This window comes from Amblyomma mixtum, chromosome 8 (assembly GCF_055824585.1).
Source record: "Amblyomma mixtum isolate Tamu chromosome 8, ASM5582458v1, whole genome shotgun sequence".
Classification (NCBI taxonomy): domain Eukaryota; kingdom Metazoa; phylum Arthropoda; class Arachnida; order Ixodida; family Ixodidae; genus Amblyomma; species Amblyomma mixtum.
In genome coordinates this window covers 105,997,611-106,069,141 of record NC_143019.1, presented here as the reverse complement: position 1 = coordinate 106,069,141, position 71,531 = coordinate 105,997,611, and the positions used below count along the sequence as shown (strand labels likewise).

The following is a 71,531-nucleotide window of genomic DNA, read 5'->3' as shown; positions in this document are numbered from 1 at the left end:
ACGTAGAGACACGTACTACAGGGGAATAGTAAATTAGCCTCCTGGAAGACATGTGGCGAGTGATTATGCGAGGCACGGGAGGCTGCGGGAGAGGAGGGCTGGAGGGCGTTTCCACACGCTGCCTCCCATCTGGAGGAGATCCGTCGAACTCCCAGGAAATCCTGCATCCGCTTCTTTCGGAAATCCGCTTTCTTAAGAAAGACAAATGTGTGCTTTCTTCTCAGAAATGCGCCTGTTTTCAAAACCAAAGCAGTTGTCTCTTTCGGTGGTGTCTTACTCCGTCTCAAAAATAAATGGAACCGAACATGCTACGCATTCAGTTTAAGTTACCTGGGTAGAAACAGCCAGCTTTGGTGACGCTACACAATTAATTAATGACTTATTAATTTTATTAGCCCGCGCAAATAAGGAGAGCTGCAAAACACTATCCGATACTCCGGTGGGTAAAACATGTTCCTCTGCGTAAGCATCGTTCAATAGATCGAAACGACATACGTGTCTACGTAAGGTGAGCGAGGCATTCTTTTTTATATTGCCGTACATGTGCGTACTTTACTCTTAGCTTTGAAAGGCTGTAGCCTAAGTCACAAGAGAAAGAATTGCGGAAGGAAATGCGATCAAGAACACTTATACAGTGAGAGTAAGGGGCTTCCGTGGAAGGATTTCTTTGTAAGCTTAAAAGACGAAAGGCGAAAGACAAAGTTATTAAACAGTTTCTCGGCGTGAACAATACGGGGTCGAAACGTTTGAGTGATTCGATAACTGGGAAGCAGCAAGGGGCCCTTATCGCGTATTCGGAGGCGGCCAGTAACGCCTATTTCTTATCTAGTTGTTCAGTAAGCTTAACCTGCGTATTCGTGAGAAATAAATAAGCATCGCAGTTATGGATGGTGGTGGTGGTGTGACACTTTTTTTAGAACAGCCTTTATAATAGGCGTTCAGTGCGTCCTGGGCCAAGGCGACGAGAACACGTTGCAGCCTCAGATCCAGGGAGGCAAGCGAGATGGGCCGCGGTCGGGGTGGGGGGAAAGGATAGGCGGGGGACTGTAAGGCTGCGCCACACCCATCCTTATCGATCCGTGAAGCTTGCATTCTTCGCCGAATACAGTTTAATCTCCTACGTACACCGGCCAAAGTTTATCTGTACCAGTAGACTTCCACACCTCAGGGTCGAAACTGTCCACACATGTGCAGCCATAGAACACGGCCTTACAGTGCAACGCAGTTATGGGAGGCCAAAATCCCAGCAACTAAAGCACTTTGAGAGCTTCGCACACTCCAGTATGCAGAACTCGATATTCGAAACCGTTTCACTTAATTTTTGAATTCGGTAGGTTAGTGTCGGACAGTTTTAATCATTTTTCGTGTTTATACATTACCATAGGTTCACTATGATTAGAAGCACTTCTAGGTCCAGCTCAAATACTCCTCTGCTCCTCTGGTCACAACTCTCCGCAACCTTTTTGGAAACGAAACTCTTGCACTAACGTTCGCAAACGGGCTGATAAGATTTTTGTACCAAGCATCAAACTCGCCACCGTCTTCATCTTCCATCTCGGACTATTTTTATAATGGCGTAGCAGAGGTTCATCTCATTTTGAAGAAGGTTTCCTTTCTACATTGTTTGACCCGAATCCCGAAGCAGGGCAAAAAACAGACGAAGAGCTGACGAACACGTTCTTGAGGCCTGAAAGAGGACACCAAAATTATTACTCTGCTACCTCCACTTCGTCTTCCACGCACCTTCGACATCGTGGTTTTGTGCGTGAGACCGGGCAAGCCTCGTTCTCTATTGATTCCAATTTTCGTTCCAACTCTAATCATTCCAACAAGTGGTTTCATTCACGAGAAGTAAGTGGAAGGTACGACTGAAAAAAAGTTTTAGTGTTACAACTACCCAAGCCAACTTTGTGAATGTCATCAATGCGATGGGAGCGATAGAGCGGTCCTAGAATTAGTTCACCATGCACTATGGAAGGATGCAAAAGCCTGTGATATAATGCTAGGCGAGAAATTTTACGACGCGATGCTAGAGAAGAAAGCTCAAGGCTATTTTTCGTGGTTGATATACTGGCCGTTCGGTTGAAATAGGAAAGGATGAAGCGAGTGGAATTATTTTGAACAAGTTCAAGAGAATGGGTTAGGGTGACTTGAGCAGGGTCCCAAACTGATGACGCACGCTCATGTTTCGGGCGTAATAATGTCTTGAAAAGCAGCAATTTAAGGAAAGATTGAATGCTGAAAAAATTATGGCAAAGGTAACCTAGCATGCGATGAGCAATAGATTGGCACACTGCGCTTCTGTGTAGATTGCAGAAAACTTAACAGGGAGACAATATAATTAATGTGACTCGCCCAGGATAAGTTACCCGTAATATATACCCAAGGTACTTGTAAGCGCTAAAGGCTCGTTCACACTACGCAGACGCTCGGCCGATTTCGGTCGGCCGATGATCGTTGGCGACGATTTTCGTCCCGTCGGCGTGCTTGTCACACTGCGCATACGCAGACCGACCACCGATCATCGCCCGACGAGCGCATCGGCGTCGCGTCGGTGACTCGGCAGCCATCGGCCGATCCGCGAGTCACACAAGGGCGACGATAACGCCGACTGCACGCCAACGGAAGCCTGTCCCGGAGGCGTATTTTGCGTCCCGGCGATCTCCAAAACAGCCGAGCGGCGGGGGCGGCTGTCGCATCTGTGCACAATGGACGAAGTTCAAGCAGCGGCCACTGCCGCAGCAGCCGTGCTGCTTTTAGAAGCGACCGAGCCGCCAAAGAAAAAACAAAGGAGATGCTGGGTGCAGCCGTGCCTTTTACAACGCAAGCAGCAAGGAGCATACGAGAATCTGATGCGCGAACTGGCACTGGAGGACAGCGAGGCATATCGAAGATGGATTCGGATGGACACTAGTGCGTTCGAGAATATCCTCGCGAAAATAAGACCTCACATACAAAAAGAGGACACCTCTTTTCGAGAGGCCATTCAGGCAGGGGAGCGGCTTGCTATCACCCTGCGGTACCTTGCAACAGGTGAGTGTGCACGTATGACTTTCGTGTTGTCGCCGGCATTGAGCAGCTTTTATCTGCAATGTTTGTCTACAACATAACAAAAATCATTCATTATCTCGGACCCCGCATATCGGCTTGGTGGCATGTTTTGGAACAGAATAGTAGAAACTGAACTGAAGTAATCATATCATAGTGAAATTCACACAGGCAGATAAAACTGTGTGTAAGCATACAGGATTCAACCATGCGAAAAAGCATTCGGTGAAAATTTGCAGCATCTTTTCTAGATCACAAGTGCGTAGTGCTTTGGTGCGAGATGTCAAGTTACACAGGACTCATTGATGTTGTGTTTACCTCCACAGGAGACAGCCAGATGTCCTTGCAGTATGCATTTTATGTTGCCCATAATACTATTTCGGGCATACTCTTTGAAGTGTGCAAAGCCCTGTACCGTGTTCTGGCTCCAGAGGTTGTGAAGGTGAATAAAATCTCACATTTCTTTTATGTTATGCCTGTGATGTATAAGCTACTTAACAACAGGGAGATGAGTTCATGATGGCAGTGCAAGAAGTTTAAATGGCCCTCGACGTTGTGATATAGCCGTACATACCTCTATGGTGCAAGCTTTGCTTAATAAACTGAAGATTGCTTGGAATTCTGTAATCTATCTGTGTGCTGTCAGTGTTATTTCATATTCAGAACATAATTTATACAGGCATTTTTCACATGCCTAAATTGACAAATTACCGTATAGGCAGATGACCTTAAATTCCGTAAACTAGTATGCACTGAAGTGGTGTGTGTACAGTGCGATAGGTCCACGGAATCTTCATTTGACAACTGCCAATGCACACAGTTTTCTTATCAATGTATTGTTTCACTGATATGGCCAATATATTTTTTTACAGACTCCAGAAACACATGAAGATTGGAAAAGAGTGGCTCATGGATTCCAGGACTTGTGGCAGTTCCCCAACTGCATTGGTGCCTTAGACGGCAAACATGTTGTGATACGACAGCCACCTAAAAGTGGGGCACAGTTCCGCAACTACAAAGGCTCATTCAGTATTGTGCTGATGGCCCTTGTAGATGCGGATCTCAACTTCATCTTTGTAGATGTGGGGAAAAATGGACGGTTAAATGATAGTGGGGTGTGGCTACCCACAAAGCTGCGCAAGACAATTGAGCATGACGTGGAGTTCCTGCCACCACCCACACTCCTACCACACTCGTCGTCATCAGCACCATATGTGATTGTGGGAGATGAAGGCTTCGGCCTGAAGCCATATTTAATGAGGCCTTACCCTGTTGCACAACTGCAGCTTGAAAAGCGAATTTTCAACTACAGGTAGGAACCCTTTTGCTTACTACTAAAGACCAGTTGCCATTTCTCGCATGCATTTTTGTTCTTGTTCTCCAGTGTATGTTGAATAAAGAATTGAACTGCAACATGGTGAGGCAAAGGCAGGAACGCAAACAACTTCATTTGCGTGGCTGTGCTCTTAACGGGAAATTGCAGAAAAAACACCACGAACTGTGTGTATGTAGGGCGTTGCCACTTTTCGGCTTTATTTGGTCATATGTATTTAAACTGTATTCCACAATTATTAAATGTTGGGAAGTCTTTATAGCACCTGCTAACTCGTGAGCTAAGGCCAGCTTTGCAGCCAAATCTTTTCCTACCATTTTTTTTTTGCTTCAGCAAAAAGAGTACACACACGTCACTCCCACAAGCCGAGATCAAAAACAAATATGATGTTATTACTTTCTTCATTACAGGTTGTCCAGGGCTCGGCGCACATCAGAGAATGCTTTTGGCGTGCTTGCCAACTCATGGCAAATGTACAGGGCACCGCTACGGCACAGTCCTCAACGATCAAGGTACCTTGTGCTTGCTACTGTTGTCCTGCACAATTACCTAAGGCTGAGGAGGGGAACACGACATCTGTACATGCCTCCTGAGAGTTTAGATGTTGAGGACATCCTGACTGGTAAGGTGCTCTTTTCTTTTATAAAACTATTGCAAACATTATGCTCAAGACGAGCGGTATACATGTTAAGAGAGCTAAATTATTCATACTCATGGCACCTGTATAGTAAGTGCAGCAAAAATGAAACAACAAAATAAGCAACATATGTAAAATAGCTATAGCAAGAATAGCACCAAACATTTTTCTCATTACCTGCCTTTGTCAGCTATATGCACAACATTAATGAAGTGTTTATTTTTTCACAATATCCAGATTGCCTATATGAAGCTAAGGCAGGCAACTCAACTGTCATGACACGTGGCGTTACTTATATTCAAAAGTGATAGCAGTGATGCAACGAGTAATAAAGGCTGTTGCACCTCACACATATATAGCGTGCCATCAGCAGGCAGGGAAAATATTCAGGCTTAGAGATAGGTCAGAGACGCCTTTGACTTGCAGTGAATGCAAGAGGCATGACAACGTAAATCCACATGGCTATTAGCATGTTACAATCTCACAAGCTCTTCAAGCGCGAACTTCTGTATAAAAGCAACGAAACCGGAGTTTGCATACTGGTTTTCACACTCAGTTTCAGTCATTTCCATTGTTGACTTTGTGAACTTATGAATTTCGTATGATATATTTCACATTCAGCACATTTCCAACTGCATGCTGTTTCAGAAAGCCGCAGATCATGAAAAAATTTAAGCTCTCATTATTTAGGGTACACTCAGAGCTAAAGTAATAGGCACTAAGTAAACGATTGGTGTTTAGAGACTTGCTTTAGAAGGATGAACAAAATAATTGGGTATACAAGAACATGTCAATTAGGAGAGCCATAATAAGAGCCTATGCCTTTAGTACAGTCACTGCTGATGCAAAAAGCTGTAATCATCATGCTTTTATTATGACTTTAATTATGCCTGTACTTGTAGAAGTGGGACCAAGAAAGTAGGGAAAGATATGAAATACAGTGGTGTTTGGCCTAAGGCTGTCATGTGATAGACGTACCTTTGCACGAGAGCTTTAGTTGTTTGCTCACCAGGTAAATAAAAACACCGGCAGATTTGCAGGAAGATGACACAAGAAAATTGCTTTGGCCTGGGTTCGAAGCCCACTAGTGGAGAGTTTTTTTTTTTCAAATGCTTGGTAAAAGGAGGCTTCACAGCCACCACGGCAAAATCCAAGAATCTGGGTAGTAATGCTTTGGCATTAAAAAATACAAGCTCCTGCTTCCGAGTAGATGGTGGCACTCATGGAGACCTGATACGTGGTTAAGCAGGTTGCGTACGTGTTATTAGTCTGAAAGAAACCAAACTTAACATGCACTATTAAGCTCGAGTCATGAGCTGATGCAGTTCAGTATACCTTATGGGGGTTATTCTTGTAGTAACGCTCAAAGGGCTAGAAGCAGTTGTCGCTTTCTAGCACCAGCGTGCCAGCCCTAGCAGTCAGAGCTGTGACCCCCAACCCGCGGTGCGGTGAGTCGCAACCCCGGCGGGTTCGGGCCAGAGGGGACAAACACGAGTATGCTACTCGGATGAGCGTTTATTGCTCCCGAGCAATACAATGCACCAGCAACAATACAACCGCCGTAACGAGCGAGGGTGTTCCGCTCGCGTACGGGGGTGAAAAACACAAAGGGCAGAACGCACGCAAAAATGTGGGGGAAGAAGGTTCCGCTCACCTCGCGTGGTTCCTCGCTCACGGCCCGCGGCGGTCAAGTCACACACGGTGGCCGGGCGGTAAGGGCAGCGGTCTCCGTGGCAGATCTCTGATCCGTGCGTGTGCACGGCTCCCGCCAGAAGACGAGCGAGCCTCGGGAGAAACGCGCCTTCTTCCCGGGCTGTGGAGAGGTCTCTCCGTTGTGAAAGGGGAAAGAGGGAAAGTCGCCGCCGCGGCGTCGCGGTGGGGAGCGAAAGGAAGCGGAGGTGGCGAGAGTGCCCTCCCTCGCAAAACCTCCCGAACGGCGCGCGCATAGCATCGCGTGATAATTACGCACGGCCGTTACTATGGGGCAGGGGATTGATGTGTATCCCCACATCCCCCCCTCCTTAAAACTGCCCTACGGCCGAGAAGTGGCCGCGTTCACAAAAAGGGTGTACCGAGTGGGGCCGGCGAAACGCCGTTTAACTTCAAAACCAATTAAGAAAAGATTCAGCTCACAGCCAGCAGTGCCGTCGTCGAAGGCCGTGGACGCCAGGGCAGGAAGGCAGTGTAGACGGCCGCCATGGACGACCATGGAGCCCAGGGTTGAGGGGGGTCGATGACCGCAGGTCCCGTGCGTCGGCCAGGGCAGCTTTGCCGGGACGCGCGGGCGGTAGGCAGGCTCAGGGCAATTACGCACCGTGTCATCCCATTGTATAGCGTTCAGCAGGCCTCCACTCAGCTGGTCGAACCGCTCGCTCTTGGCTCGCCCTCTTTTCCTCTCGATGGGGGTGGCAAACGCGCGCCGACCCATTTTCCCTCTGCCGCGGAGGACTTGCGAGGCGGGCCCAGCGGGACACCAAGCTTCTCTCGTGGGCGAAACCGCTGCCGCGGGGACACGGGGAACTCCAAGGCGGCTTCTCTCCTGCAGTTTTCGCCATTGTAGACATAGGCGCCGGCTTCCCCGAATTCCCGCTCGCTCGTCCCGCGGCCGACCGGAAGCTGTTCTTCTTCTGCGCAACTTGGTGGCGACAGCGGGCTCTTGGCTCCGGAATGCGGCCGCCCTCCAAACGGCCTGGCTCTCGGTGTTCAAAGCAGCAACGGTCGTTGCGGCGTCCGCTGGCTCTCCTCCGGGCACGCTGTGAAGGCTGGCCTGCGGCTGCAAAGCTGTCTTTTCTTTCTAGTTACTTTTACAATTTACATTTTTTTTTCTTTGAGCTAGTCTAACCCCGCTCGGTCTTTTCCGAAGAGAAAGCGTGTGCTTGCCCCGGAAGCCGTGGTGCGAAATATGGAAGGGGTGTTCCGCCAATATTAAGCAGGAGACATTACTCCCTGCGCGTTGGTCAGAGTTGTTTCTGCCGTGGGCGCAAGTTGTAAAGAGGCGCCGGGCTCTGTTGTCGAGCCTTGCGTCTCGGTGCGGCTGCCTGCTGGCGGGGGAGGGTGTTCTCCACAGGCCACTCGTTCCCTCTGTCAAAGTAGGGTTTGAGATCACAGACATGCACTGGCCCGCCGGTCGGTCTTAGCGTCAAGTCCGCCAGCCTGTAGACGAGAGAGGAAAGTTTCTCCCGAACTACATATGGTCCCGTCCATTTCGGCGCCAGAGAAGCAGAAAACCGCTTACTGGCATCGCTCAGAACGTGACTGCGCCTCAACACCAGGTCACCCGGTTTGTAGTGAACTTCCCGGTGAGAGCGGTCATACTGCGCTTTCTGCTGGGCCCGAGCAGTGCTCAGATTCCGGCGTGCTTTGTCCAAAGCCTCCGTCATCCTCGCGCGCAGCCCGGTCGCATAGTCAGCGCGTGCCGACCAAGCAATCGGGGTGTTGCTGCGAACCTGTAGAGTAAGTTCTAACGGGTTCGGCAGCTCCCTGCCAAGGTTGAGAGCGGCAGGTGTGTACCCAGTCGAGCGGTTCACGGTCGACCTGAGAGCAAACCGAATCTCGGGGAGACAGGTGTCCCAGTCGATGTGCGTCTCCGCAAATGCAACGAGCATGTGCTTGATGTTGCGGTTCACGCGTTCCGTGGGATTCCCCTGGGCGTGGTACGTGGTTGTTCTCCTGTGCTTAATGCCAAGGGCCGCACAGGAGTCCACGAAAAGTTTGGCAGTGAAGTACGATGCATTGTCCGTTATCAACTGCCCGGGGTAGCCGAATCGTGTGAACACCTCGATCAGCTTCCCCATGATTACGCGTGCCGTCAGCTTTCGAAGTGGGAACAGTTCCACCCATTTGCTGAAATGGTCTGTGACAACGAGCAGATATTGGTTTCCACTCGGAGTCCTGGGGTAAGGTCCCATGACGTCACAAGCCGCAATTTGCCAAGAACCCTGGCTATTGATCGGGTTCTCTTCCCCTCTTCACCTCTTCCCAGGAAGATTAACAAGTGACGTCAGCGACACAGCGGCTACATATTCCCGGACCATCGGCACCTCGGCTCATTGGCAACAGCGGTAGCGGAAACGACAGACGGCTAAAATTCGTCGCCTGCATTTTCCAGGTTAGTCAGTACGAGCTTACTGATCTGATCTGATTTTTTTTTTACTTGTCTGAAGCCCGCTACCCGGCTGCTGCCAATTGTTATTGAACACCTGTGCTTGTTTTTTTCTGACATGTAGTGCCTTCATTTGTCTCGCGCATCTCTGACAGTATCTATTGTTGTTGTTAGCGACTGTCTCTTTACTATTGTCGCCCGCCAATCATGACGAAGGAACTTGCAAGGATGTTCGAGGATCTTAAGCGTGAGCTGAATCAGGAGATCAAGGATCTCAGAGAAACCTTTGACCGTGACCTGAGGAAAGAAATTAGAGATATCAAAAATAGCCTATCCTACATCAATCAGGACTATGAAGACATGAAAGAGACTGTCAATCGCATAAAAGAGGAAAACAAAACACTTCAAGAGACTGTAGAGACTCTGCAAGAAGAGCGCAAGTCCTTTCTAAAACAGCTGAAGGATTATGACTCCAGAATACTACAAACTGAGCAACATTCACGATGCACGAATGTAGAAGTGAAGGGGCTGCCATTGGCAGCAAATGAGAACATTCTTGAGCTTACAAAGACACTGGGAACAGCTATTGGCGTACCTCTTGAAAACACGGACATTCAGGCCTGCCACCGTGTTCGCACAGCCAATAATGACACTGCGCCGAACATTGTCATCCAGTTCACCCGCAGGGACAAACGCGACTTGTTCCTTGAGAAGGCAAGAAAGCAGAGACTAACAACAGAGGACGTGCAGATGGAACCTGTGGTTCCAATCTTTGTGAACGAACACCTTTGCCCGTCAATGAAACGGTTGTTCGGTGCGACCAAATCTAAGACAAAAGAACTCAAATATAAGTATACATGGATTAAGAACGGGAAAATCTTCGTCCGAAAGCTAGATGGTGCACCAGTAATCCCTATCAACCATGTTGATGACTTGTTCAAAATTGTCTGAGTACACATGCGCTTAAACTTGCTTGCTTTTTTTTCCACACCATGGGACTTCATCCTTCTGAGATTAAATCCGTGGTAGAAAAGAAAACTTCTGCCATATCACTTTTTCATCAAAACGTCCGTTCAGCCGCAAATAAAGAAGACGAACTAGCACTTTTGCTGGAGAGCTTTGGTATATCGCTCACAGCAATCATGCTGACCGAAACCTGGTACACCGAAGAATCACGCGTGTTTAGCTTGCCTGGCTATCCCTGCTTTTCGCGCTATCGTAAGAGCAAACGTGGCGGTGGCATCAGCCTTTTGATAAGAAATGATCTTGTTGTTGAAATTTTGGAAGATTTCTGCCAGATGAATTCTGATTATGAGGCGCTGACCCTGAGCAACCAAAAAAGCATTTTTGTGGTCATGTACCGACCACCTTCTGGTGATTTTACTAAGTTTCTGGCTTTCTTTAGCAGAATTCTAGAACACACTTTAGTTAACAGTCTGGACCTTTATCTGGGAGGAGACCTGAATGTTAACATGCTTACACCTACGCACTTCCAGAAAGAATTTCAGCTTTTAATACAGTCATATGGTTTCACAAATGTTATAACTGAACCCACGCGTGTCACTCAAGATAGCAGTTCTTTGCTGGATGTGTTCATCACAAACATTAATACTGAGACAATAACCGCGGATACAGTATACACTGGTATCAGCGACCATTCAGGAATATTTATGCTAGCTGACAAGGCTCGTCAAATAAAAAGAAAAAAATGTAAAGAAAACAATCTTGTTCAGATCATCACTCCCACCAATCTTGAATCTTTCCGTTTTGCGATTAGTCAAGAAAACTGGAACACCGTTTACAAAGCAACAAGTAGCGATGTTGCATACTCTAATTTCATAGCTGTGTTCAGATTCATATATGATGCCCACTTTCCTTTGTGTCGTGTAAAAAAACCATCGAAAGCGCGCAAGCCGTGGCTTACGCATGAATTGTTGAGCATGATTAAACGCAAGAATGCATTATATGCTCGATTCATAAAGAACAAAAGTGGCGATGATTTTTCTGTTTTTAAGGCATATAGAAATAGCCTAAACTCAAAGTTAAAGGCAGCGAAGAATTTTTATTTTCTTAACATTTTCTGGAACGAGACTACTCTGCGGTCAGATGTAGTCTGGCGAAAACTGAAACCCCTGCTCTCAGCTGATGGCTCAGAGGCTTTTCCTGATAATTTCCAGCACCATGGAGTGTGCATTTCTGGCAAGGAACTAGCCGACGCTTTCAATACTCTTTTCATTCAACAATTTAATCAGATTAAGGTTTGTAGTAATAATAGTATGGACAATTTTGACCGGTATCTGCCGGAAATGTACAGCAGTCAGTCACTATTTCTTGCACCCACAAACTGCTCAGAAGTTTATTCTTCCATGAATGCTATAAAAAACAGTAAAGCTCAAGACTCAAATGGCATGCAGGTGATCCCGGTGAAGTACGTTCTTGACCTAATCTGTCCAGTTATCACTCATATTTATAACTTAATTTTATCTACAGGCATATTTCCTGAAGAAATGCAGGTCGCTCGTGTAATACCCATATTTAAACATGGGGATAAAGGTACACTAAGCAATTACCGTCCAATTTCCATATTACCTATTTTCTCAAAGAGAATCGAAAAAATATTACACATAAGAATTTCTTCATTTTTTTCGCAACACAGTTTGTATTCTGACTTTCAGCATGGTTTCAGACGGCACCGATCAACAGAGACGGCCCTTGTAGCACAAAAAGAGATCATTTTAGAAGCTTTTAGCAAAAGAGAGATTATAGCAGGCATCTATATCGACTTTACGAAAGCGTTTGATCTTGTAAATCATTTCATCCTTCTTTCCAAGCTACATAGATACGGAGTCCGCGGCATTGCTCACACACTGCTTAAGTCATACCTTGGAAATAGAACTCAGTACGTTGACATAAATGGCAGTAAATCTTCCGTGCTGGCTGTATCAACTGGAGTCCCGCAAGGAAGCATACTTGGGCCACTGTTATTCATCATCTATGTCAATGACATTGTTCGATGCACAGACAGCGCTCAGTTTGTCTCGTACGCAGATGATACGACGCTTTTTGTTAAGGGCAAGACAGAAGCAGACATTGAATTGCTGTCGAATAAAGCGCTTGGCGATTTAAACCAATGGGTTAACGCAAACTGTTTAAGGATAAACCCGTCTAAAACACAAGCAATTTTATATTCACCAAAAGGAAAACATCAGCTGACTTCATTGAATCTACGTCTAGGTACAGATCGCATCCAAATAGTCGATACAGTGAAAATACTTGGTGTTCATTTCTCAAAGCATTTAACTTGGAACAAACACGTTGAGTACCTTCAATCAAAAATATCCAGTGCTGTTGGTGTTATTGCGAGACTGAGAGAAATTTTGCCTACCAAGGTTAAAATTATTCTCTATAATTCCCTAGTATTATCTCTTCTTCAGTACTGTATTATTGTCTGGGGCACGACTGGTATGACTGACTTAAAAAAGCTGCACTTACTTCAAAAAAAAGCAGTTCGGTATATCGCTAATGTGTCTTTTTTGCACCACTCGGCCCCCCTTTTTGAGAAATATAATGTTCTCCCAGTGTTTTGCCTATATAACTATAGGTTAATGCTAATATATAAATCTTTTGTGAAAGAAAAAAGTAATTTTTAATATCTTTAGCCCAACTACAAGAAAACGCCAGACCTCGCCTTACGAGGCACAAGGAAAAATGGCTTGTACCTACACCTCGCACCTCATACCAGACGCAATCTTTGAAATATATTACTCCCACATTACTCAATAGTTTAGAGTCGTCGAATTTCGATCCAGCATACGAACCTAAACATACCATTAGTCTGTTCTGTCGGCAGAAATTATTATAGTTGTCTTAGATCTTGTAATGTGAGACGTTTTCTGCGCTGTAATTATTGTACCCATGACCCTTGTAGAAATTTACTGTCGCTTCAATTCGTTACATACTATGTCCAGAATGTCCAACACATTGTACTTCAACTATTTTTTTCTTTGTTTTCTTTTTTTTCTGTGTTTGAAGCGTTACAAACTGTTGTTTGCCTTGCAATGTTGAATTTGTATTTATTTGTTGCTCTTGAACTATATTGCCTCTGTAACATGTATCTGTATTTATTTTTCCTTTGTTATGGTGATGTTGTTTCCGACACGCTGCAGTGCCACCATGTAGGGGGCCGGGGCCCCTGTCAAGCTGTTTTTACAGCTTTTAGTCCCGGCTCCTACCTTTTCGAAAGGAAAGGAAATAAAGAGAGAAATGAAATGAAATGAATGCATGAGCCCAGGTGGGCGTCCACCACGTGGCTTGACCCTTTGGCACACGTCGCACGAGCGGGCGTAGCGTATCGCATCCCGCTTCATGCCAGGCCAGGTAGCGAGGCGGCACAACTTGAGGTAAGTCTTAGGGCCACTCGCATGCCCAGCGATGCACGTGTCATGAAAGTAGCGTAAAAGTGCTCCTCTCAGCGTGCGTGGAATCACCACCTTGAAGGACTCGTGTGTATCCTTCTCGGAGGGGATATATCTCAGCAGGATGCCATCGTAGTCGAGCAGATAGGAACCCATCGCGCTCACAGCATTACCAGCTGTGTTCGAGCGCCCCGCACGGACAACAATACCAGTTGTCTCCATGTGCGCCGCGGCCGCGCCGCCCGGCTCCCTGAGTCCGTCGAACACTTTTCGACAAAATGGATCCTCCCGCTGTGCCTCCAACAGCTCCCTTCTGCTGAAAACGCTCACCACTGAACTGATGCCTTCAAAGTGGTTCACGCTTTCGCCCTGGGAAGGCGGGGTGTCCCTTCCCTCGGGGCGTTGTGTGAGCTGCGCGGCAGTCGCGCTGCTCTGGCTGTCGGGCGCGGCGGAGTGGGCAGTGTTGTTACTTCCCAAGCCGTCAACGGGCGCGCGCGAAAGTGCGTCCGCCACCACGTTGTTCTTGCCCCTCCTGTAGCGCACGGTAAAGTCGTAACGCTGGAGGAGTAGCGCCCATCGCGCTAGGCGTCCGGACGGCTCGCCTAGGCGTCTCAGCCAAGTGAGTGCCATGTGATCAGTCTCAATCACGAAAGCGACTCCATCGACATAGTAGTCGAACTTCCGCAGAGCGAAGATAATCGCGAGACATTCTTTTTCTGTCACGGAATAGTTTCTCTCTGCGGGAGTTAATGAGCGGCTGGCGAACGACACCGGTCTCAGGCTACCTCCGTGCTCTTGAAGCAGGACTGCTCCTAAGCCCAGGTCACAAGCGTCCGTGTGGATCACAAATTCCCTGTTCAGGTCAGGCAGCCTTAGCTCTGTGGTTTCCGCGAGCGCGCAAGTGAGATGGCGTAGTGCCGCCTCTTGCTCGGGTCCCCAATGCCACTTCACACCTTTCCTTAACAGTGTTGTTAAGGGGGCTTGCAGAGCTGCGCAATCTGGGATAAACTGTCGATAAAAGTTCGCCAGCCCCAGAAAGCGTTTTAGTCCGCCTATATCTGCCGGCGACGGGAACTGCAAAATATCCCGCAGCTTGTCTTCGCACGGCAGAAGGCGTCCTTTGTCTAGCGTAAACCCCAACAGTGTTATTCGGGTCGCCACTATCTGGGTCTTGTTCGGGTTCAGAGTGATTCCCGCAGACCTCAGCCTTTCCAGTACATCCCTGAGATGGCGTAAGTGCTCATCAAAGGTTTCCGAATACACGACAATGTCATCCAGGTAAGCAAGAGCGTGGTGCCACCTTGCATCGCCTAGGACACGGTCCATCAGACGCTGGTACGTCGCGGGCGCGCCGACCAGGCCGAACGGCATTCGGGTAAACTGGAAAAGTCCCCTGTGACAAGTGAAGGCAGTTTTCTCTCGGTCACTGGGGGTCATCTCCACCTGAAAGTATCCTCTGCTAGAATCGAGCGTAGTGAAGTACTTCGCTCCACCAACATTGGACACTATCGAGGGAATGCTCGGAAATGGGTATGCGTCCTTCCGTGTCACCTCGTTCAGGCGTCGATAGTCCACACAAAGGCGGGTTTTTCCATCCTTTTTGGGCACCAGCACCACTGGAAAACCCCAGGGGCTGTTTGATCGTTCCACAACGCCTGTATCGAGAAGCTCGTCCAGTGCGTTATCGAGCGCTTTCCTCTTAGCCAAGCTGACTGGCCGAGGATTGCACTTCCATGGAACAGCGTCGCCTGTCTCAATTTTGTGCCTAACCAGCGTAGTGCAGCCAGGCCGCTCCGTGAATACGGCGTCGTACTCGTTTAGGAGCAGAGACAAACGCGCTTTTTCCTCCCCCGACAAGCTGTCTGAGTTGTCCAGCAGCGGGTGGGGAGGCCTGCATGCCACCGCGGCACAGAGTGCAACCGCAGGGGGGACAGGGGGTCGCGCGGGAGGGGAGGGGTTCCCTTCCGCGCTTTTCCTCTCGGCGCGGTCGACAGGCTGGTTGTTCAGCCGGGCCGAAGGCGTTTCGAGGCTCTTTTTCGGGCGATCGTTGCGTACGTCTGCGCGCGAAGCATCCGAAAGCGAATGTGCTCTCGACGCTTTTTGGGGTTGAACGAAAGGTTTCAGGGTGCCACATGCTCGCTCCCTATATCCTCCGTTGCAGACGTCAATAACAATACCCGTCTTGGCGAGGAAGTCTCTACCAAGAATAATTGGAACCGATAGGCCGGGGAGGTGAGCGAAGCGCTGGCGCCTCACTCTTTTCTCCCACCGCACCACAAGCCGCGCTGCACCGCTCGCGTGTGCAGTGCCGCTGGCTAATCGGAACGTGAGGTTGCTCGCTCGCAGTCGGAGTCCGTTCCGACGCAGATGCTCACATACCTCGTCGCCAAACAGGGATGCGCTCGCTCCTGTGTCTAGCAATGCCATGAACTTACGTTGTGCCACTGTAAGCTCAATAAGCGGTACTGGCGTGTCGCTGGGTGGTTCCAAACGACAAGCCAGCGGGGCTAGGAGTTCGTGTGACTCACTGAGCACCGCTGTTGACGCTGCCGGTTGCGAAGCGTTGCTCACCGGCGGCTGCGTTCGTTTCCCGAAAGCGCGTGCTCTCGGTTCACGGGGCGACTGCACTCCCGGGCGTAGTGCCCTCGTTGGTTGCACCGGTAGCAGAGGGAATTCGGCCGTTGCCGGGCGGGGCAGTTGTCGCCTCGCGCCAACTGACCGTTCCTCCCTGCCGGGCGAACCGTCGCAGATGCCCTTTGGTCTAGCGTCCTCGGGTCGGTATGTCTGTCCCGATTCTGCATACCTTGGCCACGCGCAGCGTGTGCTGACCGCATAGCATACGTGTACGGGTCGAGAGCTCGGTCTGACAGTTCCCAACCGTTTCTCAATTGCCCGTCACTGAATGCAACCATTTCGGCTCCCCGGGAACGGTTTCGAAAAGTGTCTCCGTTCCAGGCGCATCGCGGCTCAAGTGCCTGCGACGCTGGGGGGGGTGGCCGATACGCGCGGGAGGCGAGTATGTCCGCCTGTATGCGCTTGGCTGCCGAGGCGAGTTCGTCCAAGTCCCTGAACGGTACGCCTCGTAGGTAGGCTGCGAAGGTAGGGTGCGCTTGTCGCGTAACACGCTCTACCTTCTCGCCGTTTGAAGCTGAGGGGTCTGCAAAACGATAGAGTTCGTCCATCGCCCTCACGTACTGAAGCAAGGACTCGTCCGGATGCTGAGTACGCAGCTCCAACTCGCGCCGCAGACGACGGTCGTAATCTGCGGGCAAGAACTCCTCGCGAAACCTCGCTCGGAACTCCTCCATTGTGCGAGACCGATGGCCAGTAAGGCGGAACCAGCGGGCAGCCTGATCAGTCAGTGAGATTGGCCCGACACGCGCCAGAATCTCGCCATCGGAAAGCCCTGTCGCCTGCTGGTAGGTCAGCATGCGCTCAAGGTACTCGTTGGCACTGACAAGATCGTGATAGCCGCCGTAGCTGGGAAGGTCCACCCTTAGCCTCGGACTCGCCGCTGGAGCGGGTGTTTCCAGGTTGTTCTGCACGATACCCGTGAGGCTCTCTATGAGGCGCAAGGCGTTGCGCAACACAGCCTCTTGGGCCTGGCCAGGTAGTTCTGGCTGAGGGGCCCCGTGGGATGAGCAAGATTGCACATGTCGCGCCATGCTCTCCCTACCTGGCGGCATAGCGCTTGGCGAGAAGTGCCTAGCGTCGCCGCTCGTCTGAGCCGGTGTGTCGTGTGAAGCACCGCTCGGCTCAAACGATATAAGATCACAGGGGCTAGCGTCAGCCTCTGGGAACACACCTGCAGTAGTTGTTACTGCCGTGCCAAGATGTTGCTGCTGAGAAGCCGTATTGGACAACCACAGCAGGGACTGGATGTCAATCCCGCTCGCCGCCATGGCTAGTCTGTGCGTCGGCAGTCGCTCACACAGACACTCGGTTTTTCACACCGCTGGCCCCACGTTGGGCGCCAAGAATATGGGGGTTATTCTTGTAGTAACGCTCAAAGGGCTAGAAGCAGTTGTCGCTTTCTAGCACCAGCGTGCCAGCCCTAGCAGTCAGAGCTGTGACCCCCAACACGCGGTGCGGTGAGTCGCAACCCCGGCGGGTTCGGGCCAGAGGGGACAAACACGAGTATGCTACTCGGATGAGCGTTTATTGCTCCCGAGCAATACAATGCAGCAGCAACAATACAACCGCCGTAACGAGCGAGGGTGTTCCGCTCGCGTACGGGGGTGAAAAACACAAAGGGCAGAACGCACGCAAAAATGTGGGGGAAGAAGGTTCCGCTCACCTCGCGTGGTTCCTCGCTCACGGCCCGCGGCGGTCAAGTCACACACGGTGGCCGGGCGGTAAGGGCAGCGGTCTCCGTGGCAGATCTCTGATCCGTGCGTGTGCACGGCTCCCGCCAGAAGACGAGCGAGCCTCGGGAGAAACGCGCCTTCTTCCCGGGCTGTAGAGAGGAGGTCTCTCCGTTGTGAAAGGGGAAAGACGAAAAGTCGCCGCCGCGGCGTCGCGGCGGGGAGCGAAAGGAAGCGGGGGTGGCGAGAGTGCCCTTAAAACAGATGCTTGGGCAAGTTGGTAACTCATTTTCACCGGAACAGCGCGCACTAAGACACGGACAAGAAGGGAGACACGACACACACGAGCGCTGACTTTCAACTGGTGTTTATTGTTTGGAACGAGGCATATATACACAGTTCCAACAACACAAGGAAAACAACCATCCATTCATAGATTCATAGTCAATTCATGCATGTCACACTGAACAAGGACAAAAGGGCACTCTCGTCCTTGTTCAGTGTGACATGCATGAATTGACTATGAATCTATGAATGGATGGTTGTTTTCCTTGTGTTGTTGGAACTGTGTATATATGCCTCGTTCCAAACAATAAACACCAGTTGAAAGTCAGCGCTCGTGTGTGTCGTGTCTCCCTTCTTGTCCGTGTCTTAGTGCGCGCTGTTCCGGTGAAAAAGAGAGTGCCCTCCCTCGCAAAACCTCCCGAACGGCGCTCGCATAGCATCGCGTGATAATTACGCACGGCCGTTACTATGGGGCAGGGGATTCATGTGTATCCCCACAACCTGAAAACCCATCTCCATAGTATTCGGCTAGGGAACCATTTCAGGTACCAGTGGGTAAGTATTGCAACCCTGTTACACACAAAAAATAATTTAATTTCCCAGTGAATAACAGGTTTCAATGCTCCTTGCAGGACACGTTCGAAGGGGAACGTGGCGGGAAACTGACAGCAGAGCAAGTGCCATGCAGCCACTTCAGAAGGCAGGCCGCAATTACTGCAAAGCTGCTCAAAAAGTGAGGGAAGATTTCAAAGATTACTTCAACAAAGAGGGACAAGTCAGCTGGCAGTGGACAGCAGTTGCCAAGTAGGTTCTGCTAACTTTATTGTAGATCAATGATGTTCACATCTGTAGCAGCCCCATGAAGGGATACGCTGTATTTGATGAGCGACTGGTATGTCTGCAGCATTGCCAGCTGCCGTTGAGGCCCCGCTGGGATTTGCCGCACAGTGTGTGCTAAGAGTGCACCAAAGGCATCGCATTCATCTTTGGCGGCCAGCCTCTGGCTTTTCTCCAGGATGTCTACAGCAGAACTCAGCAAGAGTTTCCGCTGATGTGACTCGTCGTCTTCATTTCTCCTTTTTCCTTTAGCCCTCGATAGGCCTTGCATCTGATTCGGAGTTCCCTGCTCTTCGATGTCTGCATCTGCTGCACTTTCTTCTTCTGGGATGGCTCGACCTGTTTCTGCTGTCACATCCTCGTCCGCCCCCCAGAGGTGCTCCGAGCTCAGCTCTGCCTGGCTTTCCACGTGCTGAAATAAAAGCCAAGTTTGAGAACTGTCTTTCCTTCATTTTTTATGCAGACTTAAATTTACACCAGTGCAGGTTTTGTATTTCATCCCTACTTGAACTTTAAACACAACACTTCAAATGTTTTGAGTACCTACATAATGTGTGAAAGTAGCTCTTAGATTTATATTTAAGGTGATGTAGCTCTAATGAAACATGCTTATCATTCTGAAAACCAAAACTCTTTTAGGCAAACACATTCACATTTCTTTCCACCTGGCATCTGCAGTGAAAAGAACATGTCGCCATTCAAAGAGGCCACCAAGCCTTTGTAAAATTCCTGCAATAGAAAGTTATTTGGGCTAATATGGGGTTTTATGGAGCATAAGCAACTATGGCTATCATCAACTATGCTGGCGTCACACACTGTGGGGAGAGTGTACCACGGTGGTAGCGCTTCGTGTCTTGGGGCAATATTTTTGATTTCGTTTAGTATGTTCAGAGTTTGACATTTTTCTTCGAAGCGCAAGAGCAACGGCTTAATCGCATGGGGCTTGTTGTTGAAGAGTATTCGGGATGAGCATTTTGTGACAATTGGGTAACAGAGATGTTTGGGGTGAGAAAGGATTTTGAGGATCTATGTACAAGTTAGTGCAGTTCTTCGATCTTCTAAGGAAGGTTCATTAGTTTCCACATACAGACTTGCTATTGGTGAAGTTCTGTAAGCACCGGAAGACAACCTTAAACCAAGATTGTGGACAGGATCCAGTCGTTTTATGTAAGACGGTCTTGCTGAGCCATATACAATGGACCCATAGTCTAACTTAGAGCGAACCAGAGAACGATATATACGTAACAGGGAAGCTCTATCAGACCCCCAGCGTTTTCTTGATAGTATTTTCAGCACATTGAGGGCCTGGGAAGCTTTTTCTTTAAGCTGTTTATATGTGGCAGGAAAGTGAGCTTTTTATCGAAAGTTATCCCTAGGAATTTATGCTCTTGTTTGACAGGTAGTGGGGTTTGGTTTAAATATAGTGTGGGGTCGGCCTGTAGGCCTCGTCTCAAAGAGAACAGAACCGCTACTGTTTTCTAAGGGGAAAATCTAAATCCGTTTCTCTCTGCCCAGGTAGCCAGTTTATTTATTGTTATTTGTATTTGCCGCTCACAGGTAGGTGTGCTGGAAGACGTGCATGCTATTTGGGGGTCGTCTACGTGAACCGAGTACATTATGGATTTTGGGATTACTTTTCCTATGGAGTTCATTTTGATGACAAATAAGGTCGTGCTGAGGATGCACCCTTGGGGCACACCAGTTTCTTGGATAAAGTCTAGGAGAAGGTTGCGCCTAGGCGGACTCTGAACGTTCGATTGGTCAGGAAGTCGCTCAAACAGCTCAGCATCCTGCCGCGGATACCTAGGTCCGCTAGGTCACGGAGGATACCGAACCTCCACGTGGTATCGTAAGCCTTCTCCAGGTCGAAGAATTCCCCGATACAGTGTTGGTTGTGGATGAACGCTTCCCGGACTGTGTTCTCAAAGCGTACAAGGTGATCGGTTGTGAAACATGTCTTTTTAAAACCGCACTGGTGTATATCTAAAAGTTGCTGGGACTGAAGTATGAAGGTTAGTCTGATGTTTAGAATGCTTTCGAATGATTTTGCTATACAGCTAGTGAGTGCTATTGGCCTGTAACTGGTGGGACTAGTTTGTGGTTTCCCTGGTTTTAGGAAGGGTACTATGATTGCTTCTTTCCACGCTTGGGGGATTTCTCCACTCATCCATATTTTATTGAAAAATTTTGGAGAGCCTCTATGGCAGTCTCAGAGAGGTGAGCAAGCATGGCGTAATGTATATTGTCTGGGCCTGGTGCTGTCATTTTACCGGATGTTAGTACTGTGTTTAGTTCCTGCATTGTAATAAGCTGATTGTAGTCTTCATGTATGCATGTTCCAAAGGGCAGTTTTTGTTTTTCTACTATTGTTTTGTGCTTTTGAAATGTGTGTGTGTAGTTGGATGAGCTTGAAACTGTGGAAAAATGCTCACCCAATATGTTGGCCTGCTCTTCTAATGTTGTTTGAGTACCGGTTGTTGTTAGCATTGGAAATGTGAATGGAGTAAAATTTCCTGTGAATTTCCGCACCTGCTTCCACATTTTCTTTGATGATATTGAGCGGTTTATGGTGGATATGTACTGTTTCCATGATGCCCTTTCTGCGTTGCGTCTAATGTATCGTGCTTTGGCTCTAGCCCTTTTGAAGATGAGCAAGTTTCCTGCAGTGGGATATCTGCGAAGGTTGCCCCAAGCCTTGTTTTGCTGCTTTTTAGCCAATGAGCATTCATTTGACCACCAAACTTTGTGTTTTTCGTGCAATTTCAGACGTTTGTGGGATGGCTTCTATTGCTGCAGATATTAAGCATGTGACAAATTTTTGATTTAGTTCTTCTATAGTAAGGGTTTCGGCATATTCTTTTTCTAGTGTGGCCTTCGTTCTGAGAAGTGCCCAATCGGCGAGGTGAATTTTCCATCGCCGTGGCTTCGTAGGGAGGATAAATGTAGCTGATGTTAGTTTTAAATCCGTAGGTAAGTGATCACTTCCCCGGGGGTCATTTAAAACATCCCAAATAAAATCATTAAATACAGATGGTGATGCAAATGCTAAATCGAGGCAGGTCATTTTTCCAGAGCTGGGGCAGCAGTACGTAGCTTTTCCCGTATTCATTAAACATGTGTTATTCGAAAGAATAAAAATCCTCGATGAGCTGACCCCTGGAATCAGTATGCTCACTTCCCCAGAATGAGGAGTGTGCGTTAAAATCCCCTTTTATTACATATGACTCTGGCAACTGTTTCAGAAGTTCTTCTAGGTCATGCATGGCTATTGTGTTGTGTGGTAGTATGTACACAGAGCATATTGTTATTGTTTTATGGCTAATGATGTTTACTGCGACCGCTTCTAAGTTCGTCTTTAATGATACCTCTCTTGCAGGGACATCGCTTTGCGTAATGAGCAATAGAAAGTGTCCTTGTAAAATTCCTGTAATAGAACGTGAGGAATAAAGAAAACCTACACATTAGTTAGCCACAAACTGCCTGTTTGCTACGCTGCAGTCGAGGCAATGCAAACAAATCGTGCTTAACGATTCAGCATTAATATACAGTCATGAGCAAGAGTTTACGAGATTAGGGTTCATGGAAAAAGTATTTCTGTGCAACCAGGCAAACAATGTTAATGAAAAGCATAGAACGGTGAAGAAATATACATGCTCTATCTTCACGAACAAATAGTGACTGCCTAGATTGTTTCGTGTGCATCCACAACCTGTAAGTTTCTACCCATGACCCTACATGCCTTTTTTCCAGATTTTTTTTGTCCACCGCCACTAGCACTATCTATTACACAATATGTAAAAGACACTGGTCTCTAACGACCACAATGTTGTTAAAACTTGCCTCAATTTCCTCTTCCGTGTGCATAGTCGATATTGACACATGCATTCGAAGAAGAGACAGAAGTAGCGCATGCGCTAGAAGAGGAAGAAGTTAGTTGGCTCTCTCGCGCGCGCTCGAACCACTAGGGACCGCCGCAGGTTTTTCGTCTCTGCGCGGGTGTTCTTTTTGGCGTTGCACGCTACAGTTTGGTGGAGCAGTGCGGGGTACGCTTCCCGACCTGCAAACTCCGTACAGCGTCACTACGGACCTCACACCGGTTCACCAGCGACCCAGCCGCCGTCTCCGCGGAGAGTCGCCTGAATTTGGGCCCCTTCCCCCGCCAACAAGGACGACGCAGCCTCGACCGCCGAGTCCAACTGACATGGCCACTGACACCAGGACCCAGCCGCCTATCCAGCCTCTACCGTCGAGTCCAACTGCCATGGCCGCTGACACCAGGCCCCTGGCGCCGATCCTTTGCCACCCACCGCGAACACCGCCATCTTTTCACGGTGACGTGTTCGAAGACGCTGAGGACTGGCTGGAGACGTTCGAGCGGGTCGCACGCTACAACGGCTGGTGCGACGAGCGCAAGCTGAATAACGTCTACTTTGCCCTGGAAGAGTCTGCTCGGACGTGGTTTGAAAACCACGAGGCTACACTTCCCACCTGGGAGACGTTTTGCCGGAGTCTCCTGGCTACGTTCCCCAACGCTGACCGCCGGGAGAAGGCCGAAGCTGCGCTGCACTCCCGAAATCAGCGCACGAACGAAAGCGTGCGCATGTACACCGAAGACATGACCCGTCTTTTCAAGCGCGCCGACCCCAAAATGACAGAGGAGAAGAAGCTGCGCCATCTCATGCGTGGGGTTAAGCAGGAGCTGTTCGCGGGCCTCGTGCGCAGCCCACCCCGCACGGTGGCGGAATTTCTAACCGAGGCGACCACGATGGAGACGACGCTGCAACAACGGGCCCGCCAGTACAACCGGGACATCAACTGCATGGTGCCCGAAGGCTTTTCGTCGTGTCTCGGCGGCAGTGCAGACACCTTGCGTGAACTAATTCGCTCCGTTGTCCGGGAGGAACTGCAACGGATCCATCTGCCTCAGGTTGCACCTGCGCCGCTGGCAGCGCTGTCCGAAGTTGTCAGGGACGAGGTGCGACAGGCTGCGCAGGCACCTCCTGTCCCCGAAGCGCCATCCCGGTTCGATGACCGACCCACGTACGCATCTGTTGTACGTCGCACGACAGGCTACGGTCCCATTACCCCAACGCCTGGCGTGAGCAACATCGGCACATGTCACGCAAGCGTGCCTGGCTACGGTGTGACCCCGTCGACCTCCGTGAGTAACATCGCCACGTATTCTGCAACCGCATCTGCTACAGCTGGGCCACGCCCTCGCAAGTCGGATTTGTGGCGTACACCGGACCGCAGGCCTCTCTGCTACCACTGTAGGGAGCCTGGTCACCTCTACCGCGCCTGTCCGTACCGCCAAGTGGGCCTTCGCGGTTTCCATCCCGACGCACCCTGCCCTCAGAACGGCGAACGACCGCATGAGATTGCACAGCATCTCTGGGCACGCCAGAACCCTGCCTACTCTGGAAGGCGCGAGTCCCGTTCCCCTTCGCCTCTCCGTTATCGCTCTTCCAGCCCTGGCCGCCAGAGTAGCTCTGCTGGCCGTCGCTCGCCGAGTCCGCGTCGGGAAAACTAACACCAGCGACCTCTGGAGGCAAGGCCGCTGACGTCGGGACGTGTCAAGATCCTCCATCGCGGAACCCTCGAGCCGACGATACCCGGACAGAGAGAGGCAGCGACAGTATCAGATACGCTGCATCCGATTTGCGTGTGACAATTGATGGCACTGACATTACCGCGCTGCTCGATACCGGTGCTGATTACTCTGTTATGAGCCGTGCCTTCGCTGGAGAACTTAAGAAGGTTCTGACACCGTGGACGGGGACCCCCATTCGCACCGCTGGTGGCCACCTAATTTCCCCTGTGGGCAAGTGCACGGCTAGAGTTGGGATTAGTGGTTTTACGTACGTTGGTGAATTTCTCGTACTCCCCGAGTGTTCCAGAGACTTGATTCTGGGGATCGACTTCCTGCAGTCGAACGGCGCTGTGATTTACTTTCAGGAGGCACGTGTCACGTTCTCGACCAAACAGGCCGTGGCGCGCTTTGACTCCCGCGATCCCTGCAGCAACGCTCTGCGCATTGTCGAGAACGACGTCACGGTGCCGCCGCGGTGCAGTGTTCTGGTGCTCGTGCGGAACGACCTCTTTCATGACTACGAGGGCCTAGCGGACAGCCATAGTCCACTGCTGCTTAAGCGGGGACTTGCCGTTGCAAGAGGTCTCGTCCAACTACGTGACGGCCGCACCCACGTCCTCCTGACTAACTTTGCCAACGAATATCAGCACCTGGCCAAAGGCATGGCTATTGCCTTCCTCCACGACGTTGCTGAGGTTCCAGGTTTGTGCACCGCGGGAAGATCCACTCCGGAGTATGCTGGCCCACATCACGTTCTTCAGTCAGTCAGAATAAATCCTGCCTTGCCGTCGGTTCAGAGGGATCTTCTGTCGGCCCTCTTGGCAGAATTTGCGGACTGTTTCGCTACGTGCTCGAAGGTCGGCCGAACTCCACTCGCCAAGCATCGTATCATCACTGACGAGTCTACGCGACCCGTCTGCCAGCGCCCATATCGTGTTTCCCCGGTGGAGAGAGAAGCCATTCAGAATCAGGTTGCCGAGATGCTTGCAGACGATGTCATCCAGCCGTCCACTAGTCCGTGGGCATCGCCTGTGGTTCTTGTCAAAAAGAAGGACAATACTCTGCGTTTCTGCGTGGACTACAGGAAACTTAACAGCGTGACCAAAAAGGACGTTTACCCGCTGCCCAGGATAGATGACGCGCTCGACCGATTGCGGAACGCCAGATACTTCTCGTCATTGGATCTTAAAAGCGGGTACTGGCAAATCGAAGTGGACGAGAGAGACCGGGAGAAGACGGCTTTCGTGACGCCTGACGGCCTCTATGAGTTTAAAGTGCTCCCATTTGGTCTGTGCTCAGCACCGGCCACTTTCCAACGCATGATGGACACTCTCCTCTCCGGCTTGAAATGGCAGTCCTGCCTGGTGTACCTGGACGATGTCGTTATATTTTCGCCCACCTTTGACCAACACTTGGAGCGGTTGCGCATTGTGCTACAAGCGCTCAAATCCGCGCAACTCACCATCAAAGCCGAGAAATGCCATTTTGGCTTTGAGGAACTTCGCTTTCTTGGTCACGTTGTCAGCGCACAAGGTGTTCGCCCGGACCCTGACAAGACCGCTGCCGTCTCAGGTTTTCCACGCCCAACTGACAAGAAGGCCGTTCGCCGGTTTTTAGGCCTGTGCTCCTATTATAGGCGCTTTATTCAAGATTTCTCGAAAATCGCGGAACCGCTGAACGCACTGACCCGTGACGACACGCCCTTCCTGTGGGGGACCGACGAAGAGACTGCATTTGTCGAGCTTCGCAGCCGTCTGCAAAGCACTCCGATACTCGGCCATTTCGACGAGCATGCTGCCACGGACATCCACACTGACGCCAGCAATGTTGGCCTTGGTGCAGTACTGATCCAGTGGCAAGACGGTGCAGAACGGGTCATCAGTTATGCTAGTCGGACACTTACGCGCTCCGAGACCAATTATTCTACGACGGAGAAAGAATGTCTTGCAGTGATATGGGCCATCTGCAAGTTCCGACCGTACCTCTACGGACGACCCTTCCGTGTGGTAAGCGACCACCACTCCTTATGCTGGCTGGCGAGCCTCAAAGACCCCTCAGGACGCTTGGCTAGATGGAGCTTACGCTTGCAAGAATACGACTTAACAGTAGTTTACAAGTCTGGCCGCAAGCATCAGGATGCGGATTGTCTGTCGCGTGCGCCTATCCCAATCAATACCGAAGAAACCACCGATGATTTTCCTTTCCTGGGCTCTGTTAGTACCACCCAAATGGCGCAGCTTCAGAGGGCGGACACGGAGTTGGCGCCGCTCATCGATTACCTCGAAGGCAGTGAAGCTCCCATTCCGCGTGTTTTTCTTCGAGGGCTTCACACCTTCACTTTACGGTCTGGTGTTCTCTACAAGCGCAACTTTGCCAACAGCGAAGAAGTGTTCCTACTTGTCGTACCATCACAGCTGCGGTCTGAGATCTTGAGTGCCTGTCATGATGCACCATCCGCCGGCCACCTTGGAGTCAGCCGTACACTCGCGCGGATTAGACAAAAGTATTATTGGCCCAGGTTACTCCCATCGGTGCGGGCCTACGTCAAAACATGCCGTGAATGCCAACGTCGGAAGACTCCTCCATTGAAACCGGCCGGATTTCTTCACCCCGTCGATCCACCGAAGACCCCTTTCCATCAAGTGGGCATGGACCTCCTTGGCCCATTTCCGAAGTCTTCGTCTGGAAAGCGTTGGATAGTCGTTGCGACTGACTACCTCACACGGTACGCTGAGACCACGTCTCTTGCCAAAGGCACTGCTGCTGAAGTGGCGCAGTTCTTCGTCCACAACATTGTCTTGCGTCATGGAGCACCCGCCGTTGTTGTTACTGACCGGGGAACTGCTTTCACGGCCCGCTTAACCCAGTCCGTGATGACTCTGACGCACACGAGCCACCGACGTGCTACGGCGTATCACCCGCAGACAAACGGGTTAGTAGAGCGACTCAACCGCACACTAGCCGACATGCTATCAATGTACGTTGACGTCGAGCATCGAACTTGGGACGCCATTCTGCCGTACGTAACGTTTGCGTACAACACCGCCCTGCAGGAAACAACCCGACTGACCCCCTTTCAGCTTGTCTTCGGTCGCCAGGTGACCACTCCGTTGGATGCTATGTTGCCCGTCGACCCTTACTGCGACTCTGCCGCTGACATCGACGTAGATACCTTCGTTCAGCGTGCTGAGGAAGCGCGTCAACTGGCCCGCCTGCGCATCCACCGTCAACAGGAGGCTGCCGCCACTAAGTACAACTGTGGACGCCGTTTCGTCAGTTATGCTCCCGGCGATCTTGTGTGGATTTGGATACCTGTTCGTCGCCGCGGGCTCTCTGAAAAGCTGCTGCGCCGATACTTCGGCCCTTACGAAGTAGTGCGCCGCATCAGTGATGTGACTTATGCAGTAGCTCCCGCCCCGACAGCTTGTTCATCGCGCCGGTCGCACCGAACTGAAGTCGTACACGTTGTTCGCATGAAGCCTTACCACGACCGGCTACCTGACTGAACTGCGGTCCACTGCAGCTGTGTTCTACCCTTTCGCTGACTTTTCACTCCCAGCCGCATCGTGTCGATGCTGCAGAAGAGGGGGGCAGTGACACATGCATTCGAAGAAGAGACAGAAGTAGCGCATGCGCTAGAAGAGGAAGAAGTTAGTTGGCTCTCTCGCGCGCGCTCGAACCACTAGAGGACCGCCGCAGGTTTTTCGTCTCTGCGCGGGTGTTCTTTTTGGCGTTGCACGCTACGATATGCTTCCCTGGGTTGGGCATCCACTTGACAGGAACATAAGCCTCCTGAAATGGATCCACCTAGGCTCGTACACTTCGTCTGCGCCCGCTCCAGAGCGCGTTTCGATCTTTCTTCTTTCCCGCGTGAAGGTGATCCTCATGTTAGTGAATTTCCACCGTATTTGAGCAGCTGAAAAATACAGAAAACAGCTCAGCATAAATTCGGTACAAACACCCCTGCGTGGGAATTGGAAAATTGTATTTTATTTTTCGGGAAAAAAATGGCGCAATATCTCTCTCACATATCTCCATGAAGGGAAAAAAACCGAAGAGGGAGCGTTCCGCGACAACCTTGAAGCCTAGTCTTAACAAGTAAAGATATAGTAAAAAAAAGTTTGTCCCCACATGATAGCGAGCGGTAAAATCTAGCCCCGCTGCGCGCACGCATGCGCGGTTAGCGCGGCGACTGACTCGATCAACCTCCTTGCTATTTCATTTCTTTTTTTTTTAGCAGGCTTCGATCGCCGGAATAATGACAGGTGCCCGCCGATGGTCTCGTGCCGTAATTTCGCTGGACACGGCAAAACAGCGGTGACACTACACGAAAATGAATATATTTGTACTACAGTGGCATGCTCAGTACGACACAAATAGCAACACCGCAGGGCAGGATAGAAAAATACCTACCGCTGAACTTGTCTCCCAGAGCTGCTGCGATTTCGCTGTACGCTAGCTCTTTTAAATCTCGCCGATGGTAATGCCTATGCCGAACGTCTCAAATAAGGCGGCGTTCTTCGACAAGAGCTATCAGCTCTGCCTCCTCTTCTACCGTGAAAGTTGTCGGCCGTGCCATCGTGTGAAAACGGCTTTCGGAGACTGCACAGATGTCGCGTGGAAATGCGCAAGTTGTTCGCACGTGTGCAGTGTTTATACCACGACCTACTGTATAATCGTGGTTTATACACAGGCACGATAGTGGCGATGTCCATGTGGATGCAATGCAGTTTTTTTTTTTTCGGTGTGCTCGGGCCTTGTGATATTTGTACACCATCCCAAGCAGCGCTCAGGCACTGCTGCATGGCGGCGAAGTGTGACACCGGTTGTGGGCGGCAGCGATGCTCACCGCTCCTTGTGTCCCTACTTGCAGTGGGACGGCAGTTCGCAAGCGACGATCGGTGCTGCGCGTCGGCCAAGTAGTCATATGGCGTGATGAATGTTGCTGCGCGTGCATTATTTGTCTACATAATGATGGTACTTCGCGCTGTGAGCTCGGTACTCGCTTTTGGTCGGCGAATGTTTTCGCTCGGCCACCGATCTGACCAAGACACGTCGGCCGACGGGTCTCGTCGGCATCTTTGGTCGGCGACGTTGTCACACTAGGACGACGCTTGGTCGTTGGGGGCGTCGTCGTCGTCGTCGGTGCAGTGTGACTGGCTAGTCGGGGAACGACCAGGTTGGCCGACGCGTCGGCCGATCGTCGGCGTCGCCGTCGCGTCGGCATCGGGGTCTCGTCGGCCTAGTGTGAACGCGCCTTAACGGGTTCCAAATCAGGTGGTAAGTCATGAGGTCAGAATCTGTACGAGATACGTGCCTAAGTTTGCATTTTTTAGTATTGAATTCCATGAGCCAAGTATTACACCAATTCACTATAGCAGTTAAGTCATTTTGCAGAATCGTAGTATCGTTAGCGTCACTTAGTTCACGGAAGATAACACAGTCGTCAGTAAAAAGATGAATATTATAAGGCACAGTAGAGGCAAGGTCATTTATGTAGATAAAGAGAAAGGTTGCACAAGAACCGATCCTTGTGGCGCACCAGAATGGACATGCGTTAGCAAGGAGTTATGGCCGTTAGCTGCAACAAATTGTGAGCGATCAGTAAAGAAAGATTCAATCCATTTTAGAAGATTGTAGTCAATATTTAATTGCTTTAATTTGTAAAGAAAGAGGTCATGTGAAACCTCGTGGAATGCTTTACAGAAATATAAAATAACGCAGTCTACAAGAGAGGAACGGTCTAAAATGTCATGGAGCTTGTGCTTGAAGGATATAAGCTGCGTAACACATGAATATGATTTTCGGAAACCATGTTGAGACGCGGTGGAAAATGAATTTGATTCAAGAAAGTTAACTGAGAAAAGATTACATGTTCTAGTAGCTTGCAGCAAGTGTTGGTGAGAGAAATAGGTCGGTAGTTCGCTGGGTTAGTTTTATGACCGCATTTATCTAATGGAACCACCTTCCCTACTTTCCAAGCAGTAGGAAGTGAGGATGTACCTAGGGACCGCTGAAAATTTTTTGTTAAGATTACAGAACTATATGCACATGTATTTTTTAGAAACTTGGCTGTTATTCCATCGTAAGCTGGAGAAGAGTGATTTGTGAGGTTATCAATTAACTTAATAATGCCTTGCACATCGGCAATATTTCTGGGCATCTGAATGAAGTAATAAGGACGTGTAGGAGGCGAAGGAACATTTGTGACACGAGAGAAGTTTTTCATGAAGGAATTGTTAATGCCTGTCGCACACTGACTCGCGTGAATAGGGTTAAGTGATGAATCTTCAAGCGAAATATGCTCGGTGGTCGAAAGGTTAACTTTGCGCCAAAATTTCCTAGGATTTGTCTTTAGCATGGATGGAACAGTGGTAGAAACAAAATTTAACTTGGCTTCTTTTAATGCAGTGACGTAAGCTTCAGAGGCTATTTTGTACGCGGACCAATGGGTATCAGCAGGTGAAAGTGTAGCGACGCGATAAAGACGTTTCTTTTTGTTAGATAAGCGTTTGATGTGTGTATTATAACATGGCGCGTTAGCATTCGTGGTAATGCTGAAGCAAGGAATGTGTCTTTCGATGAGATCATGAACTTCTGATGCAAAAATTTTGATGATCACAGAGCGATCATCAAAACCTTTAAATAAAAAGTGAATAAAAGTTGAAAGCTCGTTATTTATGACGTAAAAGTTAGCTCGCTTTTAATCTCGCAATGTCTTTACTTCTCTGGATGTCTTTGATACGTGGGCACTAATGAAAAATGAAAGCATAATATGATCGCTTATGCCGGGAAGATAGTAGACGGAAGATGCGTAGTCAGGATGGCTGCTAAGGATTAGGTTGAGAGTGTTCAAAGACTTCGATGTTATTCTAGTGGGCTGCAGTGCTAACTGAGAGAGCGGGAATGTAGAACACAGGTCCAAAAATTCATTAGCTTCGGAAGTAAAGGACGCCAGGTGAGGTGGTTGCGAGTACCATGTAATAATAGGAAAATTAAACTCGCCGAAAAAAAACAAAGGCATGGAGAAAAAACGTGCGCGAACTATATTTATTGCGTTGTAAACGTCGTTAGAGAAACAAGTTGCGGATGAATGTGCGCGATAACAGACGCCTAGGATTACTTTTTGATGCTCGAGAATGATTGAAGCCTATACCATTTCCAAGTCACTGTTAATGTGGACACACGAGGATGATATACTTTTAGATGCAGCTACCAGGACACCCCTCAACGGCGTAAGGTTCTGTCGCAACGGAAAATTGTGAAAGCTCATGCGTTATGAAAAATTTGTGTGTCAAGAACACTAGTGGAAAGCCAGGTTTCAGTTAAAGGGATGGTGTGAGCGGAACATGTACCAATCAGGGATGGAAGAGCATCCGCGTTTGTTCAGTGTGCTTCTTACGTTGCCGAAAAGGACTGATACGCGCGACGTAAATGGAAATGAACAAATGCCACTACCCGTGGCCCTTTCCTACCGCGGATGAAGTTGTTGAGCCACGTCGGCTTCAGAGCGTTCGTCGCTTGACTCAACTTCGCGTGCGGAATCAGAGCTCGGGCAGTAAACGTAGCTTTTCTTATTTAAAATTAACTTTTTGTAGTGTAGCTTAAAAAAAGGACTACCTGGTTGATTTTTGCCGAACTGTATTGTTTTTTTGCGAGCCATGCGAGTAGAAACGGAGTAATCTTCGCCGACAGATAAGTTTTTTTCTTTCAGCTCTTTCCGCGAAGAAAGAACTGTCTCATTAGTCTTGCAGTTTAAAAATTTCACGATGATGAGGTGGGTATTAGTCGGCAAAAAAAAATGCCTATGCGGTGCGCACGTTCAATCGCATCGGAAGGCAGGGGGTCAATGCCGGAAGCGAGAGCAGAAGTTTTTTTTTCGGTATCTTTACACGCTTTAATTGTATCGGGGAGCCCATGAAAAATCAAATTATTGCGACACGAACGATCTTCAAATCCGTACAAACGGAATAGCAGCTTGTCATTGGAAGTACTGAGTTGCGTGACGGATTGTTTTAAGGTGGTTATTTCATTCTTGAATTGACTGATGCGCTTGGTCCTCTCTTCCAAGTCAACCAGTCGTTTTTGAGAATTTTCCGTTTTTGTTTCGAAAGATTTTGGCCCGTTCTTTACGCTTTTGACGTCGGCGGCTAGTTCCATTTAACACTTCCAACTCTGGAGCGTACGCGCATGAAGATCTTTCAAAAACTTAAACAAAACAACCATTTGCTCAGAAGGGTCATCTGGCAAATATTCAATATCAAGCCAGGATTGTAAACGCGTACCGGGGCCAGGGCCGGGATTGGATTCTACGTCCCCTAAGCGCAGTAGCAACAATGCCATCGAAAAACAATCGCAAACAGTGTCACAAATGACCCCAGGGCACAGGAGCAGAATTAAACAACGGTCGTCTGATCGTTTAGTAAAGAGAGAAAACTTTTTACACACCTGCATAAGACAAGCGGGATGGTTAGGAGCCATGATCCGAGGACTGCTACCGTGCCCACTCAAGCGTGGTGCGGGGCGCGTGCCGTTTAGAAGGCTGACGCGTAGTGGCGATGTCGATGAAGCGGGCTGTCTGTACCAGGGCGTTGACGGAATGGCCACTCTGTCCCGCACTAAACATGGGCGGCTCATACTTGACCGTCTCAACATCAACCCCATAGGCGACGTCCACCCCACGACGCCCATTCCGATAGGGGTCTATAGCCGCCTGGTTATAAAACCAATACCCAAAAACATGCTACCTGGCCGCCTTGATACTCGCCGTCAGCTGAAAGCCCAAGCACTAGATGCCACATACCTTGCCGACGAACACGCAATATACGTAGATGCTGTACGGCAAAGTGTAAACAGGCGTCTCTCATAGCCTTAGTCGCTTTGGGACGTTAAACCCCATAAACCAACCAACCAAAGTGTAAACACATACGTGGCTTGTGCAGCCACGCCACAATCTACTCTCGTCACCGCCGCCACAGTAGTAGCTCACTCTCCGACAGCGGCAGAAGAAACCACCATCGCGCTGGCCATCGCTGACCCACGTACGCGCACAGTCCTAAGCGACTCCAAAAGAGCGATACAACATTACTCGGCAGGTTTTATCTGCCACCCCGCTGCACGCATCCTTCGCGGCTGCACTCCCGACCATAAGATCAACCTGGTCTGGGTACCCGCCCACGCGGGAAACTCTGGAAACGAAGGGGTCGACCGACTAGCCCGAGGACTAACCAACCGGGCGGCCGGCCCCACGGACCCAGGCGCTCTTGCCGAGGCTCTCCAGACCTTTGCCGAAATTACCAACCTCTACAGAGAGATGAGACGCCAGTTCCCGCCTTCACACCCCGACTTGAATCGAGCGCAAGCCACCTTGCTCCGCAGGTTGCAGACACACTGTATCCTTAGCAATTCTAGACTTTCACTCATCACAGACGGGGAATACGACCCCGTCTGCCAAAATTGTTACCAGGGAGAAGTCGCCACCCAGGCACACACCCTCTGGGGTTGCGCGGGAAATCCGCCCCCTCGAACCTTACTGCCAGCTCCCTCCGAAGAAGGATGGAACCAACTCCTCAGAAGGCCAGACAAGAACATCCAACTGGCACTCATTTCGCGGGCCCAGGAAGTCGCCCCCACCTGGGGGCCACACCAAGCCCACCTGCCCTAAATCCTGCCAATCTATGGCAATAAAGTTGTTTCTCTCACTCTCTCCGAGAAGGATGCGCCAGCTCAGCCGTCTCTGGTGGTCGTCCCTGGAACACCGGGTATATATACGTTTGCTTGTTGTTTTTCTTGTGTCGGACATCTTTTCAGATGCCAACGCCTTATGAAGAGAAGGAAGGGCTGTGTAAATTTTGTCGTAAAAAAGGGCATGCTCTCCAGAATTGCGAATAAATGCGTTAAGATTTTCGCTGTTTAAAAAGGGAGGGAAAAGAAAGAAGAAAAAGAATCTTGAAAAAGGACGGGCTCTGCCTGAAACTCCCAATAAATGCAAAAATTATTTTCACTTCTATGATTTTAGAGTTTTCAATGACTTCTGTTTACAATTATTCATCAGCTGTCAACAAAGCATTCCTGATAAGTATATATTCATTTTGGAGAAGCCTTTGACAGTAAAATACTTACTGCAGCCATGTACGTAATGACAGAAGATGAAAAGAACAATTGAAGAGACGAAAATAAAAATAATAAGTAGGCGAGAAAGAATCAACAGGTGTTGAGGTCCGAAAAGCTTTGCAAGGCTTCCTTGAAAGCCTCCAAGTACGGAAGAGATACTTGAATATCAGATGCCACCACGTAACTGTAAAGCCACATCTCTAGCAAGAATGTGATCAGGTTGCACAAAGGAATGCCCAACACACAGCTGATTTGTAAAGTCAGAACGGCCACATGGAGGCGTCAGTGTGCCTATGAACTCGTTTGTGGAGGAAAACAAGGTACCGCGATTGCAGTTTTCAGAATTGCAAAAACAGCGCAATCAAAGACGAGACATAAGAAGGACAAAACACCAGTGCTGACTAACAACCAAATGGTTTATTGCTACAGGTGAGGCAACATATAAATGAAATGGCACACAAAATAAGCATGAGAGAAAGATACCGCACAACCACACAACTTGACTGAAAAAAGGCACGTCACTGATTAAGATACGCAAGTTCCTTTGATAGTAGATTTATCGATGGGCTGCTGATACAAGTGTTACCAAGCTTTTTGATATGGCAAGCCTCCGAAATGAGTCTTGTGGTCTCATCTTTATAACGGGCGATGACAGTGGTCCGAGTGAGGTGCGCTTCGCAATCTTCACACTCAGCACAGTGCACAGCAAGATGGTTTCTGCGAAACTTGATCTCGATATCTTTTGCATGTTCACGCAGTCTATCATTGAAGCATCGTCCCGCCTCACCAATGTAGAAACTGCCGCAAGAGGTCGGGATCTTGTAAACGACACCAACACGACACTCAACAAACTTCCGCTTATGCTTGTTCTGGCAGCCTTTTTTGCTTCCATCCTCATTAACACGCTTGCACAATGCGCAAAGTTTATTCCTGGCTGAAAAAACCAGCCTAATGCCTCCTTTGCTCACTACCTTCTTTAGATTGTGCGAAACATTGCGCACATACGGGATGCACACTGTTCTTTTTCTTTCTGCCAGACCCGCATAGGTGCCCTTGATCTTTCGCAGACCACATTGTGCAAGCAGGGACTCAGCGACATTGAAGACCATCTTCGTGGGGTATCCTGCTGCAGATAGCCTGTTCACCTGTGCGTAGAAACTGCCTTTTCTCTGATGCTGACATGATCTTTGCAGTGCGGCTCTTAGGCATGCCTTGGCGATACCGCGCTTAACAATCTTCGAGTGAGCTGACAGGAAAGAGAGAAGGCTCTTCCTGGACCGCGGCGAGTATGCCCAATAAATATGGTTGTTAGAAATTGACAGTTCCAAGTCTAGAAACCTGAGCCTATTATTAGAGGGGAGCTCTGAATCAATTGAAGGTCATTAAGTTCATAACAGAGCACGTCAAAAATCTCTGCAGCCGTTTGCTGTGCGTCATTAGTGCGATATAAAATTAGAAAGTCATCAACATATCGCATTTTCTTAACAATGGGCGCGTCATCGAGCTTAGTTCGAAGACGCCTGTCATAACATGCTAGAAGTAAATCGCTTAGTGCAGGAGCGATGCTCGAGCCAATGCAGACTCCTTGTTTTTGGATAAAAAATTTACTGTCTATAGTGACAAAGGTTGATTTCGTGTAAAAACTTAGCAATTCTAAAAACCTGCTAACGTCCATTCCACATGCGTTTTGGAATTTTGTTACGCCAAAGCGGTCGATGCAAAGGGTGACTTCCGCGGTCACAGAGCGCTGAGGCAAGGAATAGTAAAGGTCCTTAACATCAACCGACAAAGCGATTACATGTGATGGGCACTCTTCCTGGAGGAAGTCTGAAACAGTCTCGGGCTTCCTGATCAGGAATGGGTCGTCCACCTCCAGGTGAGAAAGGCACTTCTGCAAGAAAACAGCGACTTCACGTTGCCACGTGCCTCTTTCAGACACGATTGCGCGGAATGGGCACTGATCCTTGTGTGTCTTCGCACTGAAGAACATAGAAAGGCAGGTTCCTTTTGATGCCTTTACAGACGAAGCCAGCCTCGAGAGGCCGGCTTGTTCACATAGCTGGACCGCTTTTCCTTGCACCTTGGCAGGTTTGACGGACTTTAATTCCCTAAAGTTGGCTTGGACTGCTTCTTGGGCCTTTTCTTTGTACAGGCCATTAGACACGATGACAAAGCCACCTTCCTTGTCGGACTGTAGCAGCTTCACCTTTGCATCTCTGAGGGCTTCCGCAGCGGAGGTGAGAAAACGCGTGTTTTCTTTTTGACGTCTTTTGGGAGGCACTGAACTCCTTCCAAGATGCACCTGTTGGCGTCATCCATGGTGGCCCTTTTTGCAGCCGTCCGCACCAGAGAAAGTAGCTCAGTTTTGTCAAGACGCGGATGTTCACAGAACTTTGGTCCCTGCTTGAGAAGGCTGTTGACTTTCGTAGGGATGTTGACGTTGCCGAGCACAACCACTTCCTGTTGGACGGGCCCTGGAGGTCTCCTTTTCCGTGAAAGCCAAGGAACTATCTGGCGCCACATGAATTCTGCTGTATTAGATGCCAAACGGAGGTCTTGCCCAAATCTTCTGTTCCCTGCTTGTGTAGATCTTTGCTTCTGCAAGCGATGCTCAGGCACTCGGTGTAGAACCTGGCTTGCCTCCAGGTCTCGGATCGCAGAATGCGGCAGACTCGCTTAGCGTGACGATCTGAGGGTGCGAGCCCCCCAAATAAGCTGAGACCATCAGGAGGCAGATAAGAGTTCTTGATTGAAAACGTGAGAAGACGAACCCGGCATGTGGTTGCGGCCAAAAGATTGACACATATAACTGAAGAGCGGAGGCATAAAGAGGGTAGAAAAGTGCCCGATGTAGAAGAAATGAATTCCAGAAGAGGGCAAATACGGGCTGGTTGGTACATGTTTTACGAATTGGAAAAACAGCGCAAAGACGAGACACAAGAAGGACAAAACACTAGCGCTCACTAACAACCAAATGGTTTATTGCTACAGATGAGGCAACATATAAATGAAATGGCTCGAGTGAAAACGCTTCAATCAAGAACTCTTATCTGCCTCCTGATGTTCTCAGCTTATTTGGGGGGCTCACATCCTCAGATCGTCACGCTAAGCGAGTCTGCCGCATTCTGCGATCCGAGACCTGGAGGCAAGCCAGGTTCTACACCGAGTGTCTGAGCATCGCTTGCAGAAGCAAAGATCTACACAAGCAGGGAACAAAAGATTTGGGCAAGACCTCCGTTTGGCATCTAATACAGCAGAATTCATGTGGCGCCAGATAATTCCTTGGCTTCTAAGGAAAAGGAGACCTCCAGGGCCCGTCCAACAGGAAGTGGTTGTGCTCGACAACGTCAACATCCTTACGAAAGTCAACAGCCTTCTCAAGCAGGGACCAAAGTTCTGTGAACATCCGCGTCTTGACAAAACTGTGCTACTTTCTCTGGTGTGGACGGCAGCAAAAGGGGCCACCATGGATGACGCCAACAGGTGCATCTTGGAAGGAGTTGAGTGCCTCCCAAAAGACGTCAAGGAGTTGAGTGCCTCCGAAAAGACGTCAAGAAAGGAAACACGCGTCTTCTCTCCTCCGCTGCGGAAGCCCTCAGAGATGCAAAGGTGAAGCTGCTACAGTCCGACAAGGAAGGTGGCTTTGTCATCGTGTCTAATGGCCTGTACAAAGAAAAGGCCCAAGAAGCAATCCAAGCCAACTTTAGGGAATTAAAGTCCGTCAAACCTGCCAAGGTGCAAGAAAAAGCGGTCCAGCTATGTGAACAAGCCGGCCTCTCGAGGCAGGCTTCGTCTGTAAAGGCATCGAAAGGAACCTGCCTTTCTGTGTCCTTCAGTGCAAAGACACACAAGGATCAGTGCTCATTCCGCGCAATCGTGTCTGGAAGAGGCACGTGGCAACGTGAAGTCGCTGTTTTCTTGCAGAAGTGCCTTTCTCACCTGGAGGTGGACGACCCATTCCTGATCAGGAAGCCCGAGACTGTTTCCGACTTCCTCCGGGAAGAGTGCCCACCACATGTAAGCGCTTTTTCGGTTGATGTGAAGGACCTTTACTATTCCTTGCCTCAGTGCTCTGTGACTACGGAAGTCAGTCTTTGCATCGACCGCTTTGGCGTAACAAAATTCCAAAACGCATGTGGAATGGACGTTAGCAGGTTTTTAGAATTGCTAAGTTTTTACATGAAATCAACCTTTGTCACTATAGACAGTAAATTTTTTAACCAAAAACAAGGAGTCTCCATTGGCTGGAGCATCGCTCCTGCACTAAGCGATTTACTTCTAGCATGTTATGAGAGGCGTCTTCGAACTAAGGTCGATGACGCGCCCATTGTTACGATAATGCGATATGTTGATGTCTTCCTAATTTTATATCGCACTAATGGCGCACAGCAAACGGCTGCAGAGATTTTTGACGTGTTCTGTTATGAACTTAATGACCTTCAATTGACTTCAGAGCAACCCTCTAGTAATAGGCTCAGGTTTCTAGATATGGAACTGACAATTTCTAACAACCATATTTGTTGGCCATACCCGCCGCGGTCCAGGAAGAGCCTTCTCCCTTTCCGGTCAGCTCACTCGAAGATTGTTAAGCGCGGTATCGCCAATGCATGCCTAAGAGCCGCACTGCAAAGATCATGTCTGCATCAGACAAAAGGCAGTTTCTACGCACAGGCGAACAGGCTATCTGCAGCAGGATACCCCACGAAGATGGTGTCAAATGTCGCTGAGTCCCTGCTTGCAGAATGTAGTCTGCGAAAGATCAAGGCACCGATGCGGGTCTGGCAGAAAGAAAAAGAACAGTGTGCATCCCGTATGTGCACAAAGTTTCGCAATATCTAAAGAAGATAGTGAGCAAAGGAGGCATTAGGCTGGTTTTTTCAGCCAGGAATAATCTTAGCGGATTGTGCAAGCGTGTTAATGAGGATGGAAGCAAAAAAGGCTGCCAGAAGAAGCATAAGCGTAAGTTTGTTCAGTGTCGTGTTGGTGTCGTTTACAAGATCCCGACTTCTTGTGGCAGTTTCTACATTGGCGAGACGGGGCGATTGTCACCCCCACTTTGCGTACTTTTACGTGGGAAGGTCCCAGACACCCTTAGAGCGTGTGGGGGTAGCGGTCTCGGACTCGAAGGAGATGTCCTCGACTCAGCGTGGGAAACTCAGCGGAGACCAGCTACCAAGTGACAAGAGGTTTTTGGGCGTTCGGTGCCCAGCTTGCGCTGGTCGCAAGCCAGAGAATGGGTCGGAGCCAAAGGTTCACATACAAAACAAAGTTTATACAGCTAAGAGACGATACAGAGGATTTCACAATCACTAGTACAAGCATATACAAAGTGATCATCAAAACAATGCAACTCGTGCAAAGTTAAACTCGAGAGAGAATACAATACAGAGGAAATATTGCACCTAAAGTGCACTAACACACGAGAGAGAGGTAAACAAACAAAACACAATTTGTTCACCGGGCACTGCGGCAGTCCGACGACCAGAGTTCCACGACGATGCCGTCCCACAGACTGGCGAACGTTGCCTCTTTGGTCCGATGCTGGCCGAGTGGTGTTTTCCCGGGAGTCGAACGGGCGCGCTTCGATGAAGCTTAAATAGCGGTCCGGACTGACTTGACAGCGGTCAACGTCCTTCTTTATAGGCTCGCTCTCCCGTCTGTTTGTTCTACGCGCCAAAGTAGGCGCGCACATACACGCAGCATCTCCCGTGTAGTTTCCCTTCCTTTCTCTCGCAGGCCGCGCGTCCTCATTGGTTAAAGACAGGAGTCGTTTCGCGAAGGTTCCAGCGTGTTCTAGCGTGGCACCGTCGCCGACGTCCGAGTGCAGAGGAGGGGGACATGTCTTAGCGCTCGCAAGGCTTCCTCCTCTTCCCCCGGTTAACAGTAAAAACGACTCGGACATTCTAGAGAAATCGGCGTGGATGACTCATTCCCTCGGCACACGCCGTGTCGGTGAGCGGTGGTGGAGGGGAGAGAGAGCCACGCGCCCAGCGGGGTTTTTACTTCTCCCCCGTTATCCTCGCGCCGGCGAGACGCCGTGCGCGCGGCGGTGTTTTTCTTTGTTTGTTTTGAAAAATGCGCCGAATTTTGTGACACTGCCCCTTCCTTTAAGAATATTGTGCAACAATATTCACAAATCACAAAATTCACGCGCACATGCATGCGCTCACAAACGCACTGGCGAATGCTAAAGTACACACATCAATACAATGAGTTTCCGCATACGTAACTCAATGAAATGTTCACAATGCACTTCAAAACACACTGCAATTGGGCAGTACATTAATACAAGGCTACAAACATGGAGCACGCAAGTACAAGGCACACGTTCGCCTATACTTCCAGGTTTGGCCTGCACAGCGGGCTCGGAGAAATACTGTTTGCTTTAAGCTTTCAGTAGCGCTTTTAATTCGCTTTCGCAAGCGGCTGCGGCTTTTCTTCCTGTCATGGGTTCGGCTCTTTTTCCTGCCTCTACAGCGGTTTCTCTTCTTTACGCGGTTTTGGCTCCGGTTCCTACTCGTACGGCCCTCTGTGTTTCTGCTTAAACTTCGAGCCCTTCTTCCTTTCCTGCGGTTGGCGCGTCTGCTGCGAATAAATTTAACGCCAGTTCGCTCCTGACGGCTCCGCTTCTCATGTTCTTCTTGGCTTGCGCTCTTCTGTTTGCGTTTGCGCCTCCAGACGGTGTCCTTGCTGAACGCTGGGCTCGTTCGTGTGAACTTCTTTTTCACTTTGCTGCGATGCTCGTGCAGTTCGCTTGCCTCCCGCTGAGCTGTCTTCAGCTTGGTTCTCTTCTTGTCCATTCTCTTCCTGAATTTTCTCCAGGGCTTGTCCGGTTCGATTTCACCTTTATCATCAGTGCTGGACTCGGTTTTCTCTCTTTTTACTTTCTTCCAGACTTCTCTACGGGGCCCGCCCGTTTCATTTTCATACGCATCATCCGAGATGTGTTTTCCCGATGAAGCCACTGGTTCGGGCCCTTTCTGTTCTTCATGGGCTGAGGTTTCTTCTCGGATACCCGTTTTCTTCTTTTTCCTCTTCCTGTCCTTGCTTCGTGCACCGTGCTCGAAACACGGCTCAGGATTCTTTGGAGAGTAATTTTCCTCACTGATTCCTTCCATCAGTTGGTCACTTACTGTGCAGCCGTATAAAGGCTTTCCTTCGACTGCACTCACTCCTTCCTCATAGGCAAAAATTACCTCACCTTTTTCAAAGGCACAAATTTTCTCGCCTTCCTCATAGGCAACGGCCTCCTCGCTGCTCGAGGGTTCTCTCGGAAAGGTTTCCGTGTTTTCTGTGGGTACACTCTCCTCCACTATTACTACGTCTGAGCTTTCACACTCAGTGCCTTTTGACCGCTGTTCCTCATGGTCCCTACTGCAATCCTCAGGCGTGCTGCTCAGTGATATGTCGCAGGAGCTCGAGATTCTTTCGTCGTCTTGAGGCAACTTCTTTAAGGCACACTCTGACTGAGGCGTCAGGCTGGCCTTCTCCACAGTGCCTACTACCTGAGCGATAGCTACACTTTCAACTCCGTGAGGAAGCGACACTCCGGTCTGTTCTTCGCTCTCTATAATTTCAGTTGCAGGAACAAGCTGTTCCAAAACCTCACTCTCACTAGTGGAGCTAATCACAATCTCTTCTGTGGTTGCCACCGAGTCAGTCTCGCTATTACTGCACATGTTTTTGCTATAGACTAACAAATGACACTCCGCTTCCTCAACCTCCGCTTGTGCTTGCGCCGCCGTCTCTACCGTATACCTATCGCCTACCGACCTTTCTTCCGCATGGGGAGCGACGGACCCGTCAACCACATCGGTGGCCCATATTTCTGGGTCATTCGGCGATCTCGCGCCCTTGATGTTACCCAGGATGACGTCATACAGCAGGCGCTCCATGCACAGCGCTGTCACTTCTCCGGTGAAGTACGGAGTGTTCACGTGCACTCTGGCTTCATGTAACAGCCGAGCGGAACCATCCAAGAAATACACAGGGCTCATTTCTCCAGTAAGTTCGTCATCGCTAACCAATTCCCTTTTGATGAAGACTCCGGTGCTTCCTGTGCTTCTCAGAATCGAAAACGACTTTCCTCGAATTTTGCCATCAAGGACCGGCATTGCCTCAGTTAGAGACCCTGGTCTGACGCACGTAACCGTGCATAACACTGGAGGTTTCTCCCAGTACGCCTGCTCTACGCAGTTGGCCCTAAAGTCTTCCTCCTCACTGTCGTACAAAGAGCCACATGGTTGTGATACCTGTGGGACCGTCTTTTCAAGGCTAGGACACGCCGCTACTTTGTGCCCCTCATCTCCACACTTGAAGCAGACAAGCATTCTTTTACTCACTAAGTTGCTACGGCAATCCGAGGCGTTGTGGCCTATCTTCTTGCACCGGTAGAATTTAGGCTTGGGCTCTGGCACTCTACCACTCTTGCCCCTTCTTTTGGATAGAGCTTTGAGCTGAAGCTCGCTCTTATTCCTCATTTCATCCCTCATGAGAATCGCATTCCCTAGATGAATTTCGCCTTCTCGTTTCAATTCGAATTTCTCTGCCTCTCTTCGGGCACTTTTCCTTTCTCTCTGCGCTTCTTCACGCGCTTTCTTACTGGCTGCTCGAGCCAATTCTCTTCCTCTCTCAGCGGCTTCTCTAGCCATCTCTCTTTGCCTCTTCTCGTTCTCTTTTCGTTCTCTCTCTCTTCCTTCTATTTCTTGGTTCACCCAATCCGCAATCTTGGATTCTTCCAGGCCCAGCTGACGACCCAACTTCACAATATCTCTTAGATCCATTTTGGAGTCTCAGCTGTTCAAGCCTCGAGCATAGCTCAACTCGGGGAACCGTATCTAACCGCCTCTGCGCGGCACCTCACAATGTTGCTCTGCTGCTAACACTCGTTTACGACCTCTTCGTAAACTCTTTCCGACCCTTTCTCCGTTCTCTGTGCTTACAAACACCAAACGTCCTGTCGCGAACGCCAGAATATATTGTCACCCCCACTTCGCGCACTTTTACGTGGGAAGGTCCCAGACACCCTTAGAGCGTGTGGGGGTAGCGGTCTCGGACTCGAAGGAGATGCCCTCGACTCAGCGTGGCAAACTCAGCGGAGACCAGCTACTAAGTGAAAAGAGGTTTTTGGGCGTTCGGTACCCAGCTTTCGCTGGTCGCAAGCCAGAGAATGGGTCGGAGCCAAAGGTTCACAAACAAAACAAAGTTTATACAGCTAAGAGACGATACAGAGGATTTCACAATCACTAGTACAAACATATACAAAGTGATTATCAAAACAATGCAACTCGTGCAAAGTTAAACTCGAGAGAGAATACAATACAGAGGAAATATTGCACCTAAAGTGCACTAACACACGAGAGAGAGGTAAACAAACAAAACACAATTTGTTCACCGGGCACTGCGGCAGTCCGACGACCAGAGTTCCACGACGATGCCGTCCCGCAGACTGGCGAACATTGCCTCGTTGGTCCGATGCTGGCCGAGTGGTGTTTACCCGCGAGTCGAACGGGCGCGCTTCGATGAAGCTTAAACGGCGGTCCGGACTGACTTGACAGCGGTCAACGTCCTTCTTTATAGGCTCGCTCTCCCGTCTGTTTGTTCTACGCGCCAAAGTAGGCGCGCACATACACGCAGCATCTCCCGTGTAGTTTCCCTTCCTTTCTCTCACCGGCCGCGCGTCCTCATTGGTTAAAGACAGGAGTCGTTTCGCGAAGCTTCCAGCGTATTCTAGCGTGGCGCCGTCGCCGACGTCAGAGTGCAGAGGAGGGGGACATGTATTAGCGCTCGCAAGGCTTCCCCCTCTTCCCCCGGTTAACAGTAGAAACGACTCGCACGTTCTAGAGAAATCGGCGTGGATGACTCATTCCCTCGGCACACGCCGTGTCGGTGAGCGGTGGTGGAGGGGAGAGAGAGCCACGCGCCCAGCGGGGGTTTTACTTCTCCCCCGTTCGCCTCGCGCCGGCGAAACGCCGTGCGCGCGGCGGTGTTTTTCTTTGTTTGTTTTGAAAAATGCGCCGAATTTTGTGACAACGATGCATCAATGATAGACTGCGTGAGCATGCAAAAGATATCGAGAACAAGTCTCGCAGGAACCATCTTGCTGTGCACTGTGCTGAGTGTCAAGATTGCGAAGCGCACCTCAATCGTACCACTGTCATCGCCAGTTATAAAGATGAGGCCACAAGGCTCATTTCGGAGGCTTGCCATATCAAAAAGCTTGGTAAAACCTGTATCAGCAGCCTATTGATAAATCTACTATCAAAGGAACTTGCGTATCTTAATAAGTGACGTGCCTTTTTTCAGTCAAGTTGTGTGGTTGTGCGGTATCTTTCTCTCATGCTTATTTTGTGCTTTCACTCGTGCCATTTTATTTATATGTTGCCTCACCTGTAGCAATAAACCATTTGGTTGTTAGTCAGCGCTGGGGTTTTGTCCTTCTTGTGTCTCGTCTTTGATTGCGCTGTTTTTCCAATTCGTAAAACATGTACCAACCAGCCCGTATTTGCCCTCTTCTGGAATTCACTTTTCAGAGCGTTTAGCGCTAAGACGCGAATTGAAACACTGATATCGCACTGGCAACGTTAGGGAGGTACCAGGAGCCATGGCGTTCGAGCGAACCACTTTTACTGATTCGGAACAAGTGGAGAAAATACGCGGCCGATACTATTCCAGATGAAAGCGGCATACAGGAGTTCAGAGAGCACCAGACTCTTGTAGGTAAATTGCGCAACATGTTGTACTAATTAATGCTCGGCACGCACTTGCTATGATGCCACGTAGGTTCAAACACATATCCTTGACTCCCAGCCTGTGAGGCGAAACGCGCAACTGCTCCAGTTGCACGTATAAATCACGAACTGAGACACCCTTGTGATGGCGTGCTTTTGAAACAGCCCAGGAGAATGCATTGTTCTCCGTGTAGAAAGTCGGCCTGCAGTCAAGATGAACAGCGCCAACCTGTTAGCTACACTGCCCAAGAAACGGATAAGGACTGTTTCAACAGAACGATTTTCTCGAATGCCAGTCATGGCTAACAGACGGTAGGCCTGTACTTTCCGGCGGCAGTGCGTACTGCCGCTTGAACAACTGAGACTATCACAGCCTCCTTCCAAGCGAAAGGAAAATTCCGAAGGCCGATTGATGCTCTAAATCTATCAACATATGTACTTCATCCTTTCGGAAACTTTGCTTTCTTCGGCATAGATTAAAAGGTGCCCCTTCTAGTGCAAAGCTTCTAGCCTACACATTCATCATCAGACTGAAACTTGAGTACGCATGCACCATCTGGGACCCTTACACGAAACATAACATTGAGGCACTGCAATGATCCAGCGAAAGTGTGTTAGATTCATCTTTATAAATATCGTTCTACTGACTCTCCAACCACTCTTATGGCACAAAACAACATACAGACATTGCAAAAACGAAGACAAATTCAGCGATTGAAATTTCTTTCCCTACTCAAAAATAACAAACTCTCCATGAGCCCAGATTTATTTCTTAAACCGATCACAACGCGACTAGCACGACGTCGTCACACGGAATCACTAACACCTTACAGCGCTAGAATCAATGCTTTTAAATACTCATTTTTTCCTCACAAAATAACTCAATGGAATGAACTCCCGCCTGAGGTTGTAAACAGCATCGATGCCATTAACAAAATTGCTTATTGATAATTGCTGAGTTGTTTTTTTTTCCTTGTTCTTTACTTCTGTGGCTGTTGGCTTCTTTCATATTTATAACGAGCCCCTCATTCCCCTCCCCTTGTTTGCTTAATTACTTAGCGAGGGCCTCGGTTCTGGCAGCCTTGATGCCATAGGAAGCATAAGAGGGTTCTCACGCAGCTTCCACCCTCTCCGTTCGATGAAGTTCTACGTCACACCTGCGGTAACTCAGGACGTTCTACGTCCGCCGCTTATGAACGTGAGTGGCGCTGGTGAACACTCTCAAGGTTAGGTTACTTGTAAACATAAATACCCCCGAAAACAGAAGATTTGACAGCCGTCGCCGTAGCTCAGAGGTAGAGCACCGGACGCGTAATTCGGAGGTCGTGGGTTCGGATCCCACCGGCGGCATGTGGTTGTTTTTTCTTCTGCTTTTCTAATAAATTAGCTTTAAGCGATAACATATTCAGTAATATTCTAAATTGGTCAACACCACAAAATAAATAAATAAACTAAAAAAAACCCTCTGCCCCTTGGTTTCTGTGGCTGTTGGCTCCTTTCATATGTTCTATTACTGTTATGTTAGTTTCTTGCTATGTAATCTGCCGCGCCTCTTTTTTTGTGCTCTTGCCCCTCCTGCTTGGACCCATCTTAGGGTCTGCAGTATTCTGTAAATAAATAAAATAAATAAAGATAAATAGTGGGGAAGACGCTAATACATCTCAGAAGCCATTTAATACGGAAAAAAGAACGGCATGTACGTTTTGAGATGTTTTTGGTGGCTGACTCTGAGTAGTGGGAGTAATATTTCTAAATTCTAGGCTTCATTACGGAGCATGTGCCGATGGTCTGCACTGCAATAGCACTATTGCGATTCCTGGCGAATACAGGCGAGAAATGTGATGGAAGCATTTCACAGATACCGGCTGCGCCGGTGACGTAACCAGCATTCGACTGCAAAGGAAGCGGAAAGTCGTCCACGTGTTTCTCCCGATAGCGAAGCTGCCGGAAATCCTTGTGATGTCCCCTACCGCCGTTCGTCAACAAATAGAGATAGCAGTTCTCGTTTTATCCTAGTTTTTTTTTAATGCGAAGCCGTTACTAGTCCCATTACCACAAACGACGGTGGCGTGTGAGTGTGCCCATGCTAGCAGATGACACAAAACTCCAGCTAAAGAAAAATAGACTGACGGAATCAAGCGGCCGTGTGACGCACACAGCAAGGCCAGAACCGCAACTTCAGACAACCAAATAAAGTTCATTCATCGATTTACCTTGTTAACGTCGTCGTTCACGTATTTTTGAAAATTATGCAGGAGATATCCGTGAATTACGCACTAGGGAGCTATTTGTGAAGCATGACATGATCCCGGCCAACCAAATATACTTGTATAAAATAATTCTACAGATACACGCCACACACATATACAAAGATATCGGCGTAGCAGTTGATCACCGGCACGGTTTCAGACATCACAGAAGGTGGCTTCTGAAAGATAGAACAAACTACGGTAAACAGTCATTGACGTACCAAGCATTCAATACTCTAAATAAACACGAAGGCATAATAAATTGGACAGATAGCCCTGCTAAATTAAAAAGAATGTACAGGACTTTCCTTATGGCAACCGCATGCGTTATGTAGATTGCTCCATACTGTTTTTATTATATTATGAGCTTTTCTCTCTGATTTACTGTTTTTCTGTTTTGTACGAAGTGCGTACTGCAGCAACAGTGCTCACTGAATACCTGTAATGCGCGGTAATGTTTACGAAGTTTTTCTGGGCATATCATTTCTTTCGTTAACTGTGTTTATTTATTTATTTGAAAATACTGTTGGCCGTGAGGCCGTTACAGTGATGGGGCGTGACACTTGGAAAGCAAAAAGGTTTCGACGATTATACAAAAATACAAAGTGAATCTTCATCTATACAATCATTTCTTACCGCGTAATGTTTCACTTTTTATACAGAAGCAGTGTTAATAAATATTAACTTGAAAAACAGTTATTTCACACAGAAAAGGAAAAAAATAACAACAAAAATTTCTACATTCCCGGCCTTCACCTTAGGTGAGTTGATTAGGCGTATGACACACACACACAAAAAAAAGAAGAAAAAAAAACTTTTTAGTGCGAAGTTGAGATAGCTTTTTCGAAAGTTGTTAATGTACTGGACTGTAAGAGAGATGCTGGTAAATTATTCCATTCTGCTATCGTCTTCGGAAAATAAGAATTAGCATACACATTAATGCGTGGGTTCGGGGTTTGGTAACAGTATTCATTGCTTGCTCTGAGATGTCTAAGTTGTTTTGGGACCAAGTAATGGGAGCTATTGATATTGAAGGACTTTCTTGAGAGCTGAAATAAAAATTTTAGTCTGGTTACTCGGCGACGTTCGGCTAGAGGTGGTAAATTGAGAATACACAACATCTCTGTTACAGAATCAGTACGTGCATATCTGGACAGTATGAATCGAGCTGCTCTTCTTTGCACACTTTCAAGTTTTTTTATCAAGCCACTTTCTACAGGATCCCATATAATGCAGGCATATTGTAATGTTGGTCGTACATAAGTTAAATAGGCAGCTAGCTTGGCAGACTGTGAGGCCAGTTTCAATCTTCGGCGCAAAAACCAGAGTTTCTTTTCAGCGGCTGAACAGATTTTTAGTACATGATTTTTCCAGCTTAGATCTCTAGAAATGAGGACTCCCAGGTATTTAAGTGTTTCCACTGTGGTAAGTGCGGTAGATCCTAGCGTATAACAGTACTCATGAACATGGTTGGTCCTGTTCGTGACGCGTAAAACTACTGTTTTCTCTTCGTTGATTTTCATTTTCCACCATTGGCACCATTTTTCGACAGCTACGAGAGCATCATTAAGCGCTTTTTGATTATCTGTATTATTTATACAACAGTAGAGCAGGCAGTTGTCAACGAAAAGTCTCACTGTTACATCTTTATGTTACATCAATATGGGAAGCAATGTCGTTAAATATAGATTGAAAATAAAACGGTACCCAAGACGGACCCCTGGGGTATACCGGAGGTTACGTTTAATAATTCTGATTTACTACCATTGATTTCGACAAATTGAGTTCTTCCGCTTAGATAAGCTGATATCCAGTGCACGATTTTATGATTAATACCCATTAATAGTAATTTGTTAATTAAATCACTATGTTGGACCCTGTCAAAAGCCTTCGAAAGGTCAAGGCATATTGCATCGATTTGTTGCTTGTCGTTCAGAGCCTTCGCGAAGTCATTAACGGTCTCTACTAGTTGTGTTACAGTAGACAACTGTTGCCGAAAACCATGCTGATTTGAAAAAAAAGCTTTTGTTGATTCAAGATGTGTATAGATTGCCTTTGATATTACGTGCTCTAGAAGTCTGCAACAAACGCAAGTTAAAGAGATTGGCCTGTAATTTTCAACTGTCTGCCGGTTCCCAGTTTTGTGTACTGGGATCACTTTAGCGGTAAGCCAGTCATTTGGGATCTGTTTCTGTTCGAGTGAGGTTTTGAATATAATAATCAGATAATGGGTTACCCATTCCGCATACCTGCGTAAAAAGGTGTTTGGTATGCTGTCCGGTCCAACAGACTTTTTTACGTTTATATTTAGTACAAGAGATAACACGCCTTCATAAGTGAGCTCAATATCTGGCATTGTTGATTCTTGTATTTGTGACGACAAATTCGATGACACAGTGTTTGTTGCTGGGGTGGTAAACACAGACTGAAAAAACTTATTATGAGCGGTCGCAATCACAGAAGAATCGGTAATCACCTGATCGCCGATAACAATGCTATATGAGTTGTTATCCCGCTGGGACAAGTGACGCCAAAATCGATGGGGAGAAGATTTCATGTAATTAGTTAATGTCACATCATAATACTTTGTTTTGGCTTCTCTCAGCATTTTTCGTAAAAGGCTTGATAAGTGAGAGATTAAGCTATAATTTTTTGACATTTTCTTTCTTTGACGATTAATTCTTCGTTTTAAATGGATGATATCACGCGAAATACACGGATTATGTTTGTTTCTTTTCTTTCGTTTTGTTGGAATGTATGAGCTAACACAGTGGAAAACTATGTCCTTGAATCTTAACCACATGGTATTGACGTCACCTTCTTCTTTAAAACTGTCCAAGGAAAAAGATAGGTGGTCGATAATACTGGTATCATCCGCTTTATCAAAATCAGGTACATGAACGACTCTCTCTTTTAGCCTTTCAAATCCAGGCTGCGCATTTATCTGTATAAAAACAAGTTTGTGATCGGACACACCTTCATCGACATTTACTTCATAGTTGTCGATGCGCCCGTCTAGGAACACCAAGTCCAACGTTGATTTAACAGTGCCTGCTACACGTGTATTCTCAGTCACCGCCTGTGTTAAGTCGTTGTTAAAGGCAATATCCAGAGGAGCAAGTCACTGCGTTCGGTTTCTCTTGAGTTATTTGACAAAGTATTCCGGTCAATGCCTGCTAGATTAAAATCTCCGGAAAGGATCAGCTTATGCTTTCTCGGCTTCACGTGTTCTAGGTAACACTGCAATTTTTCTATGTACGAAACTGGTGCATTTGGAGGCCTATAGAGCGCTGCTACAAGATAAGAAGTTTTATCTAAATTTATCTGGCACCAAACACTTTCGTGATCTGGGATACCGTGGACGCGTGTGAATTGAATGCCTTCTTTTATGATTATTGCGACGCCCCCGCCTCGAGTTTCCCGGTCGTTACGAACTATGCTGTAGCCTGGAGGTACCAGCTCGCTATCTGCTATTTCCGGGCGTAACCAGGTTTCACTGACGGTAACTACGTGTGGATCATAATTAACTAATAAGTACTCTAAATCACCAGTTTTATTGACCAGGCTCCTAGCGTTCAGATTTATTAGTCGAAAGGACGTTAATTGCTGGTTTGCCTGAATTCATTCCTGTTCCCGCACAGGTGGACGTTTTCTGGTACCACGAATTTTACTTCGGCACTCATTGCACTCATCCCAGAAGAAAACCTCGCCGTTTATAACCAGTTTATTATATTCAAGTCGCACTTTTTGTCCTTCGTCTCGATCTTTCTTGGCAGAATCCCACAGCTGTTTGCGTTTATGTTGTGTTTCTTTGCAAAAGTTGTCGCCAATGGAAATACCAGTTCCTTTTAGTTTCTTACAGTTATGTGCAGTATTGCTTGCTTTTTTTCACCTTCTATGTTAAGTGCACCGTTTTGCGACGCTGTACGAGCCAAACGGGTGCAGAGACTTCGTCAGGCTATATTAGCCTTCTGGCTTTGTCTCCGTAGGAAATGCTCTGAAATAAAATGTTTTTGATTGATTGACATATAATCACCAATGGCCGAGCTTCATGTGGAGCCAGTTTTCTTGGCAACATTCGCACCAAAACTGTGACGCAACGGTTCGTTTTACCTAATTCACTGGGTGTCGTAAGATTTTTTGTTACATATATAACACACATGTGCTAGTGAAGTTCTAGGAGAGTTTGAGACAAGGATTCGAACCGATGGTATATGCACCTTCAATAGTATGGCTTGCCGGACTCTACCCTTTCCCTTATGGCCAGGTTGAGGTGTCCACTGAGGTGTGAGCCAGTTGCTGCGCCATTTCCTTGCCTAAAAATGAAATTTTGTATGAAATTATGATGCAACCGCTCGTCGTTCAGCGTTATGGGTGGTGTGTGGGGGTGGCTGTCAGTGCAGCCAAGGATAGTAACGCATTTGCGTTCCCGCAAGTAAGCAGTCTTAAGCGTAATAAGGGAGTAATTACTCATTGGCATCCACCCAAGCGCAGCCAAACGGCTACAAAGGAAACCTATACTGTTTTCTCAGAAACTTCGTAGTTAAAGAAAAATTCGTCCTGGTCCGGGGTTCGAACCCGGGACCACCGCTACACCGGAGCAGTCGCTCTACCAACTGAGCTAACCGGTTAGGCAAGCTTATGGTAGGGCGAGAGCGAATTGATCAATAACTCGAAGTGGGAACAGTGTTGGTCAAATGTTTAGGGGAAACCCCCAAGGTGGAGTAAATTTGTAATAGGGGAGTAATTACTCATTGGCATCCACCCAAGCGCAGTCATACGGCTACAAAGGAAAGCTATACAGTTTTCTCAGAAACTTCGTAGTTAAAGAAAAATTCGTCCTGGTCCGGGGTTCGAACCCGGGACCACCGCTACACCGGAGCAGTCGCTCTACCAACTGAGCTAACCGGGTAGGCAAGCTTATGGTAGGGCGAGAGCGAATTGATCAATAACTTTTTTTTTCTTTAACTACGAAGTTTCTGAGAAAACATGTATAGTTTTCCTTTGTAGCCGTATGGCTGTGCTTGGGTGGATGCCAATGAGTAATTACTCCCTTATTACAAATTTACTCCACCTTGGGGGTTTCCCCTAAACATTTGACCAACAGTCTTAAGCGTATCTGCCGAATTTCGTAGCGACCAACATTGGCCGTATTCTCGCCGTTTCGCTGTGGCCGGTGGCCAAACCGCGAGCTGAGCCGTTGCCTAGCAACCGCCGCAGCTAGAAGCACGGCTCGCCACGCCGTCAGGCATGATTGACGTCAGTGGAGGAGCCGATGAAACCGCGTTGCAACAACAGAAGGAGGAGCCGGCGTTGCATTTTATATATAGAAGGGGCGGCTTGGTGCGATTCGTCGCAGATATGGAAAGTGAGCCGGAGCTATGGAAAGTGATATGGAAAGAGATATGGAAAGTGAGCCGCTCCTCCGTCCTGACTGTGAGGCAGGCTTTCTGTACCTGGGTCAATGCCTCCCACAAATGACGCAAATGATCATCCCAGCTGTGCGAGAAAACCGCTATGTCATAGAGGTGAGGAAGCGCAAAGTCTTCCGTCCCCCCCCCCCCCCCCCCCCCCCCCTGAGAACACGATCCATTAAGCAGGACAAGCAAAAGGGGGTGTTTTTTAGCCCAAAGCCAAGCGGTCAGAAAGTAGACAGGGGCGAGATAAACGCCGCGTAACGGCTCGCTCGTTCTATCAGGTGTACTTGCCGGGATACCCGCGTTAAGTCAAGGGTTGACACATAGGCTGCCTGGCCAACAGTCTCCACTCTTTCGTATAAATTAGGAATTCGATACATCTGGTCGCTTGTTATGATATTTAGCCGGTGGTAAATAATGTAAGGTCTCGGATCCTTGCCAGGCACCTGCACTAGCACGAGAGGAGACGCGTATACACTTTCTGATGGAACAATAATTCCCAGCTCTAGCATCCGTTTATTTCACAAGCTAAAATTTCCTTCTGCTGCGGCGAGACTCGATACGGGATAGAGCGAATGGCTTGGTGTGATATTAGTTCAATGTCGTGTTCTATCAAATCAGTCCTCCCTGACTGGTCCGAAAAAACAACCTGGAACTCGTACAGTAGTCTCTCCAGGTCTTCCTGTTTTTGTGCGCTCACGCTCTCCACTGCACGAATCCTCTCGAGCAGGTTTTTTAAGGGGTGTGATTCGGCCTCGCCCCCTGAAAACACAAATTCTGTCTCCACTTCTTTCTGTACATTTAGTGCAAGGTGGACAATGGCTTCACGTTCCTTGTAAGGTTTCATGAGATTAGAGTGATAAACCCTCGTTTCCTTTCTCCGGCCTGCCATCTTAACCGTATAGTTAACGCCTGATAGCGTGTCAACTACTTTGGCTGACCCTTCGCACTGAACAGCGAGCTAGTTTGCCCGTGAAGCACCTAAAATCAACATTTTGTCGCCCACAGCAAACGTTCGTTGGCGCGCACTGCGGCCATACTACCACTTGGCTATTTGCGCCGCGGACTTTATGTTATTCGCTACCATCTCCTGGCACGAGTGGAACCGATCAAACAAGCTCAGCACATATTCCGCCATGGTAGCACCGTCGCCGGTTCCCTCCCTAGTCTCCCTTAACATCCGAAGGGGAGATCTCCGCGATCACCCGTAAACCAGCTCCGCCGGACTGAAGCCCGTGGCCTCATGCGGCACTGAGCAGAGAGGAAACATAGATGCGGGCAGGCAAGCTTCCGAGTCCTTATGATGCTCATAGCACATAGCTCTTAGCACGCGCTTCAAAACCGAATGCCATGATTCGACGCTGTTGCTCTAAGGATGTGTGGCCAAGCTATCAACTATGCGTATCCCGCATTTCAGAGCTCAGCTCTTAGGCTCCCGTTTCTGCGTTTCGCGGCGTCGCCGACGCCGCTGGGGGGAACGCGGCAGGCTTCTGGCACTCACGACGTAATCTTCAATGTGAACTGCCTTGGCCAAGCGAGATTCGCGAATGATGAAACATATGTCCTTGATGTCAGCCCATGATGGAAGGTAGCCAATGTAGACGTCCTTCAGGGCGTTGTTCAGCGCCAGGGAACGGAAGAATGCGCAGCACTCGTCGTTCGAAAGCCCCACGAGGTCTAGAGCAAGAGTCGAGAGCGCGGTATTGTTTTGTAGCGCTGAGAGCCAGGGATCAATCCTAGCGGCGGCGTCTCCGAGGAAAATATTCAGTAAGTCGGGCATAGAGGGAAAGGCGCGGCGTCGTGGGCACGTGACCCTGAGGTCCCGCAGGGAGCAGTTTCGAGCGTCTATTTCGACGAAGAGGGCGTTCTTCTCGGCGCAGGAGATGGAGTAGATATCGGTGTGGACGACCAGCTCCTCCAGCGTCTTCGCCGCCAGGATGGCCATCACCAAGGACTGTAGGCCTCTCATGGGGAGGAGGGGCGTGACCATAGTCAGCTTCTTGAGCGCAGAGCCTTCCTTACCCAAGTAGACGGCGAAGCAGTCCAGGAGGACCAAGCTGTCCGACGTGAAAACAGACGCTCCGACGGTCAACTCGCTGACGGTGTTGTTCTGCAGCAGCATGTCGAACAATTGCTGGGCGAAGTCACTGCACATCTTCAGAGCTCCAACATCCAGGGTAGTAAGGAAGGTTCTCTTTCGTTGCAATGGGGCTTCAAACGGTGGCATACTGACGAAGGACGTGCATTTTGGCGGGAAAGCTGCGTCATTTTTTCCCGAGGGGCTGGCAAGCTTTCTCAAGACCTCAACCACATTCGTTTCCCAGTACGGGATGCAAGGGATGTACGAGATAATCAGGTTCCTGACACTGCGTTTGTTTTCGAGTATCCTGAGAACTAGTGGGTTAATCGCGAGCACGAAATTTAGCTCTATTGACACGATGCAGCGGTGCTGCGCGATTATGTCGTGGATAATATTAACAGCGAGGATTTCACGTTCACTCTGCTCTTGCAACCACAGCCCTGTGAGCCGAATGCCCGGTGGACTGGCAATGCCCAGATCACCGACGCCTTCTTCCTCTCTTATTTCAAGGCCCACGTGCCACAAAACCTCGTTGTACTCCACGATGCTTTGAGTCAACTGACATACTGGGTCTTCTTCGCTTCTCGTGCAGGGCACGAGGAGTGGCGGACGTTTTGCTGGCGTGAACAGAGGTGTAAATGGATGATGCATTTAGTGATGGGTACTGGAGCTCTTCCTGCAAGATGCAGATTGGAGTTCCGAGCAGATCCCACTTGAAGGCTGCCGAAAAAAGTTACAAGGCGTTACAAGGCATGGTTCGATCCCCAATGTCGCCGGGCACACATCGTTTTCCAATGGGTACCTGGCCTGATGTTCGGCTTAGCTTGGAAGAAATGCTTGAGCAATGGGTCTCTGACTCCACGTTATGTAACGAAAAATAACTTGTGCCTTGGCGCTCTGGCCGAAGCTGACTTTTCTCCTTAAAAAATCATCTTCATACACACCTTAAGGAGGTTAACAGGTTAAGGAGGTTAACAGGAGGTTAAAGTGCTAGGTTAATATAGTGGATATGAAAAAAGGGGATATAACCTAGTAAGCCACGATCGGCTGCTGGATGTCCATAGCATGTCTGATTCAGTCTTTGCATACTCTATAGGTGTTCAGGTATAAACCCCAGGTACTAAGAGCAGGTACAAAGAGGAGTACTAAGGGATACTAGGTACTAAGAACAGAGCTAAAAACACGTCTAACTGCACATCTGTGGAAGCGTTTTATGCATTTATTCATAAATTGATTTTATCCTAAGACTTCATCATTCAATTACGCGAGTGTGTGCACACTTTTGTGGCGTGTATTGGTGTTCCACGTGTTGTTCGAATAGCCCCGTTATCTGATTAGGGCATACCTCTCCTGTACTCATTAAAGTCTCCCTCTCTCTCCCGTTGTACGTCTTGCCTGCAATAATGCCTTCGGCCGCTGCAGGAATCCTTCAATAAAGAATAAAGATCTGTCCTCAATCTGTCCTCAGAATAAAGATCTGCCATGTCACTTTGACGGTTAATAGCGCGAAGGGGCATGTTTACAAATAACAATTATGTTAGAGATATTGTCAACAGGCATCGTTATGTTTTCGTACATGTTTAACATATTTTGAGTTCTTAATGCAAAAATGCATTCACACGAAATTCTCTTCGCATGAGAACGTTTTCGAGGATAATCCAGGAAGAACTCTCATCCTTTGTGCAAGGGGACAGGGCACCTGAACCAAGATGACCTTCACTGAAGGCTTCTGCTTCGTTCCTTAAAGACCGCAACTGCGAAAAAGCTTTCTGCTATCCACATTGTCCAGTGCAAATGTGCCTGCCGTAACGAAGGGATTGACTCAGCAGCACATGCGCAAGAGGAGGCGGTGTGAATAAGCAAAAGACATTAGTGACGCACTATTCAACTGAAACGAAACTAAATACCTGGCCCCCAAATCTGATTAGGAAACACGGCGAATACATCAAGCGAGCTTTGCATTGTCGTACCACTTTTAAAAACATTCATTGAAACTTCGTACTTCATCATGGAACGGGCACAAAATAATGAACTGAATAAACACTGAATTAAAATTTTTGGGCAGACAGCTGTTTTTCTAGCAAAGTGTGCGATCCTGATAATTCAGAATCCTTTCATGTAAATCTCGTCGTTTTTGTCATGTCGTGAACAGCTACACGAAAAATGCCTGCTGCTAGAATTGTTTGGCAGATCATTGAAACAAACATGTCATATTCTACAGACCATTAGGTGCAGCTACCCGAAAACCCGAAGTTTTCGTTTCGACTAGCCGCCCAGTATTTAGTCGCTCCATGGGAGTTCATTCCAGGATCAACGAATTGCGAGCCGTTTGAATCCTCAGCACCTCAAATTAAGCATTTTCAATTTCCATTTGAGTAGGCTGGTCTAAATAATACAGAGCCGAAGTCAGGGGGTCTCGAGGGTCACAGACACCCCACCAGTATTGACAAGGGACCTGAGACCTCCGCACTAGAATGTAGGGACTCCTGAATCCGAAGCAGGCAACACTTTTTCATTCTTTTTGTCAGGGGTGGTCGGAACATTTCTGCTCGGTCGTGCGGAAAATTTCAGCGTGATTTTTAGTGACAGTCATCAACATGTTATCTGAATCGTAAGACGCAGAAAAACAAAAACCCGGCAGCATTGCACAAACACTGGAAGAAAAAGGCAAACACCTGCCCTCACACCACGAGTCATTCCAGAGCTCGCCACTCAACTGAAAGGCTACACAACAGCACAAAAGCATTGAGCACCACCTTTAAAAATAATTGCTCCCCTTTGTGTAAAACGATGTGCAAAATAGCCCGCCAACCCCTTTCTCTCTCTTCCTTTTATGCGTAGCATATTGCAATCACTCAGTTCAGCCCTTGGGCGCGGCCGGGCAGACACCAAACCACGTGACGTGACGTCACGACAGCCGGAGGAAAAACCGTAGGTAAAGATGATGGCAATTCTTGGTGAGAATTGCAAACACAATAAAAAAAGGAAAGGAAAAAACAAAAACAGAACAAAAAAGAGAAAAACAAAGGGAAAAGAAAAAACAAAAAGAAAGAAAGAAAAGGGAAAAAACAAAACAAAAAACGGCTGAGCATGGTGGCGGTTGCCACCGCCCCGCTTCACAGGGGGCGCTCCTATCCATCCATCCATCCATCCATACGTCACGGGGGAAAAGCTGCTGAGAAAATCGAGTGCCGCCAGGCAATACCTCGCGCAAAAAGACCGCGCAATATGCAACGCATTCTTGGCTTAAGCAAGCTAAGCCTGGGCATCATTTTTTATTTCCCTCTCTGCTTTTGTTCAAATCCTTAGTTAGCCCCTTCTAGGGAGCCAGACATTAGGCACTGCTAACTATTGATTTCCAACTCCGCACAAAATAGGGATTGCGGGTGAGGAATTTTTGAGCGAGGAAAGAAGCTCAGAAGAGCTTTGAAAGCTGCGACTTCGTGTGGGGCCGGATAGCTTAATCTCACCCTCAAAATTTCTTCTACTGGAGTGCGGTCTACGAAAGCAAGGCGACGGCTTCCAGCAGGGTGCGAATGGCAAGCACCCGCCGGGGTGGCTCAGTGGTTAGGGTGCTTGGCTACTAAGCCGGAATTTTCGGGTTCGAACCCTACCGCGGCGGCCGTGTTTCGATGGAGGCGAAACGCAAAAGGCGCCCGTGTGATGTGCGATGTCAGTTCACGTTAAAGATCTCCAGGTGGCCGAAATTATTGTAGCGTGCGCTACATAGGCCTAGGTTGAGCAGTTTCGCGTGGCTCCTGGAGAGCCGTGCTGCGCATGCGCGAGGAGCAAGTGACGTCACTACGCACAACTGGCGTGCCTTACCGCACGCGCTCGCCTTCCTTTCCTTAAAATGATCGGAGTGTTTAACGTTGACAGTGCCAAGGCCAATGAACACAATGAACGTCGACGGCCTATGGCTGCAGCGCAGCGTTTCTGGCACAACCTTGTCAACGCCTGCAGCCCACATGTCTCTCTCATCACCCCACGTACCTATAAGCACGATTGAGGCGCCCACTGACCAAGGAAGCCATTACGCGCACTTCGTTTCCTTAAAATGATCGGAGTGTAAAACGTGGTCAATGCCAACGCCAATGAACACAACGAACGCCGACGGCCTATGGCTTCAGCACGGCACCTAAGGCAAAACGTAGTCAATGATAACGCATGCAGCGCACACCTGTCACTACCGCCACTTAGCTTGGAGCTGCCTCCCACCCCTCCGAGGACACGCGGACGCTAGAACGCGAAGGGACGCATGCCATATCGGCTCCGTCAAGTGTCGCTAATTCTTGCGGCGCATCAATTCGGCCTCTCTTGAAATTTGAACGAGTGGATTCCTAACATCACCAGGACTCTGGAACCACCAAATTTCACCAGGTGGGCCCAATTTTCGCATTGTGAGGGGAGATTTCCACTTTGCCGCGAGGAGCGGACGCTACGCCTAACGGCTGCGTCGCTCCCGCGGCGGTGACACCCTCGGTACTTGTCAAGATGGCTTCTCAAGCCCCTCTCAGGGGCTACGACCCTTCCGAAATGGCCTGGACGACTGTTCCAGCTACCCAACCTGAAGCTCCTGCGGAACCTGCCCGTTTCGAGCACGAGGAGCTCTTCCAACTCGTCAACCGGCGGGGCAGAGCCGGCTCCAACAAGCAGGCTGCCACATCGATGGCCTCCCAAGCTACGCAGCAAGGCCTCACGCACGGGCCTGCCTCATCACTTAGAAAACAAGCCCAGTCGTGTCAGTGGAAGCCGCGTCCTATGCCACAGATGCACCCTGAAGACTACGTTGTCATCCTCAAGCCCACAGTCACCGCCGACCTACGGAACACCTTCCGACGTGGTGAGTTGGGCAAAGCTCTGAACTCGCACCTCGGCATCTCTGCTGCCGAGAACATTCTCAACATCGTCCCCGCCTGGGAGCAGAATCTTCTCGTTGTAGGCGTACGAAATCCGCACCTCGCCGATCGCCTGATCGGCGATATCAGTTTGACCACGAGCAAAGGCACCCTGCCCGTACACGGGCATTTGAAACAAACCGGAGACGTATGCCGCGGCGTCATCGGAGGCATCGCCGACGAGGAAACCAGCGCAACGCTCACCGCCCAAATTGCCTGGCGAGGCGGGCAGATTGCCAACATTCGCCGCCTTGGAAAATCGTCCATCGCGGTGATCACCTTTGTGGGTAAGGTGGTCCCGCGGTACGTCCACTACAACGGGGAACTTACCCCCGTCCGAGAATACAAGCGAACCGTTCCCGCCTGTGTAAAGTGTCGTACTGTGGGACACCGCACGGACACTTGCCCCACTCCAAATTCATCTACGTGTGGCCTTTGCGGCCAAAATGTTACTGTGACGCAGGATGGCCCTGCGCCACATGAGTGCAACCCAACATGTGCAATCTGTGGACTAGCCCACCCCACGGGCTCGAAAGATTGCACGGCGAAATTCCGCCGACTTCATCTTGCCGGTGTCAAGCCCTCTCGACATGGAGGATTCGAAAAGCCAGAGTCTGGAAACAGACAAGATCCCACCACCGGCGGAGCCAATGGCGGCGCGGTACGTGGCAATAACGCCACCGGCTCGCTCGAGGAAAACGTCAACGCGGCTTCCTCATCTCCCGGACTGAAGTCAACGGGAGAGAAGAAGAGAAAGAAGAAAAACAAGAAGAAAAAGCAGGCACCGCCACCGCCCTCTAGCGGAGACTACGCCAAGAACTTTCCCACCCTCAAACCAAGTGGCGCTGCCGGAGCCCGGGCCCCGGCGCAGCAACAGCACACTCAGGTGAGCAGCTGGGCAGGGGTCGCTTCCTCTCCTCCCTCCCCTTCGTCCACTTCCCCCTCCTCTGCTTACGGCGTAGATGTCGAAAGCCGCCGGCAAAATGAGCAGCTTAGAGCACAGATCGGGCAACTGCTCGCCAAAATTCAAAATTTAGAAGAAAAGTTAGCTGCCGCGACGGGTATCCCGAGTTCCGACGCCATGGAGAGTGAGCCCGAACTGCCGCCCGCGTTCGCGTCGGCAATGGCCGCGATGGAGGTGCGTCTCACTTCCCAGCTTGAGAAAATGGTGGAAACGGCTATGAACTGCATGGAGTCCAAATGCTCGGCATCAGTCCCTGCAGCCATAAGCCGCTGCATGAAATCAAAAACCACCCGGACCAGTCGGCGGTTCGAGGGGATCCGAGCCTTCAATACGCACAAGAAAATTATCTGCAATCCCAGAGACGCGGTATCGCAGGACTCCAACGCCACACCCCCACCCAGTGCTGGCTCTAGGCCAGAGTCCAATCAGCCCCCGTCTCTCACCTCTAATCCTAATGATGGCGGCACGGCCTAACAAGCGTTCCCCTCCTCCGAAAACACACACATTGGTAACCGTAACGCAGTGGAATTGTAGAGGCTTCAAGTCTCGGCAGAAACGCGCCAACCTGCGCCTCTACCTAGAAACTTTCGAGGCTTTACCCGCCGTGGTCGCCCTCCAGGAGCCAGGAGCGGCGGCAAAATTGACTAACTACGTGACGTTCCAGCGAGACCCCTCGTCGTGTCTCCTCGTACACAAGTCGTACACAGCCACCGAAATCGACCTCGATCTCAACATACCGTACTCGTACGCTATGGTAAGGATACTTCCCCTTCGCCGATCGGATCCTCCCCTGCACGTACTTAATGTATACTGCTCCCCGAAAGTGAAGCGAGTGACCTTCGCGGACCTCTTTAGCCGTGCACTTAAAGAGGCGGGCCGCGACCCCCTACTGATTGTGGGCGACTTCAACGCCCCTAGTCAGCTATGGGGCTATCGTAAGGAGGAAGTGCGCGGACGCATGCTGGCGGAGCTGGCGTCCACACTGCGCCTCACCCTCCACACCGACCCGGCATTTCCTTCCCGCGTAGGCAACTCGGTGACCCGAGACACATGCCCGGACCTCACCTTCACTCGTAACATAAGACACGCAGACTGGATCAACGCCGAGGATACCCTCGGCAGCGACCACTGCATCATCAACACCACTGTTTATACACGCCCCCTAAAGCGCCCTACCACACTAGCACGCATCCCCAATTGGACCACCTTTCGCAAAAATTTCCCATCCGACACCAACACGACTATCACAGAGCAAGGATACGCAAACTGGTCCCGGTCAGTCATATCGCACCTTCGCTCCCACGAGAAGCAGATACAGCTTACAGAGGTGGTCACGGACGCGGACAACCACCTCCTCCACCTCTGGGAAGCGCGCCGCGGCCTCACGCGCCGCTGGAAGCGCCAGAAACACAACAAGAAGCTCAAAGCGCGCTGCGGACCTCACCCGGCAGGCAGCAGAGTACGCGGCCCAACTCGCTGACTCCAACTGGGTAGATCGCTGCAACACGGCGGCGAGGCAGATGTCGAGCCGCAACACTTGGCGGCTCTTCCGAGCCCTCATTAACCCAACACATACCCGCACAGAAACGCAGAAGCAACTACACAAAGCCATGCACGCATTCCAAGGAAATGCAACGCAGTTGGCACAGGCACTCCGGGATCGCTACCTGTGCACAACGCAGGACGCCCGCAGATCGGCCTACTCCTACGCCGGCAGGGAAAACTCGGAGTTGGACAAGCCTTTCCAGCTTCACGATCTGCGGGCGGGTCTGGCCAAAATGAAGAGGGGCACCACGCCGGGCCGGGACAAGGTCACCGTCAAACTTTTGGCGAACCTTCCTGAATCAGCGTACCAGTGCCTTCTAGAATACATCAATGCGATCTGGACGGGGGAAACTCCGCTCCCCATTGACTGGAAGACGGCTCTTGTCACCTTCATCCCGAAGGCCGGCAAACCGATCGACACGGACAACCTCCGCCCCATCTCTCTCACCTCGTGTGTGGGAAAATTGATGGAGACGATGGTGCGGGATCGGCTGTCCGAGTACCTCGAACAACACAACACCTTCGCGGACACCATGTTCGGATTTCGCCCACATAGATCCGCACAGGATGTCCTGCTCCAACTCGACCGCGAAATCTTGAACCCCATTACACACCCCCACAACGATAAAATTGTCCTTGCGCTCGACCTGAAAGGAGCGTTCGATAACGTAACTCACGAGGTCATACTCACACATTTGAGTCAAACTCACTGCGGCACCAATACCTTCAATTACGTTAAACAATTTCTCACGGACAGACTGTCCTACATCAGAATACAGGACGAAGAGCACGGACCTTTCTTGCTCGGAACGAGGGGGACTCCACAAGGCGCGGTGCTGTCCCCTCTGCTATTCAACATTGCCATGATGCGCCTACCCGCCCTGCTTGGTGCGGTCGAAGGGGTCCAGCACGCGCTATACGCCGACGACATCACCATCTGGGCTACGCAAGGACGCTTGGGGGATATGGAGACTAGCCTGCAAACGGCCGCCAGCATAGTGGATCGTTATGCTCGAGACTGTGGTCTGCAATGCTCCCCGCAGAAATCGGAATTCGTGCATTTACGTCCCTCGCGCACATGCTCGACCCAAATCAATCTCTCGTTGCAAAGCGGTCCCATTCGCGAATCCAAGGAAATCAGAGTCCTTGGACTCTTCATACACAACCAGCGACGCTGCGACACAACACTCGCCAAGCTCCGGCAGGTGGGGGACCAGGTGGGCCGCATGGTCCGCCGGGTTTCCAACAAGCGCGGTGGGTTACGATGCAAAGACGCCTTGCGGCTGGCGAACGCATTCGTGACCAGTCGAATCTTGCATTCGACTCCCTACCTCCACCTGCGGAAACAGGAGGAGGATTCCCTCGAGGTCATCCTCCGCAAAATCATGAAACGAGCGCTGGACCTCCCAGTTTCTACCTCTACCAGCCGCCTTATGGCACTGGGGATGGTGAACACTTTTAGGGAGCTTCGGGAGGCCCACCTCAACAACCAATACACTCGTCTCACAAAGACAGGGTCGGGTCGCCGCCTTTTAGCCCGACTACACATCCAGCACACTCAATTCACAGAGGAGAGATGCCGCCTTCCCGTACACTGGAGACGCGCCCTCCACGTGCGGCCTCTCCCCACCAATATGTCCAAAGAGGATCATAATGGCAGGCGCCTGGCGCGGGCGGAAGCCTTGGACCGCCATTTTCGGAGCAAACCAGGAGTCTTCTACGTGGACGCGTCCGGACCGGACTCTAGGGGATGGTACACGGCCGCGGTCGTCCACGAGGGTAAAACAGTAGACGCCCTTACTTTCAAGGCCCAGTCAGCAATTCACGCAGAAGAGGTTGCCATCGCTTTGGCAGCCTCTGACACCTCCTCCAAATACATAATCACCGACTCACGAGGGGCTTGTCGAAACGTCACGCAAGGGTGGGTTACTCCCCTAGCTTATCGTATTTACCAAAATTGTAGCCGAGACTCGGATCCCGCGCACCGATCTATCGTTTGGGCTCCAGGTCACCAAGGCGTCCACGGAAATGAGGCAGCCGACGCCGCCGCCCGCGCGCTCTCTCTCCGGGCATTTCCCACGGGACCCGACGCCGACCAGGACTTCCATTTCAATCCGATTTACACTTTTAAGGAAATATGCGATTATTACAAATCCACGCACCAAACTCTTCCCACCCCATGCAAAGGGCTGGGGAAGGACAACGAGCGGGTACTCCTGCGCCTGCTCACCAACACGATGTTGTGCCCGGCAATTCTAAAGCATTTCGATCCTAAATTCGACGGGCGGTGCTCACACTGTGGGGAGGTGTCTGACACCTACCACATGGTGTGGGCCTGCCAGCAGAACCCATCCCTACCCCCTATCCCGAACCCCACCCGAGAGGACTGGGAGGCGACCCTGTCCGGTTGCTGCACCCTCGAGGCCCAAAGGGCCTTAACGCAGCGCGCCCGGGCTGCGGCAAACGCCAATGGTGTGCCTGACTAGGCATCCCACCTAGTGGTTGTAAGGGCGTGACCCTTCAGGTCACGACCCCCAACACCTCTCTCTATGATTAATAAATGTTTTCACCACCACCACCCACTTAGCTTATAGAATGGTTGAGGTGTTCACTGTTACAAGAGGGCAGTTATGCACCTTGCCTCTGGTGCAGGTGTCCACCGAGATGTGGACACCTCGTTGTTGTTGTTGCGACTGAGAGAAGGATGAAAGAAAATTGCACGGGCCTGCTAACTGGCTCTAGCCAATCCACCACCGCTGCCACGTGTATACAGGGGAGAGTTAAAAGAACAGAGGAAAGAGAAAAAGAAAAGAACAGACGCGCGTCGCAGCAACAACCGCGTCCGCTAAAGCGGATGCTGGCTGAAAAACAGGTAAGCGGCCGTAGCCGCGCTTCGTCACCACCTCCTCTGACACCTCGCCCTCACCTCACGCTACATATATCTTTGCATAGCAGAGCTAGCCAATGCCAATTTTTTTGCAGACCTCCACTACGCACCTCCCTCCTTTCTTCTTTCAGTCCCTCCTTTACCCCTTCCCTTACCGCGCCGTTGTGGAGTCCACCGAGAAATTTGAGACAGTTACTGCGCCAATTCCTTTCCTAAAAAAAACAACTTTGAGTTTTCAATGGCACGCGAGATCGCGAGGATAGGGCAATCGTGGAAGTCGCCGCCTCGTGCTAGTAACTTCCTGCGACCCTGCTCGGCTTCCACGACTTACAGGCCCAACATGCCTTAGTGGTGGTGGTGAAAACTTTTAATTGTTGAAATAGAGTTTGGGAGCCACAGAGTGGCCCCGCTACACGGCGCTACATGGTCGGCGTCCCTAGTCCGGGACACCGCAGGACAATGCCCCGTCTCTCGCCCGTTTCACCAGAGCCCTTTGGGACTCAAGCGAGGAGCAGTTGAGGAGGTCAGTCTCCCATGCCTCTCTGGAACGGGTAGGGGAAGGGGGGAGGTGGGGATTTTGAGTACATGCCCACACCATGTGGAAGATATCACAGGTCTCCCCACAGTGCGGGCATCGCCCCATGCGTGTTAGGATCGTAATGCTTTAAGATTGCAGGACAGAGTAGAGTACCTGTCTGCAGGCGCCTTAAAGTTCGCTCCTCCGTCTTACTCAGCCCCTTTGCAGGGGCCGGGAAAAGACTGTGGGTGTCGCTATAATGCGTTATAAGTTCCCTGAATCGCAGCAGCGGCTGGTTAGTCTCCGAGCCAGAAGAGCTGGGATGAGGAGCCCGGTGAATAAGCGCTCGGGCAGCCGCGTCAGCGGCCTCATTACCTCGTAAGCCCTGGTGGCCAGGGGCCCAAATGATTCTTTTGGGTGCTGGATCAGTGGCAGTCCGTCTTAGAATACAAGCAGCTAAGGGGGAGATCTCCCCTGCCAAGTAATGATCACATGCTTTTCGGGAGTCCGTAATGATGATTCTCGAATTGGCGTGGGCGGCAGCAAGCGCTATCGCTACTTTCTCGGCTCGCATTGAATTCGGGGCTCGAAAAGAGAGTCCATCAACGTGCATTTCCTGGTGAACGACAGCGGCCGTGTAAAATCCCGTGGGCGATCGCCCTGCTACGTCTACATAATATACACCGGGTCGGGAGCCGTGTTGTCTCTCAAGAGCCCGAGCCCGCGCTTGTCGCCTGTTTTCGTGCTTGTCGGTGTCCATGTTACGGGGGAGCGGGGAGACCCAGAGCATATGGCGCCACAGTACTGGGATACGCTCCGCCTTCTCTGGAGTGCAGTCGTGTTGTATGTGTAAGCGGTTTAGCAGTCGGCGCCCAGGGGCCGTCTGCATGAGCCGCGTGTATTGGTTCACGAGGTGGGCCTCCCGCAGCTCCTGGTAGGAGTTTAGCACCCCCAGTGCCTTGAGTTTGGAATTAGAGGTAGCCACCGGGAGATCCAGAGCTCGCTTAGTTGCCTTGCGGATGATGGCGTCTACTCGCGCCTCGTCTTGCTTAGCAGTGCGGAGATATGGCACGGCGTACAGGATCCGGCTAGTCACGAAGGCATAGACGAGCCGAAGCGCGTCCCTGCCCCGCAGACCGCCCCGCTTGTTGGAAACGCGGCGGATCATGCGCCCTACCTGTTCGCCTACTCTCTTGAGTTTCACAATGGTGGAGTCCGGTTTGAGTCTGTGGTGAATGAAAAGGCCCAGAATACGGAGCTCCTCCACCTCTCTAATAGGACCTCCTGACAGAGAGATGTGAATTGCTGTCCTATCCTTTGGGTTCGCTCTGACATACAGAAGCTCTGATTTCGCTGGAGCACATTGGAGCCCACAGTCAATAGCATACGCATCGACTTTGGAAGCGGCCTGCTGAAGGCGGGCCTCCATGTCCCCAAGGCTCCCCTCAGTGGTCCCAATTGTAATGTCATCTGCATATAACGCGTGTTGAATGCCTTCCACTCAGGCCAGTTGGCTTGGGAGGCGCATCATAGCTATGTTGAACAGGAGCGGTGATAACACCGCTCGCTGAGGGATACCCCGTGTTCCCATCATGTAAGGGCCGTATTCCTCGCCCTCAATCCGAAGAAAGGCCTGGCGATTAGTCAAGAAATCTCTTACATACGCGTAGGCCCTAGCCCCACAATCGGTAGAACTCAAGTTGGCCAGGATGCTTCCGTGTTTAACATTGTCGAAAGCCCCTTTCAGATCAAGGGCGAGGATGGCTTTGTCATTGTGTTGCATAATAGTGGGTCGTATTACATCCCTGTGCAGCTGGAGAAGGACATCCTGTGCAGACATGTGGGGGCGTAACCCGAACATTTTGACTGCAAAGAAGCCCTTACTCTCCAGGTATGGAGAGAGGCGATCCCGAACCATCGTCTCCATAAGCTTCCCCGCACATGAGGTCAGTGATATGGGCCTCAGGTTGTCCGTATTCACGGCCTTACCTGTTTTAGGGATAAACGTCACAAGTGACGTTTTCCACTCGGGAGGGAGTGGACGCCAGTCCCAGATCTGGTTGATGTATTCTAATAAATGGAGGTAGGCTGAGTCCGGTAGGTTCGCTAACAGGTTCACTGTTATGTGATCCCGTCCCGGAGCCGTACCCCGGCGCATTTTTGCTAAGGCCGCCTTAAGGTCATGCAACTCAAAAGGGGCATCAAGTGTTTCATTAGGCCTGCCAGAGTACATGTACTCAGGCCCAGGCGGGTCCTCCGTACGACAGAGATATCTGTCGCACAGAGTGTCCGCAAGTTGCGCCGTCGTACCTTGATACCCTTGCAGAGCCCGCCGGAGCTGCTTTTGCGTCTCCCCTCTCGTTTGGGAGGGGTCGATTAGACTGCGAAAGAGACGCCACGTCCCCTTCGAGCTCATCTGATGAGCTGCGGCGTCGCAGCGTGCTATCCAATTTGAATCTGAGAGTTCGGCAGCATACGCTGTAGACTGCTCTGTGAGCTTGGCTATGCGGTCACGTAATTTTCGATTAGTTTTCTGCTTTTTCCACCGTTTATTTAAGCTCCGGCGCGCCTCCCACAAATGCAGGAGGTGGGTGTCCGCTGCGGGGATCTCTTCGGTGGTTTGTAGTGTTGTGACGTGTTGTTTCTGAATGTTGTATATGTGGTTAGCCCACTCCGCGTAGCCGCCGGAAAATAGTACGGGAGGGATAGTGTGATTTCGGAATTTGTGCCAATCGGTCTGCTTGGCCTGACCCCATTTTTTGCGCGCTGCCTTCGCCGTGAGTGTAATCCGGAGAAGGAGGGGATCGCTGCCTAGAGAATCTCCCAAGTTCTCCCAAACAGCCGCTATAGCATTTTTACCGAGAGATAGGTCTGGACACGTGTCGCGGGTTACCGAATTCCCCACTCGGTATGTGGGATACGCTGGGTCCGTGAGCAACGTGAGGCTGAGGGTAGAGATGAGCTCCGCCAGCTTACGTCCTCTTGCCTGTTCGAAGTGGTAGCCCCAATGAACGCTGTGAGCATTGAGGTCTCCAACGATCACTAGAGGCTTTTTGGCTGCCATATTTATCGCGCGAAGGAAGATTTCATTAAAAATTACGCGCGGCTTATGCGGAGGGCAGTATATGTTGAGGATATGTATTGACGGGTCGCGGCGTCTGAGAGGCAGTACCCGGACCATTGTATATTCTTGCTCGGTACTCAAGTCTAAGTCGACCTGAACCACGGTGTAAGCGTTATTCACCAGGAATCACGTAGAGGGGTTCCCCTGAAAGGTGCTGTGGCCTGATAATTTAGCGTCTATGCCGGGCTCCTGCGGGGCAATGAGTGCCGGCATGTCACCTAGGGACTGCAGGTAAAGCTGGAGGTGTGACCGTTTTTTCCAAGCTCTAAAACCCCTGCAGTTCCAATGGATGATTTGGAATTTTCCAAGGTTTTTATCATTCCTATTAGATCTGCTAGCCATCTTGTTGTATTTATTTACGGGCGAGCTGACTAGCTCTGGCCGGGAGCCAGCGCAACCCCAGCGAGGGGCCGCACCGACCCACCAGGTGTCGAGCCTGAACCACGTTCCTCCGCTGCCTGGCGGGAGGCTGTCTTACGTTTGAGGTGAGGGGATTCGCAGCTAGTGGCGTTCTTAATTTGGGTACTGACCAGGGCTGCACGGCTTTAAGGACCGAGTCAGTGGCCTGGACCATAAGGCCGGGAAGTGCTTGCGTTAAAGCTGCCCTGAACATGTCCTGGAAGGACTCGCGGACTGCTGACATGATTTGATTCGGAAGGGCCGCCACTTGCTCCTCCAGTTGCTCGGTTTGGCGCTGCAGTGCCTCTAGGCCGGCGACGCGACCACCAGATCCAACTACCGTGTCCCCGCTCTGCCGCGAGACGCTAGTGAGGCAAGATGTTACGGATGATCCGCCATCCTCGTCATCTGGCTCAGCTTCTTGCATTGGTTCGGATTACCCGGCCTGTTTGGCCTCTAATTCTTGAATTTTGCGCGCTAGAATTTGGTTCTGGCGCCTGAGCTCCTCTACCTGCTGCTGGAGGCCGGTTTCGGTAGGGGAGGGACGGGTAGGGGAGGGACGGGTAGGGGGCCCGGAGACTGCCCTACTCCAACTGCTCGCCTGTGGTTGGACGGGTGCCAAGGGCGGGAAGTCCCTGGCGTTGAGGACCGGGGGCACCGCCTGGGTCCCGGACTTGACAGGTTTCGATGTGCCGGGTTTGGCCTTGGTTTTCTGATCGGCTGGCGCTTTCTTGGCCTTGGGCGGAGGAGCCTGCTTGGGCCCCGTCTTTGTCTTCGGTTTCGATCCGGATGGGGAACTAGGTTTGATGGCTTTCCGGAACCGCCCGGCACAGCCAGGAGCTCCTGTAGGGTGGCCGCCTCCGCAGATGAGGCAGCCCGGAACACAGTCATGTTCGGTCGGGCCGTCATGTGTGGCATCGGGAACCTGGGCTCCGCAGCGTTTGCAGCGTCCCGGCTGCGGTCGCGGGCACGCATCGGCCCGATGGCCCACTGTGCCACAGCGGTGACATGCTAGCACTGTTTTCTTGTACAGGCGAACAGGTAGGCGTTCGTAGCTGTAGAACACCGTCCGTGGCACCTTGGTCCCCGCGAAGGTGATCACCGCAACCGGGGTTCCCCCTAGCTTGCGCACAGACACCACATTTTGTTCCGCACTGAGTTTTCGTTTAACGCTTTCAGACGTTTCGTCTGGCGAAACAGTCACGACGCCTCGACTGAACGCACCGGAGAGTTTAGGGTGCCCCGGAACGGTAGCTCGCGTTCCCCTACCGGCAGCACAATATCCCGGAGTAACTTCTCCGCGGCGTCGACTGATTTCAGTGCACACACAAGGACGTTTTGGTCCCAAACGGGCCACACCGCAAGTCCAGCATTTGCGTCGTCCCCGAGGATGCTGCGGACTGCAGCGCCGGCTTGTCCACGACCAAAAGTTGCCTTCAGGTCGACCGTGGTTCTTGGTTTCAACACCACGACGATGTCATCTTTTTCAATGCGCGGCGTGTTCTGCGGCCGCCACCGGAGTTGCTGGAAGCTCTTCGAGGTTGCGTTCAGCGCACTCCCGCCCTGCGTATGCGCAGAGCTAGCCGGCGCCTGGTGCTGGGTGGCACCAGCACCAGGGTCCCTCGATGCCGCCGCCGAGTAGTCGGGCGCGCCGGGGTGGCGGCCTCCGCCACTGGGATCCCAAACTTTGAGGATCGGTCCCTTACGGGCTGATCCAAACATACCTCCTGTCCCTACTAAATAAATGTTTTCACCACCACCGCCTGTTCAAATGCAGCTTGTATACGGTGGAAAGAACGCGTTAGACGTCGTTCTTTCAGATCTGCGCTTGCGTTGTCGATTGAGGGCGGTAAACCAGCGCTCTTCATTCCCATCCTTAGCGTTGTTGCCGTCCTAACCTTATCGCATAGCTCGTCACTCGCTCTTGCGAAGGGATGCTAGGGCTGGGACAAAACAGTGGAAATCGGCTTTGAGGAAATAAATGGGACACGAACTATCTCACTTCATGATTGGTTATCTCGGAAGGAAAGACGCAGTAACTGTCTCACTTCTTTGTG

The 71,531-nt window shown here is 50.0% G+C and overlaps 3 protein-coding genes and 2 pseudogenes across 4 annotated transcripts in view; all 5 read right to left on the bottom strand.

Annotated features, from left to right (window-relative positions):
* LOC149333802 (protein toll-like) overlaps nucleotides 1–6 on the bottom strand; it is a 14,152-nt gene extending 14,146 nt beyond the window's left edge. For both annotated transcript variants that reach the window (XM_089558786.1, XM_089558787.1), the window contains exon 1: nucleotides 1–6. This exon is cut by the window's left edge and continues 1,323 nt beyond it. The gene's annotated coding sequence lies outside the window, so the exon portion shown is untranslated.
* Nucleotides 7–16,102: 16,096 nt separating this feature from the next.
* Nucleotides 16,103–17,441, bottom strand: LOC149333801 (uncharacterized). Its single transcript, XM_089556117.1, has one exon. It carries the CDS (start codon nucleotides 17,435–17,437, stop codon nucleotides 16,103–16,105), a length of 1,335 nt encoding a protein of 444 aa, XP_089412243.1. The 5' UTR covers nucleotides 17,438–17,441.
* Nucleotides 17,442–18,944: 1,503 nt separating this feature from the next.
* On the bottom strand, nucleotides 18,945–38,622 carry LOC149333800 (uncharacterized; annotated as a pseudogene).
* A 15,858-nt stretch (nucleotides 38,623–54,480) lies between these two features.
* On the bottom strand, nucleotides 54,481–55,791 carry LOC149333799 (uncharacterized). The gene has a single exon (XM_089557803.1). It carries the CDS (start codon nucleotides 55,789–55,791, stop codon nucleotides 54,481–54,483), a length of 1,311 nt encoding a protein of 436 aa, XP_089413929.1.
* A 10,079-nt stretch (nucleotides 55,792–65,870) lies between these two features.
* LOC149333798 (uncharacterized) lies at nucleotides 65,871–69,288 on the bottom strand (annotated as a pseudogene).
* Between the last annotated feature and the right edge of the window lie 2,243 nt (nucleotides 69,289–71,531).

Coding starts and splice junctions, on each gene's coding strand:
- LOC149333799 (XM_089557803.1), bottom strand. CDS start 55,791: ATGCATCATCCATTTACACCTCTGTTCACGCCAGCAAAACGTCCGCCA.
- LOC149333801 (XM_089556117.1), bottom strand. CDS start 17,437: ATGGCGGCGAGCGGGATTGACATCCAGTCCCTGCTGTGGTTGTCCAAT.